The 72,089-nt window shown below is 43.5% G+C and overlaps 2 protein-coding genes and 2 pseudogenes across 2 annotated transcripts; 3 read left to right on the top strand and 1 right to left on the bottom strand.

Annotated features, from left to right (window-relative positions):
* Window positions 1-13,318: 13,318 nt before the first annotated feature.
* LOC129551990 (olfactory receptor 6V1-like) lies at window positions 13,319-14,907 on the top strand (annotated as a pseudogene).
* Window positions 14,908-26,829: 11,922 nt separating this feature from the next.
* OR6V1 (olfactory receptor family 6 subfamily V member 1) lies at window positions 26,830-44,129 on the bottom strand. The gene is given in 4 exon segments (XM_088831937.1): window positions 26,830-26,885; window positions 26,888-27,781; window positions 42,602-42,699; window positions 44,110-44,129. Coding segments are annotated over 4 exon segments (1,068 nt in total).
* A 77-nt stretch (window positions 44,130-44,206) lies between these two features.
* On the top strand, window positions 44,207-45,180 carry LOC129552139 (olfactory receptor 9A4-like). Its single transcript, XM_055420303.2, is given in 2 exon segments — window positions 44,207-44,552; window positions 44,555-45,180. Coding segments are annotated over 2 exon segments (942 nt in total). The 5' UTR covers window positions 44,207-44,236.
* Window positions 45,181-64,684: 19,504 nt separating this feature from the next.
* On the top strand, window positions 64,685-65,628 carry LOC129552138 (olfactory receptor 9A4-like; annotated as a pseudogene).
* Window positions 65,629-72,089: the final 6,461 nt, after the last annotated feature.

The following is a 72,089-nucleotide window of genomic DNA, read 5'->3' as shown; positions in this document are numbered from 1 at the left end:
TAGTTGCTCAGTTGTTCGACTCTTTGTGACCCCATGGGCTGTAGCTCAACAGGCTCCTCTGTCCATGGAATTCTCCAGGCAAGAATACTAGAGTGGATAGCCATTTTCTTCTCCAGGGGATCTTCCCAACCCAGGGAACGAACCTGGGTCTCCTGAATTGCAGGCAGATTATTTACCATCTGAGCCACTAGGGAAGTCTGCCTTCCATTTATTTCTAAGTGTATTTCCTAAATAATGTTCAATTATTTATAAAAAAAAGTTACAGGCAGATGTACACATTTTGCTGCCATTGGTGTTTAGCACCCCTTTGGGAAAGCATAGCTTCTTGGCAGCAATTTCACTGTCAGGATGTGTAACATATGGTGATAAGGATGCTTTACTCTGTTAGAAATAGGATCATGGATTGGTAACTGAGAGCTTAGTGAAGAGCTGCAGAGGCCTGCCTCTCAGGAGGGTCTATCTATGGATTGCTTTGGATGGGGAAAGTGTTTAATAAGCACTTTATTCTCATTACAAGATAATTTAATTTTCTGGATATCTAAGAAGAGCAATACACTAGCTTCTTTATGAATTATTATCAATTATAATTTCTTGCTAATTGCATTTTCTTCTTTCCTCCTTCCTTCCTGTATCACCTCTGCTGCTGCTGCTGCTAAGTCACTTCAGTCGTGTCCGACTCTGTGTGACCCCATAGACGGCAGCCTACCAGGCTTCCCTGTCCCTGGGATTCTCCAGGCAAGAACACTGGAGTGAGTTGCCATTTCCTTCTCCAATGTGTGAAAGTGAAAAGTGAAAGTGAAGTCGCTCAGTCGTGTCCAACTCATGGCGATCCCATGGACTGCAGCCTACCAGGCTCCTCCATCTATGGGATTTTCTAGGCAAGAGTACTGGAGTGGCTTGCCATTGCCTCCTCCTCTAGACAATGTTAAAGTGCGTTTGACTCTTATGTAATCTAAACCCCTAAGTGTTAAATGGAGGATCAAAATGAAATGACATCAGCCGTTAAGATTTTTATGATGATGGAAAGAGACTGGAAAATTTTTTTATGCATGGTAGAATGTGAGGTGAGGGAAGATGTTGTGATGCAGAATTTCGAGGAGGAGGATACAATTAAATGGTTGTTCCAAGGAAGGAAAGAACCTATCATAATAAAGAAGATAAGCTGATTGGCTTGAACAGGAATGGAGATTCTGTGGGTGACAAGGAACAAGAACATGAATGAGGGATGTTGCTGGATCAGAGACTGGTAAGGAGACAGTTATCATAGAGCGTCCACCAGAGTGAGTCTTGTGAATTTGATTTGAGGATTAATAAGAACCCCAAATCAGTTTTGAGCTGGTGATGCTGCTACTGTGAGCTGAAGGTTGCTTCATGGACTGTGGAGGAAGGAACATCTCATGACTCAGTCTTGGGCTCAAACCAGCCCATGTGGGTAAAGATACAGGGCTCCAGGGAGAAGGTGGAATTAAATGTGCTTGTGCGCACAAGAGTTCAGATGGAAGGGTGGTCACTGGGGGAGGATTGTTACTTCAGAAGGACTGAATATGCAAAGATGTGTTCCATCTAAGAGGGGATCATTGCCTGCGCTTGTTTCTTTAGGTTCTAAGTCTACACGAAGGGAGAGTCATTAGTCCCTGAGAGACAGAGCATAGAGACTGTACCCATTTATGGGCCCATCTCTGCTGTTCCTCAACCACTGGCTACCCGCCCCCCCAATTCCTAAGGTAATGCTCAACCATGATACTTACAACTGAGCAAGTTGCATTTGTCTGAAGTGCAGCAAGTCAAATGCTGAGACTCAGATTTTCAGAGAAAAAGACTTTATTCACAAGGCAACCAAGAGAGGAGATGGGAAGACAAATCTGAAATCCGCTTCCCTTAAGGTGAGGTGTACATGAGATTTATGAGGCAGAGCTGAGGCTGGAGAGTGTGGGGAAAGGAGAGTGGGAGTAAGAAACAAGGGAGATGATGGAAACCAAGCAAGGAGCTTGTGAGCCCATGGCACAGAGAGTCGGACTCCTGATAACAGGAGTCTGAAGGGAAGTGAGCGAATTTTAATACTAATTTGTATTGCAGTATAGTTGCTTTACAGTGTTGTGTTAGTTTCTGCTGTACAGCAAAGGGAATTATCTGGACGTATATATGTATCCTCTCTTTTTTGGATCTCCTTCCTGTTTAGGTCACCTCAGAGCATTGAGCAGTTTCCTGTTCTATACAGTATACTGGTTCTCATTCATTAACTATTTTATGCATAGTATCAATAGTGTATATATGTCAATCCCAGTCTCCCAGTTCCTCCCCCTGCTTTTCCCCCTTGATATCCATATATTTGTTCCCTATGTCTATGTCTCTACTTCCACTTCACAAATAAGATAATCTATACCATTTTTTTAGATGCCATAAATAGGGATTAATATACAATATTTGTTTTCCTCTTTCTGACTTACTTCACCCTGCACGACAGTCTCTAGGTCCATTCATGTCCCTATAGATGACCCAGTTTCGTTCCTTTTTATGGCCGAGTAATAGTCCATTATGTACATGGAACACATCTTCTTTATTCAGTCCTCTGTTGATGGACATTTAGGTTTCTTCCATGTGCTGGCTGTTCTAAATAGTGCTGCTGGGAACTTTGGAGTGCTTTGTCTTTTTGAATTATGACTTTCTCTGGGTATATGCCCAGGAGTGGGATTGCTGCATCATATGGTAGTTTTATTTTTAGTTCTTTTAAGGAGCCTCTATACCGTTCGCCATACAAAGTAAGGATTTTGTCGCAGGGCACCAAGAGAGGGGGTGGCAGTCTCAGATTCACTGTTTTGATCTTTGGGTCAAGAGTTTTTTAAGGGGAAGAGCAAAGAAGCTGGTGATTAATCATCATCTTATGCTGTTTCTTTAACCTGTTACGTGCTTTTGGTCTGGTGGCCTTGGACCTGAGGTTTGCCCCTACTTAATCCATGAAAGTCGCTTTGCCCTGAAAGCTAACTCAGAACATCACATAAACAGTGATGCTTATCAGAAATCAGTGGCTCGAGACACTCGACCTTCATTACTCCTTATTGATTAGGCAAACATGTGACCAAATGGGGCCCAGGACAAAAGAGAATAAAAGAGGGATGAGAGGAACAAAAACAGAAATGTAGGCATTATTCTTAATTAAATCATAAACTAGTCACAGGACTCTATTTCGTAACTGTCATTCTGTGCAGGTGCTAATGAGCCGCAGGCTTCTGTGTGGGATGCGTGTTCAGAAAATGGTGGTGTTAACATGTTATGAGGGTGGAGTTGCTCACCCTCTGAAGTCAAAAGGTCACCAAGACGGGCTCCCAAGCATGCCCAGTTGGAGGGTCAGTGGTTCCAACCAGCTTCAGCCAGCCAAGCTTGAACTGGACAGCTGACTGCAAGTTCCAGGAAAACAGCCTGGACAAACTGCTTATTGTTTAGGCTATCTGATGCTTGAAGGACTTGCAAGGTTTTTGTAGCAGCAGTTAAAGTGAGATTGATCAGTGAAGGCGGGTCGCAGCTCATTATTTACTAAGCAGGTTACAGTTTAATGGATCTGATAACTACCCTTGGTTTCACATTTACCTACCTACTATATGTTCCCCTCCAAGAAGGCTAGAAACTGACCACAATCTCCCTGAGCAGCCCCAAATTCAAGATTCGCTTCCAGGTAGATTTTCATCCCATCAGCTTTGGCACATTTGTCTGTTGTCTGTACCTTAGGAAGGGGAAAGACGCCAGAGGATGGTGTTCTTTTGCTAACGCAGTGTCTTATGACTCCTGGCTTTTCTCCACTTCTCTTGTTTACAGTTTACCCGACTCTCCACTACACCCCAGCAAGTGCACAAAGCTCAGGATCGTCTCGCAGGCACAACAGCTTAAGAAAATGTAGACAGAGTCCACGTACAGCTGAGATAAATTACAGGCACCTCATCTTTACTAAGCATAAGCTCAAAGAGGCCACTGGTGGGCTCCCTGCTTTCATTTCTCCTTTAGTGTGGCTTGGGGTCATTACTTATTTATTTATTTTTAGTTAGGACCTCACTCACCCTCACGTTCAGGAAAAGCTTGTTTATCTGTTAATGTTTTTTCTCTCTGTTTGGCTTTCACTCTTTTTCTAACCTTCTCTTCCTCTTCCCGAATCTATAAGAAAAATATGTTTTTCTTGCTTGCAAATCCATCCGTGAGCTCTGCCCTCAGACATTTCCTTGGACTTTTAATCAGCATCTCTTCAGAATCCGGGCACTCAGAATGGTTACTTATGTTCAATTTGCCAGGTGTCTTACCTTAGTCAGCATAAATCAGGATCTCAAAGGTAGTATTTCTCCATTTGTTTTTCTGTTGTCCTATCTTTGGTATTTTTTTTTTCAGGATGATTATCACAGCACCTCCACTTTATTCAGCTCTTCTTGTGTTTTTTTGTTTTCTAAATCCAGTTTCTTTAAACAATCCCCTCTCCCCCAAATTCTCCACCTCACCTCAGTCTCTCTCTACAACCATTCCTTTAGCCTCAGACGGATCACTCATAGCATTTAGATACATATAAAATATGTTATGAACTCCTTATAAATGATTTAGGGGTTCAAAGCCCTCTCCGTCTTTATTACCCATTATCACTTGAACATTAAAGGTATGATAATTTTGCCCATCCACACGTTCAAGTGCTCATGAACTTAATGAGATATTTGCAACTCTAGCTTCAATCCCATAGATTGGGCAAAAGAATGAGAATTCTAGGAAAAGGCAATGATAGATATTTCACAGATGCAGACTGTCATATTTCCTTTAAATTCTTCCTTTGGATTCTTTCTTCCAAAGCTTAGACACAACTTCAAGGAACGCTGTCCTAGAATCAGTCTTTGCGATACAGGTACTCTTTTTTACCCCAAAATTCTTACGTAAATTATGCAAATAGATGTTCACTAAGCTTCGAATATTTCCCTCACAGATCTAGGGGGAACATACTCTCTAAACCAAATCTTTGGGTGGGAAGATCTATTCTAGATCAGGTTATAGGGGGTTGAAGAGCAAAACGGGTGATATAGGAGACCAAGAGAAGAGAAACCAAATGTAAAACAGAAGAGTTTTGAATAGAGGGTGGAGAATAAAGAAGAAAAGGCAAGACTAGGAAGCCTTGATGGGAATTCTAATTATCAGCAATGGACTCCAAACTATGGTTCCTTTTGACGAATCAACTGTTTCATTATTACCTACAACTTGAAGCTGTCCCATTGGATGTACACAGAATGTGATGTCAGGTGTAACCAAACTGTATCTTCTGGATATATGTACAAACCTCATAATGAAAAACCAAAAAGTTCCTCTTTGGTTCTGCCAGGAAAGTTCAAGGAATCTTGGAATAAGAGAAGTGTATCACTAGGGATGTAATTGAAGAAAGCTGGAGAAAGAAAATACGTCCAGAGCAAGTTAAGTACCAGGATTGAAAACCTACTCTGTTTTTGTGATGAAATTGAGTAGGACATCCCTAAATGACTACTCAGTGGTATCTCTATTTCTGAGGGTGGGGCTGAGAATGGTCTACAATCTTCAGTTGGAGGGTAGCAAGCACAGAGAAGGCTCCCCGTGGGCACAACTCATGATCTTGCCTTCACTCTGCACCTTATGTCACCTTTCCATCACGGCCTTAACAGCCAACATGCCTACACTTTCCGTTCATAAAATGTTATCAGATCTCCCTTGCCTCTCTGTTGCATGATCTCATGGAAGTGTATTCCTCTTACTTCTCCTTAGCTATGCTTTTGGTTTCTAACACTTGGGAAGTCAAGGAGTAGGTGGGGTGTTCTTTTCACAATGTGCAATTCTGGGCACCTGCTACTTCCTGTTGGGCTCCATCTGCGTAGCTCTTTGCCCAAGTAATAGAAGTTAACACACCGCTTGGATGACAGGACTTCAGCTGTATATGAGGCGATCTGGGGACAGAGAAAGCTTAGCTTAGTCACTGAATCCGATTAGACGGGGTTCTGGCCTTTCTTGAGTTCATCTCCTCACATCTTTAGTGTGATGTCTTCTTCCTTTTCTACTGCTATTGATGAATTTCACCAAAAAAGACACTCTCTGCTCTCCAACTATTTCTAGCTGATCCATCAGCTAATCTACCTGGTTAGATTATGCCTTCTAGGATTTAAAAAATGTTATTTAATTTTGTTCTTTTCTCTTATGTTTGAACAAACAATCAAACAGCTTTGGATTGTAGCAAAAAATGCCCCACTCTTACTACTCCTGGTGACTGCCAACATTGCTTTATTTGATTATGTTTATAGCTTGATGCTTGTTTTATCATCGGTATCATCATTTTTCAGCTCTCCATGTTTTCTTTTTATTATTTTCCCATTAAGATACTTCAGCAATTGCACAGACAAAATTGAACTGTCCCTAACAGGCTGCTATATGAAATCCTTGAAATGTTCATAGATCGTAGATATGTGAACTTGGCTATGTGACAGGTGAGTTAGGTATGTCAATGTAGACTATGAACAAGGTCATGTCTATAAAAGTGTGAAGTACACAAATCAAAGATTGCTTGTTTTCTCCTCTTTGAGAGCTCAAATCCAAGTGCTACCTACTAGGCGCATCCTACAGTAAGGCTTCCTTTGTACTATCAGCAGGGAAATGAAGACACCAATAACAGCTCCTTCATGAGGTTGTTTAGTGAATCAGCTGAGACAGTGCCTGTGGGAAGCACATGGTAATGGTGTTATTGCTGTGAGAGATCAGGAACAAGAGTGTGTGTGCTCCATCGCTCAGTCGTGTCCGACTCTTTGCGAGCCCACGGACGGTAACCCACCAGGCTCCTCTGTCCATGGGATTCTCCAGGCAGGAGTAAGAGAAATGTATGTAATTCCCTGAGTCCTTAGGCACTGGAGGGGATGTATATCCTCGGATTGATGAAGAAGTCAGGGAAGCTGATAAAGAAATACAAAATGCCTTTGTTTTTGGTATTCGCAGGAATGGAATTCTAGGGGCTTCACTGGTGGATCAGATGGTAAAGAATCTGTTTTGGTATTCACAAGAATGGAATTCTACCTCCATTAAAGTGTTTCTTTGCCATATTTTTTCATGTCTCCATAAACCTGTGTGATATCTATAAACAGTGCCTGTGTCTGAATGCATAATTACTATTTCACAGTTGTAAACAGGTCCTCGATTTCTTACTTTGGTTTCACTTAATGTCTTGATTCCTTCATCCATGGATTCCTCTCCCCTCAGTACCAACTTAGAAAAGTGCATCTGGGACTCATCTCCCCTGCTTAAATGGGGAAATTGAGGTCCTGGGAGAAGATGCTCAAAAGATCATCCTTGGGCAAGAGAGTAAACCTCACCCAAAGCTTGACACGCAGGTCCTGGTGGTTCCTTTTTTTTCTAAAAGAGGTGTTTTTACTGCTTCCACCATCTCTCTCATTCCCAGTTTGTAAGAAGATAGTTGGGTCCAGCTTTTCCTTCTTGGTTGGCCACAGGCAATGATGCAGTTTCTTAGCTCATTGTCTTTTCTCTTGCATCGTCTGTGTCTAAAGCAATTGGGGCCCAATTCTTTGCCCCCCTTTCTCACTTCCTCACCCCAGAGTGCCCATCCCAGCGCTGTCAGGCTGCTCTGAGCCCCGCGTCCACCGGGGATGGCAGAGGGGGAGAGAGAGAGAGTGGTCCCAGGTCCCTGGGTGGTCCCTGCCTGCTCCCTGGGGCTCACGTCTCCCCAGCCAAGGATGATGCTAGGATGTGCTCACTCCCCAGGGGTGACAGCTGCTCCTTCAGAGCCCCTGTTGTGCTCTGTTCGAACATGCTGGAGCCCAGAGTCAGCACCAAGGAGAGCTGGAGGCAGCCACCTTCCCAGTGCATTCTGGTTTCAGGTCACCCACCAGGTCTGCAGGGATACAGAGACAGGGGCCCGGCAGGGTGGGTTGTCTCCATCTTGGGGTTGTGCCGTTTCTGTCACTGTGGATGTCTTCAGGGGTGCTGGGGTTGGGACCTCTGCCTGCAGGGAGTGTGGAGGGACCTTGTGGCTCCTTTCAACTCACTAGACTTGCGCTGTTGTCCCCTGGGTACAGCCACCATGGTCAAGTCCTGCATCTGGACCTGGGTGGCAGGATGGGACCTGGCCTGGGTGAGTCCCCGCCTTCCCTCCAGTCTCTGCCCTGCCCCTCTCAAAGCCTTCACAGCACTTGTCATCAAGGTTGGTCATCTCAACCTTATTGACTGTCAGTTTCCCCAACTTGCCTCTGAGGTCTGGGGTTATTTTGTTCACGATGTATGTCTGGGACCCTGATAGGGTCTAATGAGTCATTCAGTATTTCCTGAATGAATGAGTGAGGATGAGTGATTTAAGTTGCCTGTGTCCTCTTGCTATTCCTGATTTGGGGTTCAGCCGCGAAGGTCCGGCTGACAAGATTCCCCTCCCTGCACTGGTCTCAGCTTGCCCTTCCTCTTGGGGAGAAACAAAGTCTTCTGTGCCACCCACTCTTTTCGCTCCCTCCTGAGGGCCCTGGGTACAGGGAAAGTCAGCCAAGGTTCCTTCCTGATGTGTCTCTGTCCTCTCTTTGAGCTTTTTTTTTTTTTAATATTTTATTTTTATTTACTTATTTGGCTGCACCAGATCTTAGATGCAACAAACAGGGTCTAGTTTCTGACCAGGGATTGAACCTGAGCCCCCTGCCTTGGGAGCACAGAGTCCCGGCCACTGGACCACCAAGGAAGTCCTTCTTCGAGCTTTTGTAGACCTTTCACTGAAAGGCACATCTTCCTCTTGCATCACTTCGACTCCAGTTCTTGCTGCTGGCCGGGGTACTGTTTGCCTCTGTCTTCCCTCTGTCACCTGCCCCTTGCAAAGGCCCATGAATCCTAAGGAGATATTCAGGCGGTCACTCTGTCCATCCCTCTGTCCCAGGCCTCATCCCCTCTTTTTCATTCACCTGAGAAACTTAACACGTCCTAAGACACCGATGGTCAGAATCATTGCTACAAAAACCCCTGGTAGTGACACTGTCCCCCTCCTCGGAATTCCCGATTATTTTTTTGAAAGAGCCATTTTCTGGGGTAGGAAGTGGTTTCAGAAGTCAAAGCACATAAAATTATTCAGCCAGGATCATTGAGAAGGTTAATGTGGCAAGAAAGAAAGATGACTAGCCAGAAGGGGGCTTTCAGATTGGTCCCAAGTTTCTAGGAGGTTATTACATGAAAACAACAGGTTATTATATCTGATCTTTGACATTTAATAGAAACCTGATCTGTTAAAACCTACGGCATGAAGGATTTGGATAGAGATGAACAGAATCTCCTACCAGTGAGGAGCCTCACCAGGAATAAGTAAGGGAAACTGAGGACACACTGGGGACCTCAGCCTGTCAAGTACAGACAATGTGGGGCTGGCCCAAAGGATGCACTGAATGGCGAACCAAGGCCTTAGCCAGTAATGGTAAGGCGACACCTGCTTTGACGGGGCAGTATGTCATCTCCTGACTGAAGCTGAGTTTGCCTGGATCACAGCGTTGGGTCTATGGGCCTGAGAGAGGGTCTGTTCTGTAGCAAAGGCTGCCACAGAGGAAGTTATAGTCTGTAGGAGACCCTGATGCAGAGAAAAGTTGATTCTGCATCCCTCTGAAACCTCACCTGTGTTAATTTGGCAGTATTGGAAATACAAACTTGTAATGTAAAATTTACTCCACAAGTACAGTGGGCCTTGTGACATAACCCAGGAGGCCTGGCCTGAGCTGTGGGCTCCAGTTTCCTGAGCTGGCCTCTGCGGAGCCATGGTTCAGAGTGTTGAATTCACGTGAAGGGCCAGGCGAGCCTTGTGGACAAAGCGGAAACACCAGTCGTTGACACTGAGAGGGGAGGCAAGACCATGAACAGGGAGGGGCCACCGAAGGTGAAAAGTCTTGGCAGGAGGGAGATGAGGTGGCCTGAGCAGAGGGTGTAATGGGAGGCCGATCTGAGAAGCTTGCTGGCTGGCGTGAGGGGGAGTGAAGCCTGCAACACCAAGTGGAGTGTTCCTGACTCCAGGGTCATCCCTGAACGAACCCGCTCCCCTCTCATTTCAAGACTTCAAATATCTTAGAATGTACCGTCTCAGGATGTGATGTCATGGAAACCTATTGGGTAAGAAAGACCTTGCTCTCTGGGTGGCAGTGATAGTGAATAAAACATAAAATAGGCCCATGGGCTAAATTCCTTTCTCACTCATGCATTTATAACACCTGCTGAATGTGACACACGTCAGTAAGGGGCCCAGTAGGCGAGATCACAATCAGGGAAGTGGTACGTGGAGGAGCTGTGGCCTCCTAGGAGACCGACTGTCATGAATTCTTCGCAAGTGATGTAACACTCTAGGCTGGACCTCTCTCTGGTTCCACAGTAACATGTGAGACCCAAGTGAGATCCCTTCTTCGAGAAAAGGGACACTCTCCTGTCTTCTACCCATCACTACCTCCTACTCATCACGGATGGTCAACAGCCAATCATGGGACTTTACTCTTTAATACATTCTTTTTTTTTCAACCATTTATTAAAGAATAAATGTTTGCAGACCTAAGCAATAGACTTTGAATCCTGTGTTCAGAAATCGGTACTTGGCATTTTTGTTACTATAAACAAGTAGGTACTGGAGTGAGAAGACTCTGGTTTCAAACCCCAGCTGTGCATTTATTGGCTATATGACTTAGGATGGAGATCCTTACACATTTTGAGATTTTTAATCACCTGTGATATGGAGATGAAAACTTTCATGGTCACTTTGCACTGTAGGAGCCAGTGCGTGGTGGGCACTGGGTGAATGAGTTCTGCCCATCCCCAGCCCCTGGTCCACAATGCTGTAGTCAAAAATTCCTCAGCAACCAGAAGTTCTTTTTTAATTTTGTGTCCGGCCTGATTCTTGGGTTTCACTGGTGGCTCAGATTGCAAAGAATCCGCCTGCAATGTGGGAGACCTGGGTTCAATCCCTGGGTTGGGAGGATCCCCTGGAGAAGGGAAAGGCTACCCATTCCACTATTCTGGCCTGGAGAATCCCACGGATAGAAGAGCCCAGTGGGGTACAGTCCTTGGGGTTGCAAAGAGTCAGACAACGGAGCCACATACTTCCTTACTAACTAGATAGTGAAACCTAATCTGAACTTAACTGGGAGGCTATTTATTGCCTTTCCTTATTCTGTTCAGTGTGAATGTTTGTGTACTTTGCTTCAGAAACAGTAATGTATTTGATTCCAGGGTATGCCAGACCCTTCTGGGATTGGATTCTGAAACACACCTGTTCTCACCTTATCTTTCTCTCTTTGTTTTTAAAGATATTTTTTTGATGTGGGCCATTTTTTAAGTCTTTATTGAATTTATTACAATAATGCTTCCATTTTATGTTTTGGATTTTTGGCCTTGAAGTATGTGGGATCTTAGCCCCCCACCCAGGGATCAAACCCACACCCCTGCATTGGAAGGGGGAGTCTTAACCACTGGACAGCCAGGTAAGTCCCCATTTTATCTGTCTGATGAGAAATTGTCAGGCCATGACTGCTCCATTACCTTCTGTTAAAGTCTAAAATGCACATACACAAATAATCATATAAGAAAACATGAATTTCCATGTTCAAAATCTTTTTGCTCAAGACTAGGAATGAAAACTCAATAGATGACCTCATTCAATTGTTTAATCAACATTTACAAAGTCCTTATACTTTGTAAGATGTGTTGCTAGGTGCTGTGAAGGCTGCAAAGATGAAAAGAGAGACCCGCCACTGAGATACCAGGAATTTAGTGCTTGGGATGAGGGTGGCACAAGAAAACTTATAATATACAAGGAAGAGCATGCTGTCTTCCTTGGTTGGGATTCCAGGCAGGACGGGTTTACTCTTGGAGAGAGGGTGAAGCTTCATAAGGGTGGGACATTTGAAATGTGGGTAGGAATGTGCCAGGCGAAGATGAAGGATGGGGTATTCTGAGCAGAGGGAGCAGTAAGGAAGAGGTGTGAAAGAGGCTGGAATTAACTGTTTGGAGAATAGTAAGTGGTCCAGCTTGGTGGAGGCACAGGGTGTGTGGTAAGAAGGAGCTGAGGATGAGGCTGGAGGGGAAGATGCGCAGGATGGTAGAAAGCTGGGACCGCCAGGGGGAGTTTGTGCTCAATTTAGCAGACAAGGGAAGGGATAGATGTTGCTTAAAATATTTTCTTTTTCTGATTGCTAAAATAATAGGTGTTCAAATAAAAAGAACTTGAAAAACAAAATATATTAATATATATATACACATGCATATATGAAAACATTTAAATGCTCATAATCCACACCTAGAGAGAGCTGTTGTTGATATTTTATTTTACTTATTTTATTTACTTATTTAATATTTAATTAATTAATTAATTTAAATTATTGCTTATTTCATTTGGTATTTTATTTACTTATTTTTTAATTAAAATCTTTTTTGGCTGCACTGGGCTCCCTGTTGCAGTGGGCAGGCTTTCTCTAGTTGCATGTGCAGGCTCAGTTGCCCCATGGCATGTCGGATCTTAGTTCCCAGGTAAAGGATGGAACCTGCATCCCCTGCATTGTAAGGTGGATCCTTAACCACTGGACCACCAGGGCAGTCTCCATTGTTAATATTTTAAAATGAGTCCTTGCAGACTTTTTCTGTTTAAAGGTAGATGACTTAGCTATTTTGATTAATTAATTTTGTGGGTAATGAATAAGTGAAACCACATTGCTTCAGATCATTTGAAAAACAGCCTTTGGACATAATACTGTAGAAAATAACAGTGGTATATGGATAGGTTGGATATACAGATAGGCACAAATAAAAAAGCCATTAAAAATGCTGTGTGGTGATTCAGATGCAATAATCCTTGAACCTGGGTGGTGGCTATGAGAAAAGAAAGGGGACAGGATGAGAAAAAAAACTGTATTTAAAAGGACAGCCATTCAAGTGGTTCAGAGGAAGAAGGAAAACTCAGACATACCTTCCGGGTTTCAAGTCAGGGTGACTGCGGTTTTGGGAGAATGGCCATATTAGCTCTAGGGGACAACTGCGTGTATATTCTCTTACCCATTTTGAGTATGTGGTGGTGTGAGATGGCCGAGAACAAAAGGGCAGATTCAAGATTCATTTACATTTTCAAGATTTCTCTGGTTAAGGGTGAAGATGAGTTTTCTGAAGGGGAGACTAGAGAGACAAAAAATGGATTGGAAGGGAGATGTGGGGACATTCATATTTAGAAAATAGAAGAACAGGAGCTAGAGAAGGGGCCAGCCAAAGAAAAGTCAGAACTGTCAGAGAATTGAGAGTAGAGTGGCTCTACAGTCAAGGGTGGGAACCGCGTGATTCGCAGCCTGAAATGCCGCCGGGAGGGCAAGAAGGACGAGACGAGGCACAAAGGGTGAAGAAGTCACGTGTAAGGCGCAGGTCCCGAGACGTGCAAGTGTTAGTTGCTCGGCTGCGTCTGACTCTTTGTGACCCCCTGGACTGCAGCCCACCCGGCTCCTCTGTCCGTGGAACTCTCCAGGCAAGAATATTGCTGTGGGTAGCCATTCCCTTATCCAGGGATCTTCGCGACTCAGAGATCAAACCCAGGTCTCCTGTGTTGCAGGCAGAGTCTTTACTGTTGGAGAACTCTGCTAATAGCAGGTGTTATTATGATTAAACAACTATCACATCTGGCAGTGAGGAAGAGTTTACCAGACCCAGCCAAATGTCTTGCCCAGAGATGGAGCTTAACAAATGTGTTGAATGAAGTAAAGAGTGAGTAGGAGACAAAAGCGTTAAGTGTTTAGGAGTGACGGTGATGTATGTGAGTGCTGTCGTAAGTTGAGTCAGACTTTTTGTGACCCCCTGGACTGCAGCCTGCCAGGCTCTGCTGTCCACGGCATTTTCCAGGCAAGAAGACTGGATGGTACTGTGGAGCTGGCCAATTCCTAACTCTGTCCAGCAGAACCAATCTGTTCCTTGCCCCTTGGAACCTCCTGCCCTTGGGAATGCGTCTCCTGGACGTTGAATTTGACTATGCATACAGGCCAGTCTGCTTGGGAAGCCAGGCCAGCCATCAGGGAGCAAACTCAAGAGAGAGGCTGGTGGCCATTTCTCAATAAGACTTCCTGGCGTCTCACAGGCAGTCCAGAGAAGGGACATCAAGTGCCACGAGTAACCTCGGCATCGTCAGCGAGTTTGTTCTGCTAGGGTTTTCTCATCTGCACGCGTTCCAGTTCTTCCTGTTCGCTTCATCCTATTGATATAGGCACTGACAGTTCTGGGGAACCTGGCCATTGTCACCCTCACGTTCCTGGACCCCCACCCCCACTCACCCATGCACTTCTTCCTCTGCAATTTCTCCCTCATGGAGGTGCTGCCGGTCACCTCCACTGTGGTCCCTAGGATGCTGGCTGACCTGCTGTCCCCTCGCAGGACCATGGCCCTGGCTGAATGCCTGACCCAGTCTTTCTTTTACTTCTCCCTGGGCTCCACTGACTTCCTGCTCCTCACAGCCATGGCCTTCGATTGCTCCGTGGCCATCTGCCGCCCTCTACACTACCCGACCATCATGAACAGGCCAGTCTGTGTGAAGCTTGTGCTGGTCTGCGGGGTGCTGGGGTTCCTCTCCGTCATCTCCGCGACCCCACAGAAAACCCAGCTCTGGTTCTGCGTCCCCAGCGTCACTGACCACCACTTCTGTGACTCCGCCCCGCTGCTCCAGCGGTCCTGCTCCGACACCCAGCACGTCGAGCTCGCGGACTTCTTCCTGGCCTTGCTCTTCAGAGACCAGACAAGGGCCCCTCCGCGCAGCCCAACAAGGTGGTGGCCTTGATGACTGCCCTGGTGACCCTGTTCCTCAACCCCTTCATCTTCACCTTCCGGAATGACAAGGTCCAAAAGGTCACGGAGGATACGTCCAAAAGGATCCTCCTCAGACACCCAGCCACCCTCAGATGAGAGCAAGGAGGGGGGCCGTCCACTGTGGGTGGCAATCAGGTGCGGTCTCCTCCCTAGTCTCTCCTGCCCGCTCCGCCCCGCTGAAGTCACTGTTCACTCTCCACAGGGAGCGGATGAGTTCACATCCCCGAATGTCTCAAAGGCAGGCGTCTGTGAGCCTGCGCTAGTTAAGGAAAGGGTGATTTCAAGGCAGCTGGGGGTGAAAACAGTGTGATGATGTCAATTCAAATTGTAAAATTGTTTGATTGAAGTCGCTCAGTCGTGTCCGACTCTGTGACCCCATGGACTATAGCCAGGTTCTTCCGTCCATGGGATTTTCCAGGCAAGAATACTGGAGTGGTTTGCCATTTCCTTCTCCAGGGGATTTTCCCAACCCAGGGATCAAACCTGGGTCTCCGGCATTGCAGGCAGACTCTTTACCATCTGAGCCACCTGGGAAGCCTCAGAACCATAGGCCAAAATACTGGAGTGTGTAGCCTTTCCCTTCTCCAGGATATCTTCCCTACCCAGGGATCGAACCCAAGTCTCCAGTATTAAAGGGAGATTCTTCATCGACTGAGCCACAGGCAGTCTCAATTCAAAGAGTTAATCCAGATCAAGGTCTTCGCACAGGACTTGGAATGTAGGGAGAACTCAGTAAACACAGCTGTTGTTATGAAAGTGCTATTAAACTCTCTTTCCGAGGCCCTGCTCTATGGCTTCGTTCTCACTCCTTTATGTCTTCTTTGTGTGCAGTCTTTTTTTAGGGTGTGTTCCTTTCTCAGGAACTGGTTTCAGAATCTAGGCTGGGGTCCTGAAAGTGGGAGGTTCTCAGAAAAGAGCAGAATGTTTTGGCATCCTCAAAATGGAAAAAACTATGTGCCTTTTGCCGGGACCCCATCCGGGACAGCTCCTGGGACCCCCTTCTGGGACAGCTCCTGCAGCAGAAGCATCACTCACACCCGGGCTGCCCACTGCTCTCTCCTGACCCCCAGACCTCTTGACATTTAAACAGAAGTGACTCTGGGGGCCACTTTCCCATCCCTCTTACACAGCAAGGTCATGAGGGCTCCATGCCTAGAAAGAAGGGCATGCCCTTTACGTTTTTAAAATTTTTTAATCCTTCCTCTGCACACGGGAAAGAGGGGATGAAAGGTAGGTTGCTGTCCCTACACTCGCTACTTCCCCCTTCTCAAGGGCTAGCTTTTCTCCACTCCTGCAGAACTGCAGATCCCACAGAACCACAGAACCCAGAGGGAAGGCCCTCTGAGGCTGGGGTTCCTGGAAGTCGCCTGGCTGGGTGACTGCCAGCGGCCCTGCAGGGAAGACAGAGGTGGGAGAAGGCAGATGTGGAGGAAATGGCACAAGATGGGTGTTGTGGGTAGTGAGTGGGCTGGAGGGCGGATGAAGGAAGCTGTCCTTGGAAAACTGGAAATGGTTTAGGGTGTCATGGAAAGATAGTGCCAGTAGAAATGGCTTTGGCATCTGATCTCTTATACCAGATGCAATCTGTACTGCCCTGGAATTCACAAAACAGGACAAAGAGTAGATGCAGACTTCCCCTGACTTCTGGAGCTAGTTCTGTCCAAGGGTTCTAGAGAGGCCCTAGTCATCATGTACAGTGGAGACAGTCACAGTGTGGGGGCCACCCCTCTAACCCAATGTTGTGAAGAAAGGAGGCGGTGGGAGGAACAAGTGTCCCAGGGAATGTGGTCTGGGGGCCTGAGTCTCCTGTTCTGACCAGGAAGCTTGGTCTCCAATTCACCTTTTTTTTTTTTTTTTTATAAATAACTACCATAGGACACGTTCCCATCTGTGGGCCGCTCCAAAAAAAGTGGGCAGGTACTTTTAATTCTGCAGTAAAGGCCCACTGGGAAAACTTTTTTTTCATTCTGAGAACTTTCTCTCCTCTAAGTCTCAAGGGACTAATTACTTACCATCCTAGCAAACTTTTTGGGGAAAAAAAAACTGAAAAACTAAGTGGGAGGCAATTATCTCCTTCTGATATGCAAACACTTTCCTTCAACTTTTTTGCTTCTCAGATAATCAGCACACAAATCCGATTAGGTTTCCTCCTGAGAGCTCTTTCCTGCGACTCTCATCTCGGCATCCTCCCTCTAAAACTTTAAAACTACATCTGTGCCTCAATTTCTGTTTTGCAAATAAGAGACGAAGGCGTAGAGAACAAATGTATACAGGCCAAAGTGGGGAGGAATTTGGAGACTGGGATTGACATACACACACTGTTGACACTATGTATGAAAGAGATGGCTGATATAAACCTGTTATATGCTCAGGGGGCTCTACTCTGTGCTCTAAATGACCTAAATGGAACAGAAATCCAGAAAAGAGGGGGTATATAGTTGTACTGTGAAGAAAGCTGATCGCCAAAGAATTGATGCTTTTGAACTGTGGTGCTGGAGAAGACTCTTGAGAGTCCCTTGGACTGCAAGGAGATCCAACCAGTCCATTCTAGAGGAGATCAATCCTGGGTGTTCATTGGAAGGACTGATGCTAAAGCTGAAACTCCAATACTTTGGCCACCTCATGCAACGAGTTGACTCAATGGAAAAGAGTCTGATGCTGGGAGGGATTGGGGGTGGGAGGAGACGGGGACGACAGAGAATGAGATGGCTGGATGGCATCACCGACTCGATGGACATGAGTTGAATGAACTCCGGGAGTTGGTGATGGACAGGGAGGCCTGGCGTGCTGTGATTCATGGGGTCGCAAAGAGTCGGACGCGAGTGAGCGACTGAACTGAACTGATACATACCTATAGCTGACTCACTCTGCTGTATCGTAGAAACTAACACAAGTTTTAAAGCAATTATACTCCAATAGAAATTAATTTAGTATAATAATCAGTAACAAAAGAAGAGTAACCAACAGCCTGCAGCAGCCTTTTGCCCGTTTTTCACAGTATTCCATAGGAATGGGCTCTCTGACTCACCAGTTTTGGGGAAGGTGTAAAGTGCTTTGCTCCTCCATAGTAATTGCCCTGTCATAGCCAGCATCTCACAGGAATGACATTCATAACAAACTTGCTTGTGGTCCCTTGCTACTCACATTGTGATCCCTGGAACCACACTGGCATCTCCTGGGAGCTTTTTGGAAATGCAAAATCTGGGCCCCACCCCAGACCTTCAGAACCCGAATCTGCATTTTTAACAAGACCCCTGGGTGATTCACATGCACAGTTATATTTGAGAAGTGATGATATTAATACTAGAATATGCAGAGCATGCTGGGAATACGGGGAAGGAGTTTGTTAGATTGAATCTTCTCAAACATTGTGTCATTTGAGTTGAGGCTTCACAAGTGCCAAGAAGGGGAAAAGTGAATTCCAGGGAGGCAACTTAATGTAGAAAGTAACATAGACATAAAAATGGCCTATCGCGTGGGCAGTGCAAGTCTGGAGAGATGGAATTAATGGACGATCCCTGGAGAGTGGCCATGGGTCTCTTCACCTCATCAAATCCAGGTCTCTTGATTGGGGGAAGGGGGTTCCAAGTATCCTCTGAAAGATGCTTCACTTACTGAAGTCATAAGATGGTGAACTTTGTAGTGGATATGGAGGGCTTTCTATGGAAACCTTTGCATGCTAGGGCAGTTCTACCATATTCACAAAGGTACTATTTACCTTCAGGGCTGGAATTTTATTGCCTTCAATTTTGAAGAAGACCTAAGTAAGTTCATAAAGAGTTTAGGAATAGTTCTACTAAAGTTCCATGAGGTTCCCTTCCATAAGATATGATGCCTGTCACACTCAAGGGAAGGAGAATGGCAAAGATGCTAGGTTGAATAGGGAACAAGATCTAAGGGGAAAACCCAAGCGGAATGCTACGCTGATGGTCTGGAGCCCTCCTGAAAACTGATAGTTAAAATTTCAGGAATTAAACATACTTATTATTAAAAATTAAACAATAGACATGTTTAATGAAGTAGATCATGTTAAAAACAAAGGTGATCAAAACTCAAAGCTCCTCATTATTTTACTGCCTTTTACTTTGTTTTACAGACAACTGAAGTTGTCTGTTATCTGTATTGTTATGGTTCAGTTCAGTTCAGTCGCTCAGTCGTGTCCAACTCTCCGCGACCCCATGAATTACAGCACGCCAGGCCTCCCTGTCCATCACCAACTCCCGGAGTACACTCAAACTCATGTCCACAGAGTCGGTGATGCCATCCAGCCATCTCATTCTCCGTCGTCCCCTTCTCCTCCCGCCCCCAAACTTTCTCAGCATCAGAGTCTTTTCCAGTGAGTCAACTCGTCGCATGAGGTGGCCAAAGTATTGCAGTTTCAGCTTTAGCATCAGTCCCTCCAATGAACATCCAGGATTGATCTCCTTTAGAATGGACTGGTTGGATCTCCTTGCAGTATAAGGGACTCTCAAGAGTCTTCTCCAACACCACAGTTCAAAAGCATCGATTCTTCGGCGATCAGCTTTCTTCACAGTCCAACTCTCACATCCATACATGACCACGGGAAAAACCATTGCCTTGACTAGACGGACCTTGGTTGGCAAAGTAATGTCTCTGCTTTTTAATATACTATCAAGGTTGGTCATAACTTTCCTTCCAAGGAGCAAGCGTCTTTTAATTTCATGGCTGCAATCAGCATCTGCAGTGATTTTGGAGCCCCCCAAAATAAAGTCTGACACTGTTTCCACTGTTTTTCCATCTATTTCCCATGAAATGATGGGACCAGATGCCATGATCTTTGTTTTCTGAATGTTGAGCTTCAAGCCAACCTTTTCACTCTCCTCTTTCACTTTCATCAAGAGGCCTTTGAGTTCCTCTTCACTTTCTGCCATAAGGGTAGTGTCATCTGCATATCTGAGGTTATTGATATTTCTCCCAGCAATCTTGATTCCAGCTTGTGCTTCTTCCAGCCCAGTGTTCCTCATGATGTACTCTGCATATAAGTTAAATAAGCAAGGTGACAATATACAACCTTGACGTACCCCTTTTCCTATTTGGAACCAGTCTGTTGTTCCATGTCCAGTTCTAACTGTTGCTTCCTGACCTGCATACAGGTTTCTCAAGAGGCAGGTCAGGTGGTCTGGGATTCCCATCTCTTTCAGAATGTTCCACAGTTTATTGTGATCAACACAGTCAAAGGCTTTGGCATAGTCAATGAAGCAGAAATAGATGTTTTTCTGAAACTCTCTTGCTTTCTCCATGATCCAGCGGATGTTGGCAATTTGATCTCTGGTGCCTCTGCCCTTTCTAAAACCTGCTTGAACATCTGGGAGTTCACGGTTTACATACTGCTGAAGCCTGGCTTGGAGAACTTTACTAGCATGTGAGATGAGTGCAATTGTGCAGTAGTTTGAGCATTCTTTGGCATTGCCTTTCTTTGGGATTGGAATGAAGACTGACCTCTTCCAGTCCTGTGGCCACTGCTGAGTTTTCCAAATCTGCTGGCATATTGAGTGCAGCACTTTCACAGCATCATCTTTCAAGACTTGAAATAGCTCAACTGGAATTCCATCACCTCCACTAGCTTTGTTAGTAGTGATGCTTTCTAAGGCCCACTTGACTTCACATTCCAAGACGTCTGGCTCTAGGTCAGGGATCACGTTATCGTGACTATCTTGGTCGTGAAGATCTTTTTTGTACAGTTCTTCTGTGTATTCCTGCCACCTCTTCTTAATATCTTCTGCTTCTGTTAGGTCCATACCATTTCTGTCCTTTATCGAGCCCGTCTTTGCATGAAATGTTCCCTTGGAATCTCTAATTTTCTTGAAGAGGTCTCTTGTTTTTCCTGTTCTGTTGTTTTCCTCTATTTCTTTGCATTGATCACTGAGGAAGTCTTTCTTATCTCTCCTTGCTATTCTTTGGAATTCTGCATTCAGATGCTTATATCTTTCCTTTTCTCCTTTGCTTTTCACCTCTCTTCTTTTCACAGCTATTTCTCCAAGCTCAGTGATGTCGTCTTGGTAGCTTGGAATTAGCCATGACGGGAGGGAAACTGACAGCATGGAAACTGGTGAAAGCTGGAAGTCAGCAAGTGCTACAACTGGAGGACCAGAGATTAATATTTACCAGCAGGCCACTGTGTCACTATCACTTTTCTTCCGTATTCATCAGGCATGGTTGCAAGGATCCTATTTACAACAGGAAATTTAAAGTTTAAGGAGTTGGTGGAACTAGATTGATAAAAACATGGTGCTCCATAGGCACTGCTGAAAATTTCCACCTTGGCCTTAGAAAGTTTTGCACCTCACCTGACTCCTAAAATGCAGGGCCTTCATGCTATGACTGGCCATTCTAGGAATGAGGCCTGACTTTTATATGAAAATGATTTAATTCCTTTATTGTCTGCATCAAAACTTCCTTATCCGTGGTTTCTTGCTCCCTAGTCCCTTCAGCTGGAAGGAATGAATCTACTTTCATTTCTCATTGGGATTTACATTCATGACAATGTGTTCTTGTGCTATCATTTCAGAACCTTATATTTCTAACGGTTGCTCACTAGGACATTGTATCTCTGAGGCTGAAATGTTGGACACATAAAGGGAAGATGGGGCATGCATTTTAGAGTCAGGAAACCCTGCCATCGTTTTTACCTGTATTTAAGTTCATTGGAAGGACTGATGCTAAAGCTGAAGCTCCGATACTTTGGCCACCTCATGCAAAGAGTTGAATCACTGGAAAAGACTCTGATGCTGGGAGGGATTGGGGGCGGGAGGAGAAGGGGACGACAGAGAATGAGATGGCTGGATGGCATCACCGATTCGATGGACATGAGTTTGAGTGAACTCCGGGAGTTGGTGATGGACAGGGAGGCCTGGCGTGCTGTGATTCATGGGGTCGCAAAGAGTCAGACATGACTGAGCGACTGAACTGAACTGAAGTTAGCTCTAGGTGGAGAGGTGTAGATTGGGAATTTGGGATTGACCACGTAAACTCTTCTATATTTAAAACAGATAACCAACAAGGACCTGCTGTATAGCACAGGAAATTCTGCTCAATATTCTATAATAACCTAAATGGGAAAAGAATTTTAAAAAGAATATACATGTATGTGTATAACTGAATCACTCTGCTCTACACCTGAAACTAACTCAACATTTCTAATCAACTGTACTCCAATATAAAATCTGAAAAATCATTCATATGAAGAGACAGAAAATCTAGACGTTTACCTTATACTTTTCACAAAAAATAACTCAAAATGGCTCAAAGACCTAAATGTAAAATGCAAAGTTAAAGATTCCTAGAATAAATATATAGGGTCAGACACAACTGAGCGACTTCACTTTCACTTTTCACTTTCACACATTGGAGAAGGAAATGGCAACCCATTCTGGCCTGGAGAATCCCAGGGACGGGGGAGCCTGGTGGGCTTCCGTCTGTGGGGTCACAGAGTCGGACACGACTGAAGTGACTTAGCAGGAGCAGCAGCAGTGTACATATATATATGTTTAGGCAACGTTGTGCTTAGTCACTCAATCGTGTCCAACTCTTTTCGACCCCATGGACTGTAGTCCACCAGGCTCCTCTGTCCATGAGATTCTCTAGGTAAGAATACTGCAAGGGTAGCCATTACCTTCACCAGGGGATCTTCCTGACCGAGCGGGTCTCCTGCATTGCAGGCGGATTCTTTACTGTCTGAGCCACCAGGGAAATACAATGTGTGTTTGTGTGTATGTGTGTGTATGTGTGTGTATGTATATATATCAGTTCAGTTTAGTCTCTCAGTCGTGTCTGACTCTTTGCGACCCCATGGGCTGCAACATGCCAGGCTTCCCTGTCCATCACCAACTCCCAGAGCTTGCTCAAACTCATGTTCATCCAGCTATCTCATCCTCTGTCAACCCCTTCTCCTCCTTTCTTCAATCTTTCCCAGCATCAGGATGTTTTCCAATGAGTCAGTTCTTCATATCAGGTGGCCAAAGTATGTATATGGATGTATATTTGTATATATATATATATATTCATAAATTAGCTCTCGATATTACAATCTCACCCTGCCTGCTGGCAATTATGTTCCAGTGTAAGCTACTACTGTGGAATGGGAAGGCTATTGCCTTCAGTGAAATGACCTTAAATCAAGTGCCTTTACGTGGACTAACAAATATATCAATTGTTTCCATTTCCTGGGGAAAATGGTAAAGCAAAAAATTAACATTGCAATTAGACTGAATAAAATTATTTCTTGCATATGCGTTTTATTTATAATTGAATATGTGTTATTTTCTTTCAAGTGTTTGTGGATTCTATTGTGGTAAATAAAATACAAAAGATTTTAAAAGTGGCACTGAATCTATCATTATTTTCTAACTGTAAGTGTTCCTTTCAGGCAAGGAGTGTAAACATGCAGTTCTATTGTGAAGGAGTTACTAGAATAATTGCCATTTATCAGTCTATAAATTTGATGGGAACTTGATGAATGCACATTAAATAAAAGGGCTGCTGCTGCTGCTGCTAAGTCACATCAGTCATGTCTGACTCTGTGCGACCCCATAGATGGCAGACCACCGGGCTCATCCCTGGGATTCTCCAGGCAAGAACACTGGAGTGGGTTGCCATTTCCTTCTCCAATGCATCAAAGTGAAAAGTGAACTCGCTCAGTCGTGTCCGACCCTCAGCAACCCCATGGACTGCAGCCTTCCAGGCTCCTCCATCCATGGGATTTTCCAGGCAAGAGTACTGGGGTGGGGTGCCATTGCCTTCTTCAAATAAAAGGGCTAGAGGAGTCTATACTGAGGGACTTCAGACTCTGGAGATTCCAACTTTTAATTAATCTAGCTTTGATCTGGCGGAGAAGGAAATGGCAACCCACTCCAGTACTCTTGCCTGGAAAATCCCAGGGACAGGGAAGCCTGGTGGACTGCCGTCTATGGGGTCGCACAGAGTCGGACATGACTGAAGTGACTTAGCAGCAGCAGCAGCAGCTTTGATCTGGACAGGAGAATTTCTGAGGATGGAGAGATGGAAAAGAAGTTTGAAAAACCAGATGCTACTGTCAGTTCTGTCACTGTTTTGACTAACTCATTCTTTCACTCAGCCTTGACTACTTTATCTATTAGACGGTGAGAAAGCACTCCTTGTGTGACTTCCCTGGTGGTCTAGTGGTTAAGAATCCACCTTGCAGTTCAGGGAATGCAGGTCTGATCCCTGGTTGCAGAACTAGGATCCCACACGCCTTGGACCAACTAAGTCCACACGTATCAGCTACTGAAGCCCGTGGGGGGCTGTGCAGGACACAGATAGAGAGTCCGTGTGCCACAGTGAAAGATGCTGCATAATGCAGTGAAGGTCCTGGTACCACAACTAAGACCAGACATAGCCAAATAAATAAGCAAATATTTTTTTAAAAATGTTTTTTAAAGAGTACTGCTCAACTGTAACCCGAGAATCGGTATTTCCCTTCTGGGCTCTTGCAGCACTTGTTACTAGTAGGAGAACCCTTTATTAAAATGTGGTAGAATTGATTGTACTTCTTGCTCTCTCACGCAGTTGGAGAAGGCTTTGAATTTAGAATCCACATTTCTTTGATCTTTACCAGCCACTGAGTAGAGTACATTGCTGGTGTTGAGTGATCTGTGTATTTTCACCTCATTTTACTCTGAGAATAAAAGCAGGTGGAAAAAAATGCATAAAAATAGTCGATGAAGTGTGAAAAAACATGGTAACATATTATCAGTAGAATGATCTTTAATTCGTTCATTATGTTTTTATTTATGTTATGTGAGTGAAAGTTGTGTCTGACCCTTTGCGACCCCATGTACTATATAGTCCATGGAATTCTCCAGGCCAGAATACTGGAGTGGTAGCCATTCCCTTTTCCAGGGGATCTTCCCAACCCAGGGATCGAACCCAGGTCTCCCACATTTCAGGTGGATTCTTTACCAGCTGAGCCACCAGGGAAGCTATTTACTATTTGAGGTGGTAAAAGGAGGATGATTTAGAAAAAAATAAAACAATTGTTTCAACAGCAATAGCAAACACTAGAGTCACTGCTCTGATGTATAACTGGATGAGTCAGATTTTCCAGCAGAAGATGAAATGAGGTACCTAAAGAGATCTTCTGACTTGGGTGATGAGCATCTCAGTGAGACAGAAAAGATCTTTTCAGAAAGTCAGAGAAAGGGGCAGTTCAGTTAGGAAGGGGGTCTCCTGGGGTGGCACCGATGGACCACTAGGGACTACTAAGGGAGCCACGGCTCCAAAGCTAGAGCCTCTGTGCCCACCAGAGTAGCCCACAGACCCAACCTTGTTCACTCCCACACAGCAGAGCTAAGCTTGAGGTTGCTGGTAAATTGGTCATTTTTGTTTTCATCCTATAAGCAGGGCTAGGAGTACTCTCTTGATGAGTGAACTCATTGACGTTTACTGGGAAATGCCATTTGGTAAATTTAACTGTTTTTACAGAAATAGCTTGCAGAATATTTTACACTGGGGCTCTTTCAGAAAATCCCAGATAGAACGAAAGCGAAGAGAACATGATTCTGAGGAGAATGTACCTGAAGAGTTTGGAAATTTTCACACATGAGTTGTGGGAGGGAAACTCAGTGGGAGCTGAGATTTCATTCCTGAGGGAATATGGAACCTAAGAGGCTTTTGGGAACTTTACACACACGTGTGTGTGTGTGCGTGTGAGTATGACTGGAGAAAGGAATTTACTGTATTCACCACAATCTTCTGCCTTCAAGCAGGTGAATGCTTCTAATCATGCGGTGGAATCGTTTATCTTTCTGAAAGTCTCTGTTGGCATCACCGACTCAGTGGACAGGAGTTGGAGCAATCTCTGGGAGATGGTGAAGACCAGGGAGACCAGGGAAGTCTGGTGTGCTGCAGTCCATGGGGTCACAAAGAATTGGACATGACTGTGTGACTAAACAGTGACAAAAATCTCTTAATATTTCCTCCCGAGAAGGCATACAATTCCTGAAAGATTTGTTCTTATTTCTTATACTAATGAAGATTTATCTTGCTCTCTTTAAATTTATTTTCTCTGTACAAGGCTGAGCTGGTGGATTGCCTTCTCACACTGTCCACCTTATGTTCGAAGTGTTACTCGGGCATCACCTTATCAGGAAACTGTCCCCCAGTCCTCAGCCTGGTCTCAATGTTCCTCTTATCTGCTCCCATAAACCTTTCTTTGAATCCATCGTTACACGTCACCTGCTGCATGAGCAGATCTTTTTAGATTTTTTGACACATCTCATGGCATGTAGGATCTTAGTTTCCTGACCAGGAGTCAAATCTGCACCTCCTGCCGTGGAAGCACAGAGTCTAAACCATTGAACTGCCAGCAAGGTCCCTGCAAGCTGCTCTTTATCATACCGTCCTTTCCCTTCATAGAGCTAAGAGATTTGAAAGCTATCAATGTCTTGTTTACATTTTACCCTGCACCTGACACAGTTGTGGTACCCGACACACAGAGTCTACTCAGCGCTGGTGAAATGAATGAAGAGATGAATTCCTATGCAATGAACTCTGTACACGTCAAAGATAATGACTTTGGTTAAGGGTGGCTCTTCAGCTTAGTTCCATGTAGACCAAGCACTCATGGTGCACACACTTTGCAGTGGGCACGTGCATGTGTGTACACACACACACACACGTCTGCACACACACATGTGCACACACTCACACGCACACACACTGGGGCTGGGTAGTACTTCTTAATCAGAGAAAACTTTCTGTCTGCCCTTCTTTGAATGGCAAGCTCATGCACTTCCCTTTATTAAAAGCCCCACTGTGGTTCCCCAGGCTACATTCCGAGTTCTCATAACTGCTAGTGGATAAGGGGAGGAATTCTTTGAGACCTTCAAGCCAGCGAGGGTGCTACCAAGGACTCATTGTGGTTACCACTCTCAGGTGCAGAGGGAAAATCCAAAAGAAACTTAACAGGGGTCATCCCACCCAGGTTGGTGCCCTGCCTCCTCACAGGACGACCTGGCTGACCAAGCCGGGCTGAGTCCCTCAGGCCCCTCCCTGTGCCTGGAGGAGGCCTTTCAGCCTCTGCATCTGGCCTTGAACGTCTCATTGTGGAGGGTGAGGATTAAAGGGTTGAGGAAGGGGGTGAGGACGGATGTCACCAGGGCCACAGCCTTGTTGGCCTCCTCAGGGTGTGCTTTGCCAGGCCGGACATAGAGGAAGATGGTGCTGCTGTAGCCAATGAAGACCAGGGTGAGGTGAGAGCCGCATGTGGAGAAGGCCTTCTGGCGGCCGCTGGCAGAGGGGATATGTAGCACGGTGCTCACGATGTAGCCATAGGAGATGAGGGTCACCAGGAAGGAGCTGAGGACGAAGGCCAAGGCCATCACAAAGTCCCAGGATTCCAGCAGCCTGGTGTCCGAGCAGGACAGCTGCAGCAGAGGTGTGTTGTCACAGAAGTGGTTGATGACGTTGCCATGGCAATAATTGAGATGAACCTGGGAGAGGATAGTGGGCACTATGGCCAGGAAAGGAGTTGCCCAGGCAGCCCCTGCTAGCTGGGCACACACAGCCCTGCTCATCAAAGTGCCGTAGCGCAGGGGGTGGCAGATGGCCACAAAGCAGTCCAGGGCCATGTCGGACAGGATGAGGAAGGAGGTGGAGCCCAGGGAGAAGTAGAAGTAGAACTGGACCGTGCAGCCAGTGAAGGAGATGACCTTGTGGGGGGCCAGCAGGTCAGAGAGCATCCTGGGCATGGCAGTCACGGTCACCAGGATCTCCAGCAGGGAAAAGTTGTCCAGGAAGAAGTACATGGGCGTGTGGAGGTGGGTGTCGACAAAGATCGTGACGATGATGACTGTGTTTTCTATGAACACAAGAAGATAAAGCACAAGGAAGGGCCCGTAGAGCAGGATCTGCAGTTCACCAAGAGGGGAGAAGCCCAAGAGGATACATTCAGAAGAGTGGCTCCGATTTGCCGTGATCCGGGGGCTGGGAGCTTGAGGAGAAAGGAAACAAGAGTCAGTGATGGAGAGACAGAGAGAGACAATGACTGTGGAGCAAGGCTGCTGCTGCTGCTGCCAAGCTGCTTCAGTCGTGTCCGACTCTGTGCGACCCCATAGACGGAAGCCCACCAGGCTCCCCCGTCCCTGGGATTCTCCAGGCAAGAACACTGGAGTGGGTTGCCATTTCCTTCTCCAGTGCATGAAAGTGAAAAGGGAAAGTGAAGTCGCTCAGTTGTGTCCGACCCTTAGCGACCCCACGGACTGCAGCCCACCAGGCTCCTCCATCCATGGGAATCTCCAGGCAAGAGCACTGGAGTGGGGTGCCATTGCCTTCTCCGGTGGAACAAGGCTGCTGCTGCTGCTGCTAAGTGACTTCAGTCGTGTCCGACTCTGTGTGACCCCATAGACGGAAGCCCACCAGGCTCCCCCGTCCCTGGGATTCTCCAGGCAAGAACACTGGAGTGGGTTGCCATTTCCTTCTCCAATGTGTGAAAGTGAAAAGTGAAAGTGAAGTCGCTCCATCGTGTTCGACCCTTAGCGACCCCACGGACTGCAGCCCACCAGGCTCCTCCATCCATGGGATTTTCTAGGCAAGAGTACTGGAGTGCTTGCCATTGCCTTCTCCGGGAACAAGGCTAGAGGCAGAGAAAGAGAGGCTAGTAGGTGGCCATGGGTTAACAGAAGGAGAGACAGAGAAATAAATGGGACTAGGAGAATCACTGAGAAACCGGGAATCATAGAAGAAAAACATGGAAATCGGCTGATAAGAAGAGAGGAAAACAGACAGGAGCAGATGACGAAAGAGAACACAGCAACGGACATTTAGAGAGAAGGCAAGAATGGAATGAAGCAGAAATGGAGGAGCAGGAGAGGAATACCCAACAGGTGAGAGGGAGAAGCAGGAAAGGATGCGGAGAGGAGGGAACACGGAAAGAGAGAATCTGCGTCAGTCATCCAGATGCCCTGAGTGCCGGGTGATGCTGGGGGTCTGTGTCATGACCCAGAGGCTCTGAGAGCCCTCTTCAAGCTCCCTTTCTGTCTTTCTGGGCTGTCTCCCTGGTGAGGACCCGCCATCACTTACATTTCTGCAGTTACAATCATGAAATGAATGGGAAGTCAGAGTTTTGAGCCAATAAATTAGCATCCTTTGGGGAGGACCCCCTGGTGTATGTATGCAAAGATGGGGAGCAGAAGGAACACAGGAGGGCACAGAGACTAGAAGAGCATCAGCGTTCTAGCCAGTGGCGGGCACTGCTCAGATGAGGCAGTGCCCCCCTCCCCATCCCATCCCTTGCCACATCCTGACTCTGCCCACTCAACCCTAGTGGTTTGGAGCATAAGCTCTGGACCTAGGTTGGATACTGATCTGATGTTTGTCAAACATAAATCTGCTGCTCTCTATTACTTCCCTCTGTTAGCCTCAGCCTCAGTTCAGTTCAGTTCAGTCACTCAGTCGTGTCCGACTCTGTGTGACCCCATGAACCACAGCACGCCAGGCCTCCCTGTCCATCATCAACTCCCGGAGTCCACCCAAACCCATGTCCATTGAGTCGGTGATGCCATCCAACCATCTCATCCTCTGTCGTCCCCTTCTCCTCCTGCCCTCTTTCCCAGCATCAGGGTCTTATCAAATGAGTCAGTTCTTCGGATCAGGTGGCCAAAGTATGGGAGTTTCAGCTTCAGCATCAGTCCTTCCAATGAATATTCAGGACTGATTTCCTTTGGGATGGACTGACTGGATCTCCTTGTAGTCCAAGGGACTCTCAAGAGTCTTCTCCAACACCACAATTCAAAAGCATCAATTCTTCGGCGCTTAGCTTACTCACATATAAAATCAAGATAATAGTAGTACTAGCTTCATGAGCTAAGACAGAGATTAAATGAGTCAGTTGCTTAGTTACAGTGATGGGCATGGACCAGGGGCTCAGAAATCAGTCGTTGTCATTGTAATCATTGTCATCATGTGACGCCAATGAACTTAAATTTTCTTGGACCCATGATTCTTTAGAGTCAATATGTGTGTGAAGGTGTGTGTAGTGGGGGTGTGTGAAATTTCCAAACTTTATGCTGTCCTTTAGAATTTCAGTTCACTAAAAGGATTTTTTTAAAAAAAAAAAAATCTTCAATTTTCAAGGAAAATAAATTTTGCAGTACAAATGATCAGAAGTGGAAAGATTCAAGATGTGTGTAGACATAACTCTGGCCTTCTCTCTGGCCCCATAAGAGCTTCATCTGAAGCTGTGTCCTGGCCACCAGCCATGGCATTCCAATTTAAAGAAGAGGGGCTGTCCCTCCGTCAGCCTTGTACCCACTGGAAAACCTTGTGTGTGAGTGTGTGCTCAGCTGTGTCCAACTCTTTGTGACCCCATGGACTGCAGCCCACCAGGCTCCTCTGTCCATGGGATTCTCCAGGCAAGAATACTGGAATGGGCTGCCATGTCCTCTTCCAGGGTATCTTCCCAGAGATGGAACCTGTGCCTCCTGTGTCTCCTGCCTTGCAGGCAGATCCTTTATTGCTGAGCCACTGGGGAAGTCCGGCTAACCTTAATGGCAGGGCTAAAATCTATACCCAGCACTACTCAATTCAAACCCAGTCCTATGTCTGTGCTCTCTGCAAGCCTGACCCCCAAGCAAACCCAAGTCGCTCACTTTAGCCTCTAAGCACTACATCTTCTTTTTGAGCTGCTCCCATGAAGAAATCCATGTCTAGAGATTCCTGCCTATTGGGTCCAGTCTGTGACATGATTGAGGTGTGATCTGCAGTCCATCACCCTGGGTTAGTGGGTCGCAGCTGGCAGGGGTGGACAGGGGCTTGTGCATAGCTGGAGTGGGGGTGCCCTGTGGGGTGAGCAGCTCTACAAGCTGAAACATCTCTAACCCTTACATGAATTTCCTAGTTAAAGGCTTACCCTGTGTCATAGAGCCCAGTGCAGCAGCACTGATGTGGGGCCTGAAGGTGGGAAAGAAGGCTTTCTTGAGACCAGAGGAAAACACTGTATCTTCTTCCCCAAGGATGAGTGTTCTTGGTGCTCCCTCTTGCCCCTGGCTTCTTGATGTGGTTTACAGCTGAGCTTATCCTGGATGGGAACTCAGACTCCGGCAAAGTGTCGTCTGTGGGGATGATAGGAAAGCAAGGAGCCCTCTGGGGATGAAGAGACACTGGTGTTACTCCTCAGATTAATGAGGGGCTTGCTGCTCGGAGGAAGTAACATCTGAGAAAGAGCTCTGAATGAGGAGAGGGAGAGAGACCAAGATACCTCTAAGGAGACAATGGCTTAGGATTGGTTCCTGGCCCTTGCCTTCCTCCCAGGACTGTGGGGGGAAAATGAGATTGTGGAAAAAGTGCAGAGGAAGCTGGACTAAAATTGTGGCAGACTGGATGCCTGGCTAGGGTTAGATCCAGAGTTGCCAATTGGAGAATTTGCACCCCCCAGATCCAAGGTTCAGAGACTGGGCAGACAGGGAATGGAGACCCTGGATCGCAGTACCCTCTTGTCTGAATTTTCCAAAATGTCATCGGGGGAGGTGGGGAATTAGGGGTGTAAGCTTAAGAGGAGAAACCTTCCCCTCAAGGCAGAGTCCCTGACAGACACATCTTGGGAGCTGACCAGACTGAAAAGGGCTGGTCTGAGTCCTTTGGGAAAATGCACACCTGGGGGGTGAGTGAAGGCAAGATGGTAGTGGATCCAGCTCCCTGATAAACTGAGTCACAGTCCTTCATCTCGGGGAAGTTCAGACTTTATGTGCACCACCCGGCTTAGCCGCCCCCTGCCACCCCAACCAGACGGACATGATGACACAGACAGCAAGCAAAAGCTTTCCAGCCGGGACAGTGCCCAGCGGTTCTGAGTTAAAGAACCACAAGGGCTGAAAGGAGCTTCCCAGATGACCTTGCTGGAGGATTTGAATCCAGAACTAAATTTTTAAGACAGAGCCATTGATAATAAAAAAGATTTATAGATGATTCTAGACAGAAATGGGGGGATGATAGATGAACGGAATCATTACCGGGAGGAGCTCAGAAGGACAGACAGGATGCCCAGTCAAAGCAGAACTTGAGAACTGACAAGCAAGTGCACTGCTGGGCTTGTGTAGGCCTCATGGCTGTATTTTCTATTGCTTCTGTAGCAAATTGCTAGACATTTGGTAGCTTAAACACTACAAATTTATTATCTTAAGACTCTATATGTCTACATTTCTTACTATACAGGTATTTGTTGTTGCTACTTAATTGATGTCAAGTCCAACTCTTGTGGCCTCATGGACTGTAGCCCGCCAGGCTCCTCTGTCCATGGGATTTTACCAGCAAGAATACTGGAATGGGTTGTCATTTCCTCCTCCAGGGGATCTTCCTGACCCAGGGATAGAATCTGAGCCTCCTACATTGGCAGGTAGATTCTTTACCACTGAGTCACCAGGGAAGTCCTCTTACAGGTCTTTTTTTTTTTGAAGTCGCTCAGTCATGTCTGACTCTTTGCGACTCCATGGACTGTAGCCTACCAGGCTCCTCCATCCATGGGATTCTCCAGGCAAACGTACTGGAGTGGGTTGCCGTTTCCTTCTCCAGGAGATCTTCCCAACCCAGGGATCGAACCTGGGTCTCCTGCATTGCAGGCAAACGCTTTACCATCTGAGTCACCAGGGAAGTCCTCTTACAGGCCTAAGGAGGCTAAAATCAGAAGGTTGCTGGAACTGTGCCTCTTTCTGGAGGCTCCTTGGTTTCTCCAGCTTCTGACAGCTGCTATGACTGAATCTAAACCCAGTTCTGTTTTTGCACTATTCCTTGTTCATTCAATCCCTGGCCCCTGTGATGAGTCTTAGTTCCTGAAGTGCAGTGAGAGATTCTTAGGACGTCCACTAGTGGAGCCTCCTACCTGTGGTACCCAGAGTCTGACATGGAGATAAGAGACCCTTAAGGATGGGACAAGTGACCCACACAGCTAAAATGTGTCCAAGACTTATGTTGAGCCCATGATTTAATACTCATAGTTTCTATCCAGTAACATAGGGCAGCAGTGTGGTTGATGTAGGGCTGGAAAGAGAGAATGAGCTCTATGGGGGAAACCACATGAAAACAGCTCTCTTGCTGTCCCTTGTTTCAGAGGATGAGGGTACCTGGTTCTGTCTACCCTGTTCTAATCTTAGAAGGCCTGCTGAGTTTCAGAACTGAACTGGACTGGATGGGAAGCTAGATTCCAGCAGGTGCTCTTTATAGGCATGACAAGGTAGGCAACAAGCCACTGGGGTTTGTATAATACAGCTGATTTGCTCAGAGTAACACCCAGAGGCAGGGGGGTCTGTCCCAGGTCTCCAGAAGCACACAGACAAGAGCTGTGGGCTGAATGTGTCTGGGGATGGGTGTTGAATGAAGGTCTAGTTTTGAATTCTGCCATTTGCACAGTACTTGTTATTCACTGAATAAATACATCTTAGTTTCTTCATGTGTAAAGTGTGGGTAGTAGTATCTCCCCCATGAGGTTGTTTTCAGAATCAAGGACAATTGCAAGCAAAGCGCTAATATAGGTCTACCCTGAACACAGGAAAAATGTGGCAAGTGTTAATAAGTTGGAACCAGTGAGTGAGGGAAGTGGAAGAAGTCCTTTCCCAGCTCTTCCTGTCCACTGGCCTCCTTGGCCATCTGAGCAATGTTATTGGTTGAATCAGAGCCTAAAGCTTCAGGGTGCCCAGCTGTGAATTCTGCCTGCTTCCCCAGCTCCTATGAGGCTAACTGCCCTTGGCACACCTTCAGCTATCATAGACACTGAGGTTGTTGTAGCCACACGCTTAAGCTCATGGACTAATAATTATTATTATGGGAAATGCAATCCACATTCATTGATTTGATATTTACTGAACATCTACTTTGTACCTATCTGCAATTTATTCAACTCAAAGTACCTGTCTTTGATTATGAAACCTTTGTGGACAGGTCTTGAAAAGTATATTTTTGAGTCTTAGAATCTTAGAGTTGGTAAGATCCTTAGAGGTCCTTCTGGGACCTCCCCAGTGCATCAATCCCTGCTGAAAGCAGCTACTTCTACTCCGTAGAAGGCTAATCCAGCACCCAGGAGTCCGTAGTCATTCATTGTAACTCAGCTAGTAAATTTTTTGTGACCTTAACCAGTTCCTCTAGTTTGCCAACAAAGGACTGTCTAGTCAAAGCTACGTTTTTTCCCCCAGTAGTTATGTATGGATGTGAGAGTGGGACTATGAAGAAATCTGAGCGCCGAAGAATTGACACTTTTGAATTGTGGTGTTGGAGAAGACTCTTGAGAGTCCCTTGGACTGCAAGGAGATCCAACCTGTCAATCCTAAAGGAAATCAGTCCTGAATATTCAGTGGAAGGACTGATGCTGAAGCTGAAACTCCAGTACTTTGGCCACCTGATGTGAAGAGCTGACTCATTGGAAAAGACACTGAAGATTGAAGGTGGGAGGAGAAGGGGATGACAGAGGATGAGATGGTTGGTTGGCATAACCGACTCAATGGACATGAATTTGAGTAAACTCCTGGAGTTGGTGATGGACAGGGAGGCCTGGCATGCTGCAGTCTATGGGGTTGCAAAGAGCTGGACACGACTGAGTGACTGAACTGAACTGAACCAGTTCCTCAGTTTCTCTGGGTGTCAGGCTCATCATATGTAGATACAGTTGTGAAAGATGCTTTCTTTCCTTCTCCAAAAGTCTCTGACCCTTAGTAACATCACTAGTCATTCTAATCTCTTGTTCTTTTACCTCCAAATATGGCTTTCCTGGCCCCAACCCAGAGGGAGGAGAATTTCTGCCCTAAGCTGGTTCTTCTCTTTCTCTTCTTTCTTCCCTGCCTCCATCCATCTACTTCCCTCTCCTTCCCTCTGTTGATCTGTCTCTCTTTCTCCCTCATTTCCCTTTATTTTAGAAATATTTATTGGACTCACAAAATATCTGAAAACCCATAACCCTAGATCTATATGGCATGCTTTAAAATAAATTCTAAGTGGTTCAAATGGATTTAAAAACAAAAATCAACAAATGAAATTGTCTTATTTTTAAGTTACCTCTGAATATTTATGTGGGCTTTTATAAAGAAACACAGATCCCAGAATGCTGAAAGATTGTTAAATTTAACTACATAAGAATAAAACTATTTATGCATGAAAATAATAAAACATAAAAATAAAAATGTGAAATAGAAGTTTATTTTATTGGTACATAAATTTTACTTCTAAACTGATAAGCTCACTAAAGACAAATATAAATTGCTTTTAAAACACTGAAAATAAAAATAAAATCAAAAAACACTGAAAATAGTTCAACTTATTTAAAATCAAAGACTGGAAATTTAACAATATTGTATAATAACAGTTGTTTTTCAGACAATGTCCTGAAAATTTATCAGTGAACACAGTGGACATGGTCTTTTTTCTGACAGATTATATTTGATGAAGAATATTATCTTACATAATTGCCAAATATACATACACACACACACACAAACATGCACCTCTATTATTGCAGAAAATCATTTTGATAAAGAATCTGTGAGTTTGTTTTAAGTCTGAGTAGGCTCTTGGAACAATGCCTGTATAGATGTGAGGGAGGAGGTATTTGGGCAGAGGGGGACACTGAGCTACATTGCAGCAAAGACTTCGCTGCAGTGGAAGTGTGGAGTCTTAACCACCAGACCACCAGGGAAGCCCCTCAGGCTGATTTCTGTTACTGTAAAGTAGATACTGCATTTCTAAAGTTTATTAATGGAAAAATGTAGTATTGACTTTATGTCTTGATTCTTTTGCCTAACACAACCATGTAGAGACTTAGTGGTGATGATACATCCATCAACAGTTCATTCCTTTTTATTGCTGAGTGGTGTTCCACTGTCTAGATGAGCCACCATTTATTTATTCATTAACCTAATGATTGTCATTGGATTGTCAGCAGTATATTGTAAGTAAAACCATCAATGTTCATAAGCATGTCTGGTGGATATATGTTTTCAGTCATCCTGGGAAACTATCTAATAGTGGAATTGTGTGTTGCCTGGGAAATCCCATGGACAGAGGATCCTGACATGCTACAGTCAATGGGGTCACAAGAGTCAGACATGACTTAGCAACTAAACCACCATCACCACCACAGTAAGTGTATGTTTAACTGTGCATTCTCACCAGCAGTGTCTGAGAGTTCTAGTTGCTCCATTTCTTCACCAACAATTTCAAAATCAGTTGAAGATGTTGAGCATCTTTTCATGTGTTTATTAGGCAGGTCTATGTCTTTTTATGGAGAAATGTCTGTTTAGGTCTTCTGCCCACTTTTTGATTAGGTTGTTTTTCTGGTATTGAGCTGCATGAGCTGCTTGTATATTTTGAAGATTATCAGTTGTTTCATTTGCTATTATTTTCTCCCATTCTGAGGGTTGTCTTTTCAGCTTGCTTATTATTTCCTTTGTTATGCAAAAGATTTTAAACTTAATTAGGCCCCATTTGTTTATTTTTGTTTTTATTTTATTACTCTAAGAGGTGGGTCAGGCTTCTTTGATGGCTCAGACAGTAAAGAATCTTCCTATAATTCAGGAGACCTGATTTCAATCCCCGAGTCATGAAGACACCCCAGAGAAGGGAATGACTACCCACTCCAATATTTTTGCCTGGAGAATTACATGGACAGAGCCTGGCAGGCTATAGGCCATGGGGTCACAAACAGTCAGACACAGCTGAGTGACTAACACACACACTCTCTGTCACACACACAGAAGGTGAATCATAGAGAATGTTGCTGTGATTTATGTCAAACTTTTCTGCCTATGTTTTCCTCTAAGAATTTTATAGTTTCTGATCTTATATTTAGGTCTCTAATCCATTTTGATTTTATCTTTGTGTATGATCCTGCTTGCAAGAAGGCAAAGGAGAAGCAGACATAAAGAACAACCTTTTGGACTCAGTGAGGAGGGAGAGGGTGAGATGATTTGAGAGAGTAGCATTGAAGCATATATTAATATATTACCATACGTAAAATAGATGGCAGTGGGAATTTGCTGTGAGATGCAGGGAACCCAAAGCCAGTGCTCTGAGACAACATAGAGGAATGGGATGCAGAGGGAGGTTCAATATGGAGGGGTCACACGTATCAGCTCAGTTCAGTTCAGTCACTCAGTTGTGTCCGACTCTTTCTGACCCCATGACGGCAGCACACCAGGCCTCCCTGTCCATCACCAGCTTCCAGAGTTCACTCAAACTCATGTCCATTGAAGCAGTGATGCCATCCAACCATCTCATCCTCTGTTGTCCTCTTCTCCTCCTGCCATCAGCCTTTCCCAGCATCAGGGTCTTTTCAAATGAGTCAGTTCTTTGGATCAGGTGGCCAAATTATTGGAGTTTCAGCTTCAGCATCAGTCCTTCCAGTGGATATTCAGAACTGATTTCCTTTAGGATGGACTGATTGGACCTCCTTGCAGTCCAAGAGACTCTCAAGAGTCTTCTTCAACACCACAGTTCAAAAGTATCAATTCTTTGGTGCTCAGCTTTCTTTATAGTCGAACTCTCACATGCATACATGACGACTGGAAGAACCATAGCTTTGACCAGATGGACCTTTGTTGCCAAAGGGATATGACTGCTTTTTACTATGCTGTCTAGTTTGGTCATAACTCTTCTTCCAAAGAGTGGTGGTGGTGGTTTAGTCTCTAAGTCTTGTCCGACTCTTGCGACCCCATGGACTGTAGCCCACCAGGCTCCTCTGTCCATGGGATTTTCCAGGCAAGGATACTGGAGTGGATTGCTATTTTCAAGCAGTCAGCATCTTTTAATTTCATGGCTGTAGTCATCATCTGCAGTGATTTTGGAACTCCCCAAAATAAAGTCTGTCCCTGTTTCCATTGTTTCCCAATCTATTTGCCATGAAGTGATGGGACCAGATGCCATGATCTTCGTTTTCTGAATGTTGATCTTCAAGCCAACCTTTTCACTCTCCTCTTCCACTTTCATCGAGAGGTTTTTTAGTTCCTCTTCACTTTCTGCCTTAAGGGTGGTGTCATCTACGTATCTGAGGTTATTGATATTTCTCCCAGCAATCTTGATTCCAATTTGTGCTTCATCCAGCCCAGTGGTTTTTACAATATACTCTGCATTTAAGTTAAATAAGGAAGGTGACAATATACAGTCTTGATGTACTCCTTTCCCTATTTGGAACCACTCCATTGTTTCACGTCCAGTTCTAACTGTTGCTTCCTGACCTGCATATAGATTTCACAAGATGCATATCAGGTGGTCTGGTATTCCCATCACTTTAAGAACTTTCCACAGCTTGTTGTGATCCACACAGTCAAAGATTTTGTCATAGTCAATAAAGCAGAAGTAGATGCTTTTCTAGATCTCTCATGCTTTTTGGATGATCCTTCAGATGTTGGCAATTTGATCTCTGGTTCCTCTGCCTTTTCTAAATCCAGCTTGAACATCTGGAAGTTCACAGTTCACGTACTGTTGAAGCCTGGCTTGGAGAATTTTGAGCATTACTTTACTAGCATGTGAGATGAGTGCAATGGTGCAGTAGTTTGAACATTCTTTGGCATTGCCTTTCCTTGGGATTGGAATGAAAACTAACCTTTTCCAGTCCTGTGGCCACTGCTGAGTTTTCCAAATTTACTGGCATATTGAGCACAACACTTTCACAGCATCATCTTTTAGGATTTGAAATAACTCAACCGGATTCCATCACCTCCACTAGCTTTGTTCATAGTGACGCTGCCTAAGGCCTGCTTGACTTTGAATTCCAGGATGTCTGGCTCTAGGTGAGTGATCACACCATCGTGATTATCTGGGTCATGAAGATCTTTTTTGTACAGTTCTTCTTTGTATTCTTGCCACCTCTTCTTAATATCTTCTGCTTCTTTTAGGTCCCTACCATTTCTGTCCTTTATTGAGCCCATCTTTGCATGAAATGTTTCCTTGGTATCTCTGATTTTCTTGAAGAGATCTCTAGTCTTTCCTATTCTGTTGTTTCCTCTATTTCTTTGCACTGATCGCTGAGGAAGGCTTTCTTATCTCTCCTCGCTATTCTTTGGAACTCTGCATTCAAATGCTTATATCTTTCCTTTTCTCCTTTATTTTTGCTTCTTTTCTTTTCTCAGGTATTTGTAAGGCCTCCTCAGACAACCATTTTGCCTTTTTGCATTTATTTTTCTTGGCGATGGAGATCCCTGTCTCCTGTACAATGTCACAAACCTCCGTCCATAGTTCTTCAGGCTGTCTATCAGATCTAATCCCTTTAATCTCTTTGTCATCTGTATACCTATGTCATATGTATATATATGTCATAGGTATACCTATGGCCAATTCATGTTGATGTATGGTAGAAACCATCACAATATTGTAATTATCTAATTAAAAGTCTAATTTAAAAATTTAATTAAAAATTAAAATTAAAAGAATCAATTGAAGATATATGTTTGAATCTGTGTCTGAATTTTCTATTTTATTGGTCTGCATGTCCCTTCATCTCCATGATGTTATGTCAATAGCATTCCGTCTTGATTGTTTGTGTGTGTTTAGTGACCAAGTCATGTATGATTCTTTTTTGTGATCCCATGGATTGTGTCCTGCCAAGCCCTTCTGTCTATGGGATTTTCTAGGCAAGAATACTGGGGTGGGTTGCTGCTCCTTCTCCAGGGGATCTTCCCAACCCAGGGATTGAACCTGTGTCTCCTGCATTGACAGGAAGGTTCTTTAACACTGAGCCACCAGGGAAGTCTTCTGTCTTGATTACTGTAGCTTTATACTAAGTCTTTTAATTTGTACTGTGAGTCCTCCAGCTTTGTTCCTTTTTAAAAAATTTATTGGGTATTCTAGGTCCTCCACATTTTCATAGAAACCTTTGAGTCATGATTACAATGTTTTTTAAAAAAAACCTCCTGGGATTTGATTGAAATTGTATTGAGTCTATATACTAATATGGAGAGAACTGAAATTCTAACATAATTGCAGTTGCATGTTCTGATTTATGAAAATAGAATATTCACCTCTTTCGATCTCTTAAATTTCTCCAGCAATGTTTTACAATTTTAAGTATACATGCCATGCACATAGTTTGTTTAATGTGTTCTGTAGTTTTTCATGTTTTTGCATATTATTGCTACATATTTTTTATTTCCATTTGCAATGTTCATTGCTAGTTTAGAGCAATGCAAGAAATTTTTGTATATTGAGCTTTTATCCTGTGACCTTGATAATCATTTATTAGTTCTAGTTACTTTTTTGTGTACTTCTTAGGATTTTCTACAAATAGAATTATGTCTGTAAATAAATAATTTTGTTCATTTGCTAACTGTATGCTTTCCATCTCATTTTCTTTCTGTGTTGTATTAGCTAACACTTCCAGTATGAAGCTGAGTAGAAGTGATGAGAACAGATATTTTGTCATGTTCCCAAAGCACATGACATACCTTAGAAGAAGGCATTGTCTCTTATCAGGTGTCATATTAGCACTACGCTGTTGTTAGAGCTTTCAGTTTGAGGAAGATTCCTTTGGTTCCTAGCTGAATGAGAATTTTTAATCAAATGTGGTTCTTTTTTGGTAAATAGCTTTTCTGCCCCTTTTGAAGTGGTCATGTAGTTTTTCTTTTTACTTCTGTTAACGTGGTGATTTATATTGATTAATCTCCTAATATAAACCAACCTGGCATTTCTGGAATAAAATCATCACTTTGTTATGGCATATTGTTTTCTTTACATACAGCTGGATTTGAATTTTTAATATTTTTATTAAGGAACTTTGCTTCTATGTTCCTGAGGAATATTGGTTTGTAGGTTTATTTTCCTGTGATGCCTTTAGTATCAAAATAATTCTGGCTTGATAAGAAGAATGGGACATTGTTCTCTTTTCCTCAATTTTGCTAAAAGATTTTGTATAGGGTTCATGTTATTTCTTCTATAAATGTTTGGTAGAATTCACCAGCAAACCCATCTAAACTTGTAGTTGTCTGTGTGGGAAGGTTTTTAAGTAGGAATTAATTTATTTGATAAGTTGTGGGATCAGTTGTTCAATTTCATTTTAGTTAGTTATAGTAATTTTGATTAAAATAAAAGATTGCCCATTGATTACCAATTGATTCCTCTTTTGAGATATTTTTGTTGCATTCAATTTAAAATTGAAATGAAATTTTGATTGTCCCTTGGGTTGGTTGGAAATCAACAACTCACATATCATAGTGGTGTTGAGAACCAATCCAGAATCTATAGCCTGTAACTTGGTCAAAATAGAAAGCAATAGTTAAAATATATCTAACTTTTGAACTAAAACTTCAGCTCTATGGATTTGCTCCATATAAAAAAATTTGTATTGACTTATAAATGTCTGACTACTTACAACATCAATTCTCACAAGAAAAACAGAAAAAACAACAGAAACTCATTAATAGAGGGCTTGCCAATAAGGACATGTATAAAATGAAAAACTATGTAAAAACAATATGGCAACACGTGTTGACATGGGAGAGACTCTTTTGTATGTTGCTAAGTGAGAGAGTAATGGAGTTGCAAAGAGTCGGACATTACTGAGCGACTGAACACAACAACGAAAGTTGTAAAACAGATGTTTACAGCATTTTCTTCCAAAGAAAATGTAGATGCCTGCTTAGGAAATTTTTCTGAGATTACATGGGCAACTGGGTTGCGATCAGACAGTTTGAGGAATGGAAGGAATATTATTCTCAAATTATACTCCTCCATACCAGTTGGAATTCTCGGATTTAACTGGTGTGTTTAAACTGGAATCCAAAAATCTCCATAAATGTTTTGTAAGTCTCACATGTGTGTCTCACTCCAGCACTAAGCAGATTTTCACTTTAAGTTTTGTCAATCATTCCAGGTTTTAAATATAACTACCTCCACTAGGCTGTCCTTAAACTCTTCCTACACAGTGGCCACCTGGTGATTAGGGACATGCCACGGAGGTAAGTGTCTGCAAACACGTTGCTTGAGTGCTAATAGGTGAACATGTATGAGCATAGTGGACATCTGAGACAGTAGAGAAGAACAGAGTTGGATTTAGGGGTGGAATTTCTTCATGGGATTTTCAGGAGTCTACAGGGTTATTTTCAGGAGCCTCTGTATAATGAGCCAAGGAGAAATACGGCTTTGGTGGGACAGGGGGATGGGGCGCTTACTGAAGTTAAGCTTTGAGATCCAAATGCAGGCTTTCCTTAAACATGGAGTATATTTTTGAGTCAATCGTGGGGGCTTCCTATAGCTGGATGAGGAAGGAGCTGATTTTGACTCCAATTATCTAAGAGAATCCTGGGAAGAGCTTAGGACAAAGAGCAGAAGGGGTGACCTACTCAGAGTCTGAGACATCTCCTGGGAACCTAGACTTAGGGGCTTTGAGAAGGCAGCCTTGGTATTGAGAAGCCTCTGGTGAGATTTTAGGTTTCCCATTGAACAAAAAGTTGAAAAAGTTCTGAAATGTAATTGCTCAGGGACAGGAAGGACTAAAAGTTTGTTCTGCTTTCCCCAGATTGGATGCCCTAAGCCTGGGCTAATTAAGAGCAGGGTCCTCAGTGACTAAGTCCCCTTGGGAAGGAGGGAAGTGGGAGAGAAAGAAAGAGAGAGAGATAGACCCTTAGCTCCCCACAACACTGTTATTTCTGGACGTTTTTCCTTAGCCCCTCCCTGAGGACAGTTTCCTTCTTCACCATGCATGGAGACAGCACCAAGTAGCTCTGACCCCTGTGTTCAGCTCAGCAGTAGCCAGACAGCAGTAGCCCTGCCCGAGCCCCAAAGAGCATCAGCAGTGGCAGAGGAGCCCATGCATCGAGGTGAGTGTCTTCTCAGGGATCCTCTGTACAAGGGAAAGTGTCGGAGAGGATGAGGATGAGGATGAGGATGGGGAGTCTGAAGACTGGGCAGGGGAGCAGCGGGGAAGCGGCTCGTCTCCTAATCCCCCTGCAGAGCGGAGAGCAGAGTCAGCTCTTCTCTGACCCGGAGCTCGTGCAGGCTCAGCTCCTGATGTCGGTCAGCAGGCTCCTCTCTCGTGTTTCTTCAACTAGTGGTTACGGGAAACTGGGGAGAAGCAGACCCCTGAGATTTCCCAATAGTTCTGACTTTGAAGCCTGGATTCCAATCAGTGAAAGATTTACAGAGGTATCGGGGAAGTCTCAGGAAGGGATAAGAGGAAGGGAAAATGGTAATGTGAGGAGGAAAGGCAAACCAAAAACAGTAGGATTGCAGAGCTATGGCCTTACTACCCTGACCAGGACAATGTGGTATTCAGTCATAAAGACTGTGTCCATTCACTCATCATTTGTCAAAAATCTTCAGCATTTATTTGGCTCCAGAATGTTTATATATGTATATATAATATATACAGAGGACATTTCCTTGCCTCTTTGGAGTTTACATTCCAGCATCATAGTTCAACAAAATAAATGTAATTTCCTCTCCTGCTTCCTTGTTTCATTTTTCTATGGCATGATGAATGAACTATTTTATATACTTGTTTATGGAATAGCTTCCATTCTCTCCTTGAATCTAAGCACCGCACACAAGGATTTTTAGTTTGCTGTGTTCACGGCACCGTTTGTTTAATGTTAAATGAAGGAGTGAAGTAAGAAATTGAATGTATAACATAATGTCAGATAGTAAGAAGTGCTATGAAGAAAGCCCACTGTCAAGAATGAACAGGTCGTTCACGTTTTGGGGAAGGTGAGTAGAAAGAGTCCTCCCGGGAGATGAAATTAGCATGGTGGGACAGACCAAGTGAGGGGCAGACATCCAGGCAACCCGAGCAACTGAGCACCTTGGACCTAAACTTGTGAAAGTCCGGTACCATCTTTCTTTCCTGTCAAGACTTTGGGGGGGAAATGGTGTAAGAAAGATTGAATCTGTTCAGGGAAATCATCCCAAGCTCCAGAGTTTCCATTTGGAATACTACCTGATTTGTAACATAGAGATCTTAAATTCAGGCAGAGCAGAGATGGTGCTCCAGGACCCTCTTCTGCTGAACCCTGGGGGACCTCCGTAATACCCATCAGGATGAAGGGTGGGATAAAATTCACTCTTTTGAACATCCTCTGGAATGTCACTATGTCATCTGCTACAGGTAAGCTAAGAGGAAAGAACAAACCCTGGACCTGAGGGACTGACTCAGCATCAAACCTGGCCTCTTTTTAAGGTCTTAACCTTTGTGCCCTGTGAGAACACACATCTAGTGGGGAAAAAAGACAAGAGAGGTGTTCTTCACACAAGTGGAGAGGATGGTATCTTCATCCATTCCAGGCAGTGAACTTCAGCGGGACTGGAGGTGACAACATTTAGGTCTGATTTGTGCAGAGCATCCTCATAGGGGCGGCTCACCTGGCCCCCAGGTTGGACATGGTTCCTCATCCTAGGCTGTCCTTCTCTCTTGAGAGCAGGACCATGTGGAGCAGTGTTTCTTCTCTTTTGATCGCTAGGTTTCCCAAGGAGCAGAAACAAGGACTGGATGACGAGCAATCCCTCACGTGCCACTGAATTCTGCCTTTCAGGGTTCCCTGGGTCCCAAGGACTGCACCACGTTCTTTTTGCTGTCTTCTTTCTCTTCTACTCAGTGACAATAATGAGGAACACTGTCATCATCGTGATTATCTGTGTTGATAAGCATCTACATTCCCCCATGTATTTCTTCCTTGGTCATCTCTCTGCTGTGGAAATGCTGACAACATCTATTATCATCCCTATGATGCTCAGGAGGTTGCTGATCCGTGAGATGCAGACAATATCTCTGACTGCATGTGTTGCCCAGCTCTTCCTGTACCTTGCTCTGGGACCACAGAGTTTGCACTGGTGGGAGTGATGGCTGTGGATCGTTCTGTGGCTGTCTGTAACCCTTTGAGGTACAATACCATGATGAACAGCCACACTTGCATCTCAGTGGTGACCGGGTCATGGGTGTTTGGGTTTCCTTCTGAAATCTGGCCAGTCTATGCCACATTTCAGTTTACCTTCTGCAAATCTAACGTGTTAGACCATTTTTATTGTGACCGAGGTCAGTTGCTCAAACTGTCCTGTGATGACACTCTTTTCACAGAGTTTGTTCTGTTTTTCATGGCTGTTTTCATTATCCTTGGTTCTCTGGCCCCAACAATTGTCTCCTACACCTACAGCATCTCCACCATCCTCAAGATCCCCACCGCCTCTGGCCGCAAGAAAGCCTTCTCTTTGTGTGCCTCCCACTTCACCTTTGTTGTCATCGGCTATGGCAGCTGCTTGTTCCTCTATGTGAAACCCAAGCAAACGCAGGCAGCTGAGCACAATAAGACAGTCTCCCTGCTGATTTTTGTGTTGACCCCTTTGCTGAACCCTTTCATCTTCACTCTCCGGAACGACGAAGGCAAACAGGCCCCTCGAGATGGAGTGAAAAGCTGCTGTCAACTCCTCAAGGATTAACTCTTCTCTCAATTTAGATGATATGATCTTGACTCAAGATTACTCAGTTACCTCTAAAATGCTACCCTTACAATTGTCTCCATTACAAAAATAAAATGGAATGTACAACTCCTGATCAGGCCATGGAAGTAGACAAAGCATGTAAAAATGAGATCTGTGCTCTGCTCACTAGAAACTCACAGTGTTTGTTTCTATTTGCTTCCCCTGTGAACTCAAGAAAGCATATTCTGAGGATGTGGGAAGACCTAGAAAAAAGAAAAGCATACATTTTCATAGATGTTCTATTGGACTCTTATCGGTTCATAATTCATCTTGCAAATGTATTTCCTGGGGGAGTAAAGAAATGGGTGTGTGAGGGGGTAAGATAGATGGATAATAAATTCACAGGCAGAGATGTGCACTGTGGTTCCTAATAAGCATCTTCTTAGTTCTTTTCCTATATTTTTGTGAGATTTCTTGACAAGATGGCCATAAGTTTTAAAACGTCCTGCTTCTCTTTGTCTCTGTTTGTTTCATATTTTCCTGGACTCCTTGCCACCACAAAGCACATGTGATGTCATATCCATTTTGCACGGAATGAATCTAGAGGGGTGATGGGGAGATGGGAGTCCTCACTTGGCAAATATTGGTGATGTGAGGATATGGAAATATTTGGGTCAGAAGGAGGAAACTCTTCCTTTCCCTAAGCTTCAGAGCATTGCTTTAGCCCTCCCTTTTGAGGTGCGTGTGTGGGAGAGACAGGTAAGATTGAAATGACTGATTCTGGAGGGGCATCTTGTGTTTCACTGTTGTTGAAAATAGCTCTTTCTGACCTCTCCCAGACCCAGCCTTCAGGCTGAATAACGCATTTTGAGTCTTTGTTTTCAAATCCAAGTGTCCCTTTCGTAGGTTTTCTCTGCGGGCCGACCATAACAAACGAGTCACTACCCACTTCATTCCCTGTTCCTCAGCAATTGCAGGGCATGGCTGTTTGGCAGTGTAATGATTGAAATTTCACATTGTTGGAGGAAGGGCTTTGGAGGTAGGAGTTTACTGAAAATGATGGCAATCAGTACATCCTACCAGCTCTGAATTGAGAGGGGCAACTAAGCTGCCCAGCAGAGGTTGATGGGCTTACTTACATTTTCCAAGAGTACTGTGTGAGGCTGCCTTTTTGTTGGTGAGCACAGGCAAGACCACCTTGCCTATTGAATTACTTGTACTGAATAGGACCCCGAGAGAAGGTGGTGAGTGAGGCCTTCAATCCCACCCATCTCTGCTGGCAGCAAAGGGGCCCTGGTGGGACTGTGCTGGCTGAGAAAGGGTTGAAGACTCAAAGACAGGTACCCCTTTTCTCAGGTTCATTTCAGGAGGTCTTTTCTTCCTAGAGGAATCCCTAGGCAGTATCCTGTGAGATAAATAGTATGATGTCCATTTCAAATGAGAAATGAGAAAATTGAGAGGGTAAGAGTTTAAGTGACTTGCCAAACATTACTCCATCATCAACCGTATCATATTCATCAGGTTGGAAAAGAGTAAACCTCTGGGAATATTGTGTTGCTGTGAATTCTGGAGAATAGACTTTGATACATTTCTTATGAGAATATAAAATATTGTGGTCAAGGTAATTACAGAGTCTACTCTTAGATATCACCAGATAGTCAATACTAAATACAGATTATGTTCTTTGCATCTGAAGATGGAGAAGCTCTATACAGTCAGTAAAAACAAGACCTGGAGTTGACTGTGTCTCAGAACATGAGCTCCTTATTGCAAAATTCAGGCTTAAAATGAATAAGGGAGGGAAAACCACTAGACAATTCGGGTATGACCTGAATCAAATCCCTTATGATTATATTGTGGAGATAATGATGGTTTTGAACTGTGGTGTTGGAGAAGACTCTTGAGAGTCCCTTGTACCGCAAGGAGATCCAACCAGTCCATTCTAAGGGAGATCGATCCTGGGTGTTCATTGGAAGGACTGATGCTAAAGCTGAAACTGCAATACTTTGGCCACCTCATGCAACGAGTTGACTCACTGGAAAAGACTCTGATGCTGGGAAAGGTTGGGGGCGGGAAGAGAAGGAGACGACCGAGAATGAGATGGCTGGATGGCATCACCGACTCTGTGGACATGAGTTTGAGTGAACTCCAGGAGTTGGTGATGTTTAGGGAGGCCGGCGTGCTGTGATTCATGGGGTCACAGAGAGTCGGACACGACTGAGCGACTGAACTGAACTGAACTGAATGAATAGATTCAAGGGATTAAATCTGGTAGACAGAATACCTGAAGAACTATGGACAGAGGTTTGTCACATTTCACAGGAGGCACTGACCAAAACCATCCCAAAGAATAAGAAATGTAAGAAGGCAAAGTGGTTATCTGAGGAGTCCTTAGACATAGCTGAAGAAAGAAGAGAAGTAAAAGGTAATAGAGAAAGGGAAAGATACATTTAACTGAATGCAGAGTTACAGAGAATGCAAGGAGAGACAAGAAGGTCTTCTTAAATGAACAATGCAAAAAAAAAAAATATATATATATATATATAGGACAACAATAGAATGGGAAAGACTAGAGACCTCTTCAAGAAAATTGGAGATATCAAGGGAACATTTCATGCAAGAATGAGCACAATAAAGGACAGAAATGGTAAGGACCTAACAGAAGCATAAGAGATTAAGAAGAGGTGGCAAGAATACACAGAAGAACTGTACAAAAAAGGTCTTAATGACTTGGCTAACCATAATGGTGTGGTCACTAATCTAGAGCCAGACATCGTGCAGTGTGAAGTGCAGTGGAACTTAGGAAGTATTAGTTTGAACAAAGTTCAGTTCACTTCAGTCACTCAGTCATATCCATACCTTTGCAACCCCATGGATGGCGGCATACCAGGTTTCTCTGTCCATCGCCAACTCCCAGAATTTACTTAAACTCACATCCATTGAGTTGGTGATGCCATCCAACCATCTCATGCTCTGTCAACCCCTTCTCCTCCTGCCTTCAATCTTTCCCAGCATCAGAGTCTTTTCAAATGAGCCAGTTCTTCTCATCAGGTGGCCAAAGTATTGGAGTTTCAGTTTCAGCATCAATCCTTCCAATGAATATTCAGGACTGATTTCCTTTAGGATGGGCTGGTTAGTAGAACAGATGCAATTATTACCCCAAGGGTCAGAACCTTATCCACTAAAGAAAGAATAGAGAAAATAGTCCTTCCTATTCTTCCTGACTTTCATTACACCCTTGCTTCCCTCTTTATCTCTCTTCTTCAGCAGTCTGAGAGAGGTTTTAAAACACAGACTAGATCGGATCTTTCTCCTGATTAAAAGCTTCTCTGTTTCTTATGGTCAAAATCCCAAGTCTTATAAAGCCCTGCAAGATTCCTAGAAATGCTTTTTTATAATGTCATCTGGTGGTACTCAACCCTCATCCTGTGCTGCTAGAAATGTTGACATTCTTTCAGTTCTTCAAGGGCAATGGTACACGCTACTCCACTTCTTAGAATGTGTATCCCATCTCTTATCCAGCTGTGCCAAGTTAGAATCAAATACCACTTATCACCCTCTTGTAGATGCTTCCATACCTCAAAGTCATGTTCAGGTTCCTTGCCAGGTCCTCTCCAAATACCCTTGTAGCAGATGGCTGTGTTCATTGTCCAGATCTGCTTCAGGACTAAGACATTCAATCTCCCAGCCCAAAGCTAAGACTGTCCCAAGTAATTGTCCTTAATTGGCCATCCCCAGTGGCTCAACAGTAAAAGAATCCATCTGCAATGCAGGAGATGTGAGGATACAGGTTCAGTCCGTGGGTCAGGAAGATCCCCTGGAGGAGGAAATGGCAACCCACTCCAGTATTCTTGCTGGGAAAATTCCATGGACAGAGGTGCCCGGTGGACTAGGGTCCATAGGGTTGCAAAGGAGTTGGACACAACTGAGTGCCTGAAACAGACTTAGATTGAGCAACTAAAACTGTAAAACTAAGGAAACTGGAACCAGTGGCTGCTAACGCAGGGGTGCAAATGCCCAGCCCCTGGGTTTCAGGTAGGGACATAATTCAGAGTACATTTAAAGAGCTGTCCTAAGTCAAGAGCTCCTTGGGGGATGGAAACCTTTGTTGCTACACTACTCAGCTTCCTCTCTGTCAAATATTTCCTCCCTCACACCAGTAAAGGGAGTGTTCCAAGCGCCTATTCAGACCTAAGGCAAACTAATAGCTTGTTTCTCAAATGATTCTCTACAATAACAGATGCATGTATTTATCTAAGTGTGTGTGTGTTTATTTATTTATTATGTAATGTATTACTTTGGCCACCTGATGCTAAGAACTGACTCATTGGAAAAGACCTTGATGCTGGGAACGATTGAAGGCAGGAAGAGAAGGGGATGACAGATGATGAGATGGTTGGATGGCATCACCGACTCGATGGATATGAGTTTGAGCAAGCTCCGGGAGATGGTGATGGACAGGGAAGCCTGGCATGCTGCAGTTCATGGGGTCACAGGGTTGGACACGACTGAGCGACTGTACTGAACTGAACTGAATATACTCTGTCAGAGAAGAAACCATGTCTACTGTGTTCACTGATACATTTTAAGCACATTGTCTGAAAAATAGCTGTTATTTTAATAACAGTATTATTAAATTTCCAGTCTTCAATTTGAAACATGTTGAACTATTTTCAGTTCAGTTAAGTTCAGTCGCTCAGTCATGTCCGACTCTCCGCGACCCCATGAATCACAGCACGCCAGGCCTCCCTGTCCCTCACCAACTCCCGGAGTACACTCAAACTCATGTCCACAGAGACGGTGATGCCATCCAGCCATCTCATTCTCTGTCGTCCCCTTCTCCTCCCGCCCCCAACCTTTCCCAGCATCAGAGTCTTTTCCAGTGAGTCAACTCGCCGCATGAGGTGGCCAAAGTATTGCAGTTTCAGCTTTAGCATCAGTCCCTCCAATGAACATCCAGGATTGATCTCCTCTAGAATGGACTGGTTGGATCTCCTTGCAGTCCAAGGGACTCTCAAGAGTCTTCTCCAACACCACAGTTAAAAAGCATCGATTCTTCAGCGATCAGCCTTCTTCACAGTCCAACTCTCACATCCATACATGACCACGGGAAAAACCATTGCCTTGACTAGACGGACCTTGGTTGGCAAAATAATGTCTCTGCTTTTTAATATACTATCAAGGTTGGTCATAACTTTCCTTCCAAGGAGTAAGTGTCTTTTAATTTCATGGCTGCAATCAGCATCTGCAGTGATTTTGGAGCCCAAAAAAATAAAATCTGACACTGTTTCCACTGTTTTTCCATCTATTTCCCATGTGTTTTTAAAACAATTTAAATTTGTCTTTAGTGAACTCAGCTTATAAGTGAAATTTATGTTCATATAAAATAAAATTTTGTTTCGTGCTTTTAATTTTACCTATTTCTTACACCTAAAATTTCACTCTTATGGAGTTAAATTTAACAGTTTTCAATATGCATGGATATGTGCTTTTTTTAGAAAAGCCTATTCTTTTCATAGTAATTTAAAAAGAAATGAAGAAAACTGAACAAAGCTTCAGAGAAATATGGGACTCCATTAAGTGCACCTCACAAATGAATGATAGCACCAGAATAGAAGAACTACAAAGGAGAGAAATAGTTACTTAAGGAAATGATAGTTGAAATCTTCCAAAGTTGATGAAAATCATTATTTTATAAATCCAAGAAGGATAAATCCAAAGAGATCCATACACAAGCACATAACAGTAAATTTTTCAAGAGACAAGAGACAAAAATCTTCAAAGCAGCAAAACCAAAACCACATTGTATGTGTAAGAGATCCAGTTAAGATTAATACTGACTTCTCATCAGAACAAATAAGACTAGATTGCTATGGGATCACGTATTTAAAGTGCCGAAAGAAAAAAATATGGTCAGTCATGGTTCTTATATCCAGCAAAACAGTCTCTCAAAAGTGAAGGCAAAAGAGATCAACTAAGACAAAAAAAATTTTTTGCTAGCATTGCTCAACCCATTTCGTTACAAAAAATACTAAATTCTTCTGACTAAAGCAAATGACCCAAGATGGTAATTAGAATCTATGCAATGTAGAAAAAGAGTATAAACCTAATTTGGTAATTGTAATATAAAAGTCAGTATGAAAGCCTGTTTTTCCCCTGAACTTCCATTTGCTGATTAAAAAATTACTATATAAAACAGCAGCTATATAAATGAATATTAAATGGATAACATATATAACTGTAATATATTTGCCAATGACAGCACAAAGGAAGTGAATAGAAGAAAAGCTGTTTCAGAATAAGCAGATGACACCAAATGTCAGCTTGAGTCAGAGGCACAAATGAAGAGAACCAGAGAGCGTAAGCACGGTTCATATAACAAATGCTAAAAATACACCCTTACTCCTCTCTTCACCCAGCGGCTTTAAAAAATATATAAAGTAATAGCTATAACAATATACACTAAGTTTATAACTATCGAGACATAATATGTATTAATACAATAACAGCACAGAAGCCGGGGATGAGAACAGAGCTATATAGAAGTAATGTTTCTATATCTAACTGGCATTGTGAATATAAATCTGAACTCAGTTATAAGTTAAGACGTATATATTAAGGCCCAGAGGACTTACCACAAAATGTGACTTAAAAATTGAAAAAAATTAATAAAAAATTATAATATCATATTAGAAAATATTCACCTAATGCCAAAGTAATATAACTATCCTTCACATGTTAAAGATGTAGTGGAAAAGGTGGGTAACAGGAATAGATAAGAGAGGAATTTCAGTAAAGAGATAAAAATATGAGAGAATCAAATGAAAAGATTAAATTTAAAAAGCATTGCAGCAGCCCCGAGCATCCTGTATCATGCATTGAACCTGGACTGGCGATTAGTTTCACATATGATAATATACATGTTTCAGTGCCATTCTCCCAAATCATCCCACCCTCACCCTCTCCTACAGAGTCCAAAAGACTGTTCTATACATCTGTATCTGATATGGGGAGGGAGGTGGGAGAGGGGTTCAAGATGGGGAACAAATGTACACCCAGGGTGGATTCATGTCAATGTATGGCAAAACCAATACAATATTGTGAAGTAACTAGCCTCCAATTAAAATTTAAAAAATAAAAAAAATTAAAATAGTAATAAAATAAAATAAAAACATGGTTAATTATGGCCCATCAAAAAAAAAAAAGCATTGCATGAGGGATGGAGAATTCCTTCTATGGGCTTATCAAAAAATTCAACAAAGCTGAAGAAAATCTCAAGTTGAAAATATGTCATAGTATACACACCGTACACTGGTTTACTAATTTTCCTATTGTTGTTCGGTCACTCAGTCATGTTTGACTCTCAGCGACCCCATGGGCTGCAGCATCCCAGACTCCCCTGTCCTCCACTGTCTCCTGGAGTTTGCTCAAGTTCATGTCCATTGACTTGGTGATGCCATCCAACCATCTCATCCTCTGCAGCACCTTTTCCTTTTGCCTTCAGTCTTTCCCAGCATCAGGGTTCTTCCGACAAGTTGGTTCTTCACATCAGGTGGCCAAAGTGTTGGAGCTTCAGCATCAGTCCTTCCAATGAACATTAAGTATAGATTTCCTTTAGGATTGACTTGTTTGATCTCCTTGTGGTCCAAAGAACTCTCAAGAGTCTCCTCCAGCACCACAGTTCAAAAGCATCAATTCTTCAGTGCTCAGCCTTCTTTATGGTCCAAATCTCATATTCATACATGACTACTGGAAAAACTACAGCTTTGAACAGATAGATGTGACTAGACGGCAAAATGATGTCTCCGCTTTTTAATACACTGTCCAGGTTTGTCATAGCTTTCCTTCCAAAGGGCAAGCATCTTTTAATTTCATGGTTGCAGTCATCGTCTGCAGTGATTCTGGAGCCCAAGAAAAGACAATCTGTCACTGCTTCTGCTTTTTCCCCTTCTATTTGCCATGAAGTGATGGGACTGTATGCCATTATCTTAGTTTTTTGAATGCTGCATATCAAGCCAGCTTTTTCACTCTCCACTTTCACCCTCATCAAGAGACTTTTTACTGCCTCTTCATGCTCTGCCATTAGAGTGGTATCATTCGCACAACTGAGGTTGTTGATATTTCTCCTGGAAATCTTGATTACAGCCTGTGATTCATCTAGCCCTGCATTTCGTATGATGTACTCTGCATATGGGCTTCTCTGGGGGCCCAGTGGTAAAGAGTCTACCTGCAATGCAGGAGCTGCAGGAGACACAGGTTCAATCCCTGGGATGGAAAATGCCCTGGAGGAGGGCATGGCAACCAACTTTAGTATTCTTGCCTGGAGAATCCCATGGACAGAGGAGCCTGGTGGGCTACAGTCCATAGGGTTGCAAAGAGTCAGACACGACTGAAGCAATTTAGCATGCATGCACATCCCTCTGCATATAAGTTAAATAGGCAGGGTGACAATATACAGTTTTGTCATATCCCTTTCCCAGTTTTGAACCAGTCAGTTGTTCCATGTACATGTCAGTTGTTGCTTCTTGACTTTGCATACAGTTTTCTCAGGAGACAGGTCAGATGGCCTGGTAGTTCATCTCTTTAAGAATTTTCAACAGTTTGTTGCAATCTACACAGTCAAAGGCTTTATCATGGTCAATGAAGCAGAAGTAGATGTTTATTCTGGGATTCCCTTGCTCTCTCCATGATCCAGTGAATGTTGGCAATTTGATCTCTGGTTCCTCTGCCTTTTCTAAACCGAGATTGTCTGTCTGCAAGTTCTCAGTATTCATATTGCGAAAGCCTAGCTTGAAGGATTTTCCACATAACTTTGCTAGCATGGGAAATGAGTGCAATTGTACAGTAGCTTGAACATTCTCTGGCATTGCCCATCTTTGGGATTGTAAGGAAAACTGACTTTTTCCAGTCCTGCGGCCACTGCTGAGTTTTCCAAATTTGCTGACATATTGAGGGCAGCATTTTAATGGCATTATATTTTAGGACTTTAAATAGCTCAGCTGGAATTCCATCACCTCCATTAACTTTTTTCATACTAATACTTCCTAAGTTCCACTTTACTTCACACTCCAGGATGTCTGGCTCTAGGTGAGTGACCACACCATTATGGTTAGCCAAGTCATTAAGACCTTGTTTGTACAGTTCTTCAAGACCATCCCCAACAAAAAGAAATGCAAAAAAGCAAAATGGCTGTCTGAGGAGGCCTTACAATAGCTGTGAAAAGAAGAGAAGCCAAAAGCAAAGGAGAAAAGGAAAGATATACGCATTTGAATGCAGAGTTCCAAAGAATAGCAAGGAGAGATAAGAAAGCCTTCCTCAGTGATCAATGCAAGGCAATAGAGGAAAACAGTAGAATGGGAAAGACTAGAGATCTCTTCAAGAAAATTAGAGATACCAAGGAACATTTCATGCAAAGATGGGCTCAATAAAGGACAGAAATGGTAGGAACCTGACAGAAGCAGAAGATATTAAGAAGAGGTGGCAAGAATAACAGAAGAACTGTACAAAAAAGATCTTCATGACCCAGATAATCACGATGGTGTGATCACTCACCTAGAGCCAGACATCCTGGAATTCAAAGTCAAGCAGGCCTTAGGCAGCGTCACTATGAACAAAGCTAGTGGAGGTGATGGAATTCCAGTTGAGCTATTTCAAATCCTGAAAGATGATGCTGTGAAAGTGCTGCACTCAATATGACAGCAAATTTGGAAAACTCAGCAGTGGCCACAGGACTGGAAAAGGTCAATTTTCATTCCAATCGCAAAGAAAGGCAATGGCAAAGAATGTTCAAACTACCACAAAATTGCACTCATCTCACATGCTAGCAAAGTAATGCTCGAAATCTCCAAGCCAGACTTCAGCAATACGTGAACCATGAACTTCCAGATGTTCCAGCTGGATTTAAAAAAGACAGAGGAACCAGAAATCAAATTGCCAACATCTGAAGGATCATCGAAAAAGCAAGAGAGTTCCAGAAAAACATCTATTTCTGCTTTATTGGCTATGATAAAGCCTTTGACTGTGTGGATCACAATAAACTGTTGAAAATTCAGAAAGAGATGGGAATACTAGACCACCTCACCTGCCTCTTGAGAGATTTATATGCAGGTCAGGAAGCAACAGTTAGAACTGGACATGGAACAACAGACTGGTTCCAAATGGGGAAAGGAGTATGTCAAGGCTGTGTGTTTATTTGACTTAAATGCAGAGTACATCATGAGAAATGCTGGGCTGGATGAAGCACAAGCTGGAATCAAGCTTGCCAGTGAGAGGGTAACAGGCAAGAAGGCCAGGGGTCTCCAAGCAGAGGAAATAGCCTGCAGGTGTCAGACATTTTTCTCTCTCTTAAGCGGCAGGAGGAAACAAACTAACGATATTTTTTTCTTCTCTATACAAATTTAAAAGGAAGTTTCTCTTAAAATACTGCGCTGCCATAATGACATCTGGTTTCACCTGAAGTTAACTATTCTCAAATCTTGAGTTAACCAATGCATTTTTTCTTATGGAAATGTTGGTCTTAAGCTATGTTAATGTACTATGCATTTACCCCAGACTCTATCTTCAATTGGTTCCGCCAAATGGCTCAGAACCTACTTGACAAACCTCTATGTTATACTCAGATATTGTTCCCTTAATCTATGTAAAATGAAATTAATTGTATGGTAATCTGCCCTTCTACAAGATTCAAGCTAATCATTTTATGGCCCGGAATGAATCCTCCGGTGTCAAAATTATCCCAAAATGCATCTTATGGGTGAGGGGCCTGGTGCCATTCTGAGCCTTAAGACATTCCTTTCTTTCATTAACAGACTGCTAGTGACTATATAACATCCAGCTGAAGACTAGCAGGGGAGTGCTCTTTCTGCCCCCTTCTGATGTCTATGTCAGAAGCTTTCTCTATCTCCTTTCAGTTCAGTTCAGTTCAGTTCAGTCGCTCAGTCGTGTCCGACTCTTCGTGACCCCATGAATCACAGCACGCCAGGCCTCCCTGTCCATCACCAACTCCCGGAGTTCACTCAAACTCATGTCCACAGAGTCGGTGATGCCATCCAGCCATCTCATTCTCTGTCGTCCCCGTCTCCTCCCACCCCCAATCCCTCCTAGCATCAGAGTCTTTTCCAGTGAGTCAACTCGTCGCATGAGGTGGCCAAAGTATTGGAGTTTCAGCTTTAGCATCAGTCCTTCCAATGAACACCCAGGATTGATCTCCTTTAGAATGGACTGGTTGGATTTCCTTGCAGTCCAAGGGACTCTCAAGAGTCTTCTCCAGCACCACAGTTCAAAAGCATAAATAACTTTATTACACAAAAGCTCTGAGTGATCAAGCCTCGTCTCTGGCCCTGGATTGAATTCTTCTCCTCCGGAGGCCAAAATCCCAGTGTCTTTGTGTCATTCCGCAACAACCTTTCACCAGGAAATATGAATAACCTCAGATATGCAGATGACACCACCCTTATGGCAGAAAGCAAAGAAGAACTAAAGAGCCTCTTGATGAAAGTGAAGGAGGAGAGTGAAAAAGTTGACTTAAAACTCAACCTTCAGAAAACTAAGATCATGGCATCTGGTCCCATCACTTCATGGGAAATAGATGGGGAAACACTGGAAACAGTGGCTGACTTTATTTTTGGGGGCTCCAAAATCACTGCAGATGGTGACTGCAGCCATGAAATTAAAAGACGCTTACTCTTTGGAAGAAGAGTTATGACCAATCTAGACAGCATATTAAAAAGCAGAGACACTACTTTGCCAACAAAGGTCCATCTCGTCAAAGCTATGGTTTTTCCAGTAGTCATGTGTGGATGTGAGTTGGACTGTAAACAAAGCTGAGTGCCGAAGTGTTGATGCTTTTGAACTGTGGTATTGGAGAAGACTCTTGAGAGTCTCTTGGACTGCAAGGAGATCCAACCAGTCCATCCTAAAGGAATCAGTCCTGAATATTCTTTGGAAGAACTGATGTTGAAGTTGAAACTCCAATACTTTGGCCACCTGATGTTAAGAACTGACTCACTAGAAAAGACATTGATGTTGGGAAAGATTGAAGACGGGAGGAGAAGGGGATGATAGAGGATCAGATGGTTGGATGGCATCACCGACTCAATGAACATGAGTTTAAGTAAACTCTGGGGTGATATACAGGGAGACCTGGCATGCTGCAGTCCATGGAGTCGCACAGAGTTGGACACAACTGAGTGACTGAACTGAACTGAACTGACTGATTTTATTAGGTCATTAAAATGGCATTTTCTTTCTCTGGACTGTGATGACTTCTCATCTGTGAACCCATTGTGCTTATGTAGGAAAGTCAAGTATAGACATGAGATAGCCTTGAGTTTTCACCAAGTTTGAGTTTGGATATTCACTAAATATTTTTGCTCACCTCTAATATCTGATAATGTAAACTGAGTTTAGGTCCTGGGTTGTTGTGTTTTATAACTGCCCATGCTATTACCTGGAAAGAGTTGAGTCTGGTGAAAAGGTTAGCTTCTCAGAATGACAGAAGGTATTGAGTGGAGAGCCTGAGGGTAGGGGTGTGACTGGGGTGGATGAGAGGATCTGGGTGTCATTAAAGATTAGTGAACCAGCTCCATCACTACTCCTTCACCTTGGGCAGATGGAAATGAGGAAAAGCAGACAGCATGTGCATCCATGCCCTGACATTTGACATGAGAAAACCCAAACCAGAGGGGCAAGAGCTCACAGTGAATAAGACACAGCTAATAAGTCCGAAGGGCTTCCCTGGTGGTTCAGTGGTAAAGAATTTGCCTGCAATGCAGGAGACATGGGTTCAATCCCTGGATCTGGAAGATCCGCTGGAGAAGGAAATGCTATACCCGCTCCAGTATTCTTGACTGGCAAATCCCATGGACAGAGGAGCCTAGCAGGCTATAGTCCATGGGGTCAAAACCAAGTCCAACATGACTTAGCAACTAAACAACAGCAATAAGTCTGAAAAGGAATTAACATTCAGGCTGCTGATTCTGGTTTCAGTGATTTATCCATGACCTTACACTAGTTTGAAATCTTTTCACTTTCACTAAGTTGTACAATTGATGATTGTGCTCGCAATGTTGTAAGCTCTACTGGTGGGAGATACCTGTCTTCTATTTTATAAATAAAAGTTTCTATACCTCAGATAAGGGCTTCCCTAGTAGATGTTAAAAAATCTGCCTGCAATGCAGGAATCCCAGGTCTGATCCCTGGATTGGGAAGATCTCCCGGAGAAGGAAATGGCAACCCACTCCAGTATCCTTGCCTAGAGAATCCCATGGACAGAGAAATCTGGTTAGCTACAGTCCATGGTGTCGCAAAGAGTCGGACATGACTCCCACTTTCACTTTCATACCTCAGATATGTTTGCAGAGAGTTATAGAAAAGTTTATCCCTGAAGAAGAGAATGGCTACCAACTCCAGTATTCCTGCCTGGAGAATTCCCTGGACACAGGAGCCTGGCGAACTATAGTCCATGGGGTTTCAAATAGTGGGACATGACTGAGCGACTAACACTTTCACAATCACAGAAAAGTTGATAGAATTTGGCCAGAGAATTTTATTTGTTTAGGAAAGTTCCGGGAATTACTTGTCACACTACACATCCATCAGAATCACTAATACCCGCTCCTCCTCTGCCGCCTGTGTTTCTTCTAGTTCTCCTATTCCCCCACCCAACCCACAGCAAGATTCTGCTTCCTTCACTTCAAGTAATAGCCTTTTGAGTCATTCCATTGTTACCTTTAGCCTTCATTTCGCCTTACACATTCTTCCCATCAGTCCCTCAGTGGTGAGCTGTGTCCTCTGTTATATATTCAGAATGTATTCTAAAAATAGTTTCAACCTTATTAAAGTTACTGCTTAAAGTTACATCTCATCACCACAACAACCAGATTTTTAAACATGTTTATATCCAAGCCAGAATCTTTCCTTGCTTCCTTGTGAAGTCAGTCCCCAGCTCTAACCCCAGTCTCAGGCTGCTTTCTGTTACTCTAAAGTAAATAATTCTAAAGTTTTATAAGGGAATAAAGCAAAGAAATTATTCTACTTTTGCTTTATTGACTACACCAAAGCTTTTGACTGTGTGGATCACAACAAACTGTGGAAAATTCTTCAAGAGATGAGAATACCAGACCACCTGACCTGCCTCCTGAGAAATCTGTGGGCAGGTCAAGAAGAAACAGTTAGAACTGGACATGGAACAATAGACTGGTTCCAAACAGGAAAAGGAGTACATCAAGGTTGTATATTGTCACCCTGCTTATTTAACTTATATGCAGAGTACATCATGAGAAATGCTGGACTGGAGGAAGCACAAGCTGGAATCAAGATTGCCAGGAGAAATATCAATAACCTCAGATATGCAGATGACACTACCCTTATGGCAGAAAGTGAAGAGGAACTCAAAAGCCTCTTGAAAGTGAAAGAGGAGAGTGAAAAAGTTGGCTTAAAGCTCAACATTTAGAAAGCTAATATCATGGCATCTGGTCCCATTACTTCACGGCAAATATATGGGGAAACAATGGAAACATTGGCTGACTTTATTTTTCTGGGCTCCAAAATCACTGTAGATGGTGATTGCAGCCATGAAATTAAAAGACACTGATGCTTTTGAACTGTGGTGTTGGAGAAGACTCTTGAGAGTCCCTTGGACTGCAAGGAGATCCAACCAGTCCATTCTAAGGGAGATCAATCCTGGGTATTCATTGGAAGGAATGATGCTAAAGCTGAAACTCCAATACTTTGGCCACCTCATGTGACGAGTTGACTCACTGGAAAAGACTCTGATGCTGGGAAAGGTTGGGGGCGGGAGGAGAAGGGGACGACAGAGAATGAGATGGCTGGATGGCATCACCGACTCTGTGGACATGAGTTTGAGTGAACTCCGGGAGTTGGTGATGGACAGGGAGGCCTGGCGTGCTGTGATTCATGGGGTCGTGGAGAGTCGGACACAACTGAGTGACTGAACTGAACTAAACTCCTTGGAAGGAAAGTTATGACCAACCTAGACAGCATATTGAAAAGTAGAGACATTATTTTGCCCACAAAGATCTGTCTAGTCAAAGCCATGGTTTTTCCAGTGGTCATGTATGGATGTGAGAGTTGGACTATAAAGAAAGCTGAGCACCAAAGAGTTGATGCTTCTGAACTGTGGTGTTGGAGAAGACTCTTGAGAGTCTCTTGGACTGCAAAGAGATCCAACCAGTCCATCCTAAAGGAAATCAGTCCTGAATGTTCACTGGAAGTACTGATGCTGAAGCTGAAACTCCAATACTTTGGCCACCTGATGTGAAGAACTAGCTCAGGTCTTTGAAAAGACCATGATACTGGGAAAGATGGAAGGCAGGAGGAGAAGCGGATGACAGAGGATGAGATGGTTGGATGGCATCACTGCTTCAATGGACATAAGTCTGAATAAACTCCAGGAGTTGGCGATGGACAGGGAGGCCTGGCCTGCTGCAGTCCATGGGGTCACAAAGAGTTGGACAGGACTGAAAGACTGAACTGAACTGATCTTTAATACTATTAAGCATGATGAATTATATTGATTGATCTGTACATATTAAATCAATCTGCCATTTCTGAAATTAAATCCCTAATTTTTTTGACATAGTTGTTGAGTTTAATTTTCAAGTATTTAATGAGGATTTTTTCATTTCTATTTATGAGGAATATTGGTTTGTAGATTTACTTTTTCTGTGGTGTCTTCAATACCAAGATAATGGTGGTATAATAATAAGATAATAAGAGGAATGGAGCAGAGTTGTTTCTACTTAATCTTTGGAAGTTTTTGTATAAGAGTGATACTATTTTTTCCTTAAATATTTGATTGAATCCACCAGTAAGTCCATCTGAAACTCTAGTTTCCTTTCTGAGAATGTTTATCTTGCTTGTGCTCAGTTGCTTCAATCATATTTGACTTTTTGCAACCCTATGGACTGAAACCCACCAGGCTCTCTTGTTGAAGAGATTCTCAGGCAAGAATATAGGGAGTGGGTTGCTATGCCCTCCTCCAGGTTATGTTCCCGATCCAGAGATCAGCCCACGTCTCCTATGTCTCCTACATTGCAAGAGAATTCTTTATCCACTGAGCCACCTGGGAAGCCCTGAGAATGTTTCTAATTCAGTTCAATTCTAATGAATTCAGTTCATTGAACATATTTAGAAATTTCTGGTTGTTCAGTTTCTTTTTGAGTCAGTGTTGGTAATGTTTATCTTACAGAACTTTTACCATTTCATTGGGTTTTGTTTTCTTTTTAAATATGCCTTATTTTTTATCTTTTAATTTAAAGTTAACCCAAAATTCTGATTATATTTTAGATGAGAATTACATCAGGAGATCAAGAGCTCTCCTACCATATGGTCCTCATGGTTGTTCAAATCAACCCCAAATCTCTAGAGTATTCAGTGCCAATGAAATGCTGTAGGTACAACACGCATGGAATTCCTTCACCTAGAAATTTTAACTCTAGGGATTTTTCCATATATAAAAGTTTTTGTGGACTTAGAAGTTTTGAAAACAGTGTAGCTTAATTTTTATAATGAAAACAATGAAGTTGATCAACAGAGGGCTGCCTAATAAAGACCAGGACATCCATATGAAGGAACACTATGCAAAAAAGAGAAGTAGAGAAGCATGTGTTGAAATGGGAGAGTATCTTCTGTATTGTTAAATGAAAGGGAAAATGGTGTATAACAGATTTTTGCAGCATTTTCCTCAAAGGAATATATAAATATCTGCTTACAAGATTTCTTAAGATTGTCTAAGGTTATATTGCAATCTGGCTTGAAGGATGGAAAGAATATTATTCTCAATTTATAGCCTTCTGTAACAGTGACATTCTCAGATTTAACAAGTATATATAAAATGAAATACAAATTTCAATAAATTCTTTGTAACTTTCACATGTCTGTCTCATTCCAGCACCAATTTATATTTGCCAGTTGTACCAGGTTGTAAATACCTGCTTTTATAGTCTTCCTATGTGGAATTGGCCAACTGGTGATCAAGGACATGCCATGCAGATAAACATCTGCAAGAACCTTGCTTGGAATCATACAAAGGCATACGTATGAGAAGAGTGGACATTAGAGAAATAGTCTAGAACAGTTAGACATAGGGGTAGAAACTTTCCATGGGCTTTTGGGGGTCCCTCAGGGGATTTTTGTTGAAGTTATGTTTTGACTGAGACCAATATCCTTTTGTGTATATTGGGGCATATTTTAGAGGTTAATTATGGATTTTCCTATTGGAGGGTGATGGAGCTGAATTTGACTCCAATTATCTAAGTGAATCCTGGGGAGAGTGTAGGATAAAGAGCAGAAAGGATGATCTGCTCAGTGTTTGAGACATCTTCTGGAAGCCTAGATTTGGGGCCTTTGAGAAGGTAGCCTTGAATTGAGAAGGCTCTGGAGAGATATTAGGCTTCCCATTAAACAAAAAATTTGAAAAAGTTCTGAAACTTAATTGCTCAAGGATGGGAATTAATAAAAATTTATTCAGCTCTCCCCAGACTGCTTGCTGAGGGATGCCCTGAGCCTGGGCTAATTAAAAACAGGGTCCTCAATGACTAAGTCCCCTTGGGAAGGAAGGAAGTGGGAGAGAAGGAGAGAGAGAGAGACCCTTAGCTCCCTACAACTCTGTTATTTCTGGATGCTTTTCCTAACTCCTCCCTGAGGACAGTTTCCTTCTTCACCATGCATGGAGGCAGCACCAAGTAGCTCTGACCCCTGTGTTCAGCTCAGCAGTAGCCAGACAGGAGTAGCCCCCCCCTAGCCCCAGAGCATCAGCAGTGGCAGAGGAGCCCATGCATCGAAGTGAGTGTCTTCCCAGGGTTCTCCTGTACAAGGGAAAGTGTCAGAGAGGATGAGGATGGGGAGTTCTGGCTTGGCTGCCTTCTAGAGGAAGACACCGAGAGTCCGAAGACTGGGCAGGGGAGCAGCTGGGAAGCGGGCTCCTCTCCTAATCCCCCTGCAGAGCAGAGAGCAGAGTCAGCTCTTCTCTGACCCAGAGCTCGTGCAGGCTCAGCTCCTGATGTCAGTCAGCAGGCTCCTTTCTCGTGTTTATCTAGTGATGGTTACCCAAAATTGGGGAGAAGCAGACCACAGAGATCTCCCAGTAGTTCTGTCCCTGAAGCCTGTATTCCCATCAATGAAAGATTTACAGAGGTATTGGGGAGGTCTCAGGAAGGAGACAGAGGAAGGGGAAATGGTAACAAGAAGAAGGAAAGCAGACCAAGTATAACAGGATGGAGGGGACATGGCTTAAGAGCCTTGGCCAGGACCTTGTACTTTTAAACCGAATATTAAACATTCATACGTTTATCCTCTACCAGAAATTGTCGTATTTTCACCACTACTTGTCTCAAGAATAGCTTACATATAATGTATTTTTCTGTATATGATTATGTATAACACATAGAAGATGCATCTTTGCTCTCATTGGTTTACATCTAACATCATACATGGACCATGAATAAATGAAATTAAACTTCCTGTCCCTGTTTCTTGCTTTATTTTTCTATGGCCTGGTTAGTAAACTAACATCTTAAATATTTCCCTTCTTTGTTTTGTGTCTAGAATAATCTCCATTGCCCCCTTGGATATAAGCTCCAAAGTGCAGGGATATTTGTTTTGTACACTGCTTCATTTATTTCACATTCAAGTAAGGTTGGGATAAATAATTAAACACAAAAATATCAGGTAATAATAAGTGCTAGGAAGAAAACTGAAGTGTAAGAATACCATGTCTTTCCAATGTGAGGGAGGGTAATCGGAACGAGTCCCCTGATGAGATGACGCTAGTGTGGCGGGATGGATGAGGTGGTAGAGATTCAGGCATGCAGCGTGTCTGAGAGCCTTGGATCTAAACTTGTCAATGCTGGGCACCATCTTTCTTTCCTCCCCAAACTTTGTGAAAAATAGCGTTAAATAGGAATGAATTTACCTAGATATTTATCCCAGGCTCAAAGAGTTTCCATTTGGAGCACTAATGGGAATATGGAAAATTTTAAATCTGGAGAAACCAGATTTAGACACCCTTGCTTTTCTTCTGCTGACCCCAAGGTGGGTCTCTGTAGTACCAATCAGGATGATGCATAGGGTAAATTTCAGTCCTTTGAACATCTTCTTAAATGCTACTATGTCATCTGCTGCAATATAAGATAAAAGAACAACCCAATCCAAGGGGCTGACACAGCATCAAAAGTGGCTTCTTTCAAGCTTAACCTTTGTTTCCTATGAGAAAGCACATCTAGTTGGGGGGAAAAAGCCAAGGGAGGTTTTGTTCACAGCATAGAGATGATGGTATCTTCATCCATTCCAGGCAGTGAACTTTTAGTTGGATGTGAGGTGACAACATTTAGGTTTGACTTTGTACAGAGCATCTGAGTAGGGGCACCTCACCTGGTCACCAGATAGGAAATAGTTGCTCATCCTAATTTGTGCACCTTCTCTCTTGAGAGCAGGACCAAGTGGAGCAGTGTTTCTTCTCTTTTGATCTCTAGGTTTCCCAAGGAGCAGAAACAAGGACTGGATGATGAGCAATCCCTCATGTGCCACTGAATTCTGCCTTTCAGGGTTCCCTGGGTCCCAAGGACTGCACCACGTTCTTTTTCCTGTCTTCTTTCTCTTCTACACAGTGACAATAATTGGCAACATGGTCATCATTGTGGTTGTCTGTGTTGATAAACATCTGCAGTCCCCCATGTATTTCTTCCTCGGTCATCTCTCTGCCTTGGAGATCATGATCACGTCCCTTATCGTCCCTGCAATGCTCTGAGGGTTGCTGCTCCCCAGGATGCAGACAATATCTCTGACTGCATGTGTTGCCCAGCTCTTCCTGTACCTTGCTCTGGGGACCACAGAGTCTGCATTGGTGGGAGCAATGGCTGTGGACCGGTACATGGCTGTCTGTAACCCTTTGAGGTACAATACCATGATGAACAGCCACACTTGCATCTCAGTGGTGACTGGGTCATGGGTGTTTGGGTTCCCTTCTGAAATCTGGCCAGTCTATGCCACATTTCAGTTTACCTCTGCAAATCTAACGTGTTAGACCATTTTTATTGTGACCGAGGTCAGTTGCTCAAACTGTCCTGTGATGACACTCTTTTCACAGAGTTTGTTCTGTTTTTCATGGCTGTTTTCATTATCCTTGGTTCTCTGGCCCCAACAATTGTCTCCTACACCTACATCATCTCCACCATCCTCAAGATCCCCACCACCTCTGGCCGCAGGAAAGCCTTCTCTACGTGTGCCTCCCACTTCACCTTTGTTATCATCGTCTATGGCAGCTGTTTGTTCCTCTACGTGAAACCGAAGCAAACTCAGGCAGTTGAGCACAATAAGACAGTCTCCCTGTTGATTCCCGTGTTAACCCCTTTGCTGAACCCTTTCATCTTCACTCTCCGGAATGACAAAGTCAAAGAGGCCCTTCGAGATGGAGTGAAACGTGGCTGTCAACTCCTCAAGGATTAACTCTTCTCTCAGTTCCTTTTTTCGGTGGAACAGTCAGCATTAGGAATTATTCAGGAACCTAGAAAACACTAATTTTTCTCCTCTTTTACCATCATAACTATCACAAAAATTAAATAAGATGTGCAACTTCTGATCAGGCCATGTAAAGACAGGTAAAAATAAAACCCATTCTCTGCTCACTTGAATCTCATTGCCTTAGTTTAAACCGCTATTTTGCATCCACTGTTGAACTCAAAGAACCATATTCTTGTGATGTGGGAGCAACCAGAGAAATGACATACATCCATGTTTCTCTGTACTCTGTTGGTCAGATTATTTCCTGGGGGAGAAATGACATGAGGTGTTGTGGTGAGATATATGGCATAATCAATGTCCAAAGGCACAGATATTCTCCTTGTTTCCTTATCAGATATTACTAGTCCTTTTCCTATATTTTTGTGAAATTCCTTGACAAGATGTCCATATGCTTTAAAGTATCCTATGGTTCTCTTTTCCTCTGCTTGTTTTACATGCTATACTGACCTGGTTGCTATTGGGAAGAATGTATGATGTATGCCTCAAAAGAATGCATATGAGATATGTATTCCTTAAAAGAATCTACAGTGGTGACATGTGGATCGGAGTCCTTCTTCTCTGGCAAATCTTGGTGACCTAAATAAGATGGAAATATCTGGGGATTGGCAGGGAAAAGCTCTGTTTGCTAAACCCCAGGGCATTGCTTTAGCCTCTCCCTTTTGAGGTGTGTATGCGATGTTATAATTGTTTGGTCGCTGTCACGTCTGATTCTTTGCGACCCCACGGACTACAGCACAACAGGCTTCAGTGTCCTTCACTGTCTCCTAGCATTTGTTCAGATTCATGACTATTGAGTTGGTGATGCTATCTAACCATCTCATCCTCTGCTGCGCTCTCTCCTATTGCTTTCAATCTTTCCCAGCATCAGGGTCTTTTTCAATGAGTAAGCTCTTCACATAAGGTGGCCAAAGTATTGCAGTTTCAGCTTCAGCATCAGTCCTTCCAATGAATATTCAGGACTGATTTCCTTTCGGATTGACTGGTTGGATCTCCTTGCAGCCCAAAGGACTCTCAAGAGTCTTCTCCAGCACCAGTTCTTTGGTGCTCATCCTTCTTTGTAGTACAATTCTCATATCCATACATGACTACTGGAAAAAACACAGCTTTAGCTAGATGGTCCTTTGTTGGCAAAGTGAAGTCTCTGCTTTTTAATATGCTGTCTAGGTTTGTCATAGCTTTTCTTCCAAGGAGCAAGCAACTTTTAATTTCATGGCTGCAATCACTATCTGCACTGATTTTGGATCCCAAAAAAGAAAATCTGTCAGTACTTCCACTTTGCCCCTATCTATTTGCCATGATGTAATAAGAACAGATGGAGAAGGCAATGGCAAGTCACTCCAGTACTCTTGCCTAGAAAATCCCATGGACGGAGGAGCCTGGTAGGCTGCAGTCCGTGGGGTCACTACAAGTCGGACACGACTGAGCGACTTCACTTTCACTTTTCACTTTCACACATTGGAGAAGGAAATGGCAACCCACTCCAGTGTTCTTGCCTGGAGAATCCCAGGGACGGGGGAGCCTGGTGAGCTTCCGTCTATGGGGTCACACAGAGCCGGACACGACTGAAGTGACTTAGCAGCAGCAGCAGCAGCAATAAGAACAGATGTCATGATCTTAGTTTTCTGAATGTTGAATTTTAAGCCAACTTTTTCACTCTCCTCTTTCACCCTCATCAAAAGGCTCTTTAGTTCCTCTTCAGTTTCTGACATTAGAGTGGTATCATCTACATATCTGAGGTTGTTGATGTTTCTCTTAGCAATCTTGATTCTGGCTTGTGGTTCATCCAGCCCAGCAGTTGGCATGATATACTCTGCATATAAATTAAATGAACAGGATGACAATATACAGCCTTGTAGTTCTTTCCCAATTTTTTACTAGTCAGCTGTTCCATGTAAGGTTCTAACAGTTGTTTCTTAACCCTCATACAGGTTTCTTAGGAGACAGTTAAGGTGGTCTGATATTTCCATCTCTTTAAGAATTTTCTGCAGTTTGTTATGATCCACACAATCAAAGGCTTTAGCACAGTCAATGAAGCAAAGTAGATGTTGTTCTGAAATTCCCTTGCTTTCTCTATGATCCTGTGAATGTTGACAATTTGATGTCTGGTTCCTCTGCCTTTTCTAAATACAACTTGTACATCTGGAAGTTCTCTGTTCAAGTACTGCTAAAGCGTAACTTGAAGGATTTTGAGCATAACCTTGTTAGTATATGAAATGAGTGCAATTGTATGGTAGTTTGTACATTCTTTGGCATGCCCTTCTTAGGGACTGGAATGAAAACTGACTTTTTCCAGTCCTGTGGCCACTGCCACATTTTCCAAATTTGCTGACATATTGAGGGTAGCACTTTAACATCATCATCTTTTAGAATTTTAAATAGCTCAGCTGGAATTCCTAGCTAAGCTATTTAAAATTCTAAAAGATGATAATGTTAAAGTGCTACCCTCAATATGTCAGCAAATGAAGCAACTGATAAAGGATTAATCTCCAAAATATACAAGCAGCTCCTGCAGCTCAATTCCAGAAAACTAAGTGACCCAATCAAAAAATGGGCCAAAGAACTAAACAGACATTTCTCCAAAGAAGACATAAAGATGGCTAACAAACACATGAAAAAATGCTCAACATCCCTCATAATCAGAGAAATGCAAATCAAAACCACAATGAGATACCATTTCACACCAGTCAGAATGGCTGCTATCCAAAAGTCGAGGGTGTGGAGAAAAGGGAACCTTCTTACACTGTTGGTGCGAATGCAAACTAGTGCAGCCACTATGGAGAACAGTGTGGAGATTCCTCAAAAAACTGAAAATAGAACTGCCATACGCTCCAGCAATCGCACTCCTGGGCATACACACCGAGGAAACCAGAATTGAAAGAGACACATGTACTCCAATGTTCATTGCAGTACTGTTTATAATAGCCAGGACATGGAAGCAACCTAGATGTCCATCTGCAAATGAATGGATAAGAAAGCTTTGGTACATATACACAATGGAGTATTTTTCAGCCATCAGAAAGAATGCATTTGAATCAGTTTTAGTGAGGTGGATGAAATTGGAGCCAATTATACAGAGTGAAGTAAGCCAGAAAGAAAAACATCAATACAGTATACTAACGCATATATATGGAATTTAGAAAGATGGTAACCTGAACCCTGTATACGAGACTGCAAAAGAAACATAGGCATATAGAACAGTCTTTGGGACTCTGTGGGAGAGGGTGAAGGTGGGATGATTGGGGAGAACGGCATTGTAGCATGTATATTATCATAAGTGACCAGTCCAGGTTTGACGCATGATACAGGATGCTTGGGGCTAGTGCACGGGGATGACATGGAGGAAGGATATGGGGAGGAGGGAGGTGGGAGGGGGGTTCAGGAGGGAGAGCACATGTACACCCGGGGCAGATTCATGTCAATGTATGGCAAAACCAACCAATATATTAATGTAAGGTAATTTGCCTCCAATAAAATAAATTTAAAATAAATAAATAAATAGCTCAGCTGGAATTCCATCACCTCCACTAGCCTTGTTTGTAGTAATGCTTCCTAAGGCCCACTTGACTTCATACTGCAGGGATGTCAGGCCCTAAGTGAGTGACCACACCATTGTGGTTTTCTGGATCATTTAGACCTTTTTTGTACAGCTCTTCTGTATATTCTTGCCACCTCTTCTTAATCTCTTCTGCTTCTGTTGGGTCCTTACTGTTTCATCCTTTATTGTGCCCATCCTTGCGTGAAACATTCCCTTGGTATCTCCAATATTATGAAGGGATTTCTTTCCCTTTGCATTGTTTTCTTCTATTTCTTTGCACTGTTCATTTATGAATCCCTTTGCATTGTTTTCTTCTACTTCTTTGCACTGTTTATTTATGAAGGCCTTCTTATCTTTCCTTCCCTTTCCTCTGGAACTCTGCATTCATTGTATGTGATAGAGACACATGACAGTGAAGTGACTAATTCTGGAAAGCGTATCCTCTGTTTGTTACTGCTGAAAGGAACATTGTCTAGACTTCTCCTAGACCCAGACTTCAGACTACATAATGCCTTCTGATTCTTTGTTTCCAGTCCAAGTGTAGCTTTCATAGATTTTCTCTGTGGGCCGACTATAACAAATGAGTCACTACCCACTTCATTCCCAGTTCCTCAACTATTCCAGGGCATGGCTGTTAGGCACTGTAGTAGTTGAAATTTCATATTGTTGGAGGAAGGGCTTTGGAGGTAGAAGTTTACTGAAATGATGGCACTACAGGTCTTTCCAGCCCTCAGTTGAGAGAGGCAAACAACTTGCCCAGCAGGGGTTAATTGGTTCCCTTGTTTCCCAAGAGTACTATGTGACGATGCCTCCTGTTGGGGAGCAGAGGCAAGACCACTGTGTCTACTAAGTTACTTGTACTGAATAGGAGCTCCGGACAAGGTGGTGATGAGTCCTTCAGTCCGAGCCATGCTCTGCTACCAGCTGAGCATCGCTGGTGGGAGTGCGCTGGCCAAGAAAGGATCGAAGCCTCCAACACAGGTAGCCCCTGCCCTATTCATTTCACGAGGTCTGTGCTCACTAGAGGAACCCCGTTGGTCTCATTCACTTCTTCTCTAATTCTCACAAAGGCTTTCTCTGTCCAGGTTGTCCTCAGGCTGCTGGCGGCAGCTCACGTCTGGGAGGAGAGCCTCTTGGCCTGGCCTCCAGTCTCCTCGCCTCTTCCACACGTCATCACAGTGACTCTGGCTTGTCTGACGTTTACACCCCACTGCCCCGTCTCTTGGTCCTCTCCCTCTGTCCTCCAGTTCTCAGCGTCCTCTTTCCCCCCTTTTTTCCCTTCCCCCATCTCCCCAGGAGTCCAGCTCTGACCTCCCCCTGCTGGCACCCTCCCCTTCCTCCTGGTCCCCTCCCGCCACGTTCCATTCTCCTCCTCCTCCTCAATGAGTCAGGTTCCAGACAGCCTCTCGCAGGGCCCCTGTTGTTTCCCTCACTTTCTCAGATGAATCTGTCCAAGGAGGGAGGGGACATCCCTTTCCCTCGACTCTAGGATGTAAGAGAAGAAGAGTCCAGGCAGCGTGCCTTGGGATGGAACATTAAACGCTTCTTGTACCCAGGTTTTTCTCTTTGGGTCTTGGTATTGAATGAAAGAAGCTTATGAACTGCATTAGTCTGATTGGACTGCCTGATTGAACTCTGTTGCCTGGGTGGCTTCAATACCAAGATTTATTTCTCACAGAAATAAATAAATAAAATGTTATTTTGTTTCATGATTTTTTCAGTAGAGACACTGAACATAATTTTTGTATCATATGATTGATTTTTATATTTTGAATACCTACTGCATGTAATAAACTTTGTTCAATGCTTTGGAAGCATGTAGGTAGAAGGGAACAGTTATTGATTGTATAGTAAATATCTTGTAATTTCTCTATATCTTTATTCAATTCTGGTAATATGTCTGTAAGATAAGTGATATGATGTCATTTTACAAATTAGAAAATAGAGGGTCAAATAGGTTAAGTAACTTGCCAAAGTTTACTCAGCCATAAACCATATCACATTCATCAGATTGGAAAAAAATAAAATTATGGGGATACTAAGAGTTGATGTCAATTGTAGAGAATAGACTTTTATTCATTTCAGATGTGAATATAAAATATTACGGTCTGTGTAATTAGCGAGTAACAGAATTAATAAGCATGAACTGTGTATATGCTGTGACCTATTTTCAAGCTGACTCTTTTTCAGATGTGATCAGTCTGCTGGTAAGCACATGAAAGGAATTCTCCATCTGCTGTGCAATGTTCTTTAACTTATTACATTTTCATTTGATTCTCTCTTACAATTTTTATCTCTTGGCTAAAATTCCTCTCTTGTATATGCCTCTTACCTTTTCAACTGCATCACATGACATAATAATCATAGATAAGCTACTCTGGCACTAGCTGAATATTTTCTAGTATAATATTTTAAATCCTTTTAAATACTTGATTTTTTTCCTTCAATTATTGAGTCATATTTTTAGTGGATTCTGTGGAGTTTACCAAACATGTCTTAACTGAGAATTGACTTTGGATTTATACTCACAATGCCCATTGGTGTAGAAACATTCCTCCTGTATAGCTCTATTTCCTTCTTCCCTTCTGTGCTGTTATTATGCATGTTGCATCTCAAGCTGGTCGCCGAAGAATTGATGCTTTTGAACTGTGGTGTTGGAGAAGACTCTTGAGAGTCCCTTGTACTGCAAGGAGATCCAACAAGTCCATTCTAGAGGAGATCAATCCCGGGTGTTCATTGGAAGGACTGATGCTAAAGCTGAAACTCCAATACTTTGGCCACCTCATGCGATGAGTTGAATCACTGGAAAAGACTCTGATGCTGGGAAAGGTTGGGGGCGGGAGGAGAAGGG

Source organism: Moschus berezovskii, chromosome 3 (assembly GCF_049115385.1).
Source record: "Moschus berezovskii isolate FMDL1 chromosome 3, NW_MosBer_1.0, whole genome shotgun sequence".
Lineage (NCBI taxonomy): Eukaryota > Metazoa > Chordata > Mammalia > Artiodactyla > Moschidae > Moschus > Moschus berezovskii.
The sequence above is the reverse complement of the archived record's forward strand: the minus strand, read 5'-3'. Positions and strand labels throughout refer to the sequence as shown.